Source organism: Lottia gigantea (genome assembly GCF_000327385.1).
Source record: "Lottia gigantea unplaced genomic scaffold LOTGIsca_108, whole genome shotgun sequence".
NCBI lineage: Eukaryota > Metazoa > Mollusca > Gastropoda > Lottiidae > Lottia > Lottia gigantea.
Genome location: NW_008706957.1, coordinates 1 through 51065, shown reverse-complemented (window position 1 = coordinate 51065; position 51065 = coordinate 1). Strand labels below are relative to the sequence as shown.

Genomic DNA, 51065 nt, shown 5'->3' with positions numbered 1-51065 from the left:
GCTACGGCGATCGATAATGCCTCAATTTCACATGGGATCCATGTCGGTTGGCGACTCCTTAGGTTAGCGCTAAAAAAACCGGCGACCCTTTGCTTTCCACTCCTTGTCACATAGAGGGTAGCGCCTATACCATAATCCTTAACAGCACCATCTGTTATGATCCACAAAACGTCATCCGGACGCGGTAGAACAATTGTTTTACTAGTGTTCAATGCGGATTGAGCGCGTTCAAAAACTTGAGGTGATCAGACCAAACAAGTTTTTCATTCGATTGTCTACCAGCGGACAGTTCATCAAGGGGTCCAATCAATGCAGCACACCCTGATATAACGCGGGCCAGGACCTTATAGGCACCGACGTATACCCCGTACGGTTTCGGGAAGAGAACATGTCGCAAGTGTCGATACTCTGTGAGTGCTCGCGCGAATACTACCTTGATCCCAGATCCATCCTAGTAATGAAACTGATTTTGGACAAACAGTGTTTTTTTTCGATCGTTTTTGTGCAAAGCTGCTAGTACCCTTGACCAGTTATCGTACAACTCTTCAATTGTGTCGCCGCCGCAGTAAAGATCGTCGGCAAGTCTCGCGACGCGACCTTCTTCGGTTAGTTGACCCAATACTCTACACATCATTCAACCTGAACCTGATCGGAAAAGGGGGTTTCCGGGATTTCGGTTGCTCTATAATTCATAGTCTGAACATTCAAGGAAGGACCTGTGGACTCATTTGGGATCATCACTCTTTGGACCTGACAAAAATGTTCATTTTTCTTTAGGATCTTAGGAGAGGAAGACATATTGGGAATCCTGATTTTTCCGGAAACAACTTGCAATAGATCGGGCTGTGGCCAAATGTCAGAATAATTACTAAATATAACACGTGGTTCTAAGGCAATTTCCGGTTCGTCTATAATACCGTGGGGGATTTCAACTTCAATGAATTCCCCTGGCCAAATAGTGGTAGTGTGAGGTGGAGCGCGCAGTACGTGCGCTCTGCGAATAGTATGTTGACTCAAATTCTTTTGAATGCGTTGAGATAAGGTGATTGTCTTACTTGTACACGTAATGTTGTTGCCGGTTCCGAATGTGAAGGGCCAGTATTTTCTTCCTGAGGAAATTCAGAAGTATAGTCCACGACCTTCGTGATCTGTCTAGCTGTTGCCAAGAATTTACGATCTTGGTCGGGTAAGAATCGACACTCACTTAAAAAGTTATTAAAGTATGGTCGCTTAGCTTGCTGACATATAGGACAAACCTTAGTTGCTCGGTTAGGTTTGGTTGTGGTTCGCCCATTACTAGCCTTCGGATTGCCTCTAGAAAATAAAAACTGGTTACCTGTGCTTGTTCGCATAGTTCTGACATCCTCGCTGGTGTGGATCTCGAGAAGCAGAGATTCCAAAGCTTGGGAGATTTCAGGTTTTATGGAAGCAAGAGTGCGTGTTCTCAATTCCGTGCCATAACGTTGTTTCACAAGTTTGGGCAGGTCGTGGTGGATGAGTCTCAACCAACTTAGTACCACCAGATTTTCCAATGTTGGCGAGGCTTCTTCATCTTCGGTAACGTCGACACCATGATGTGTGATATTTCCACCTTGTCGTAGTAAGTTATCTTCAACAAAAGCTGATAGGCGTTGGTAAAGATCTTCTGCCTTTTCATCAGATTCTAAATGGATATCGTTAAAGTCAATAAAGTGAGCTCCAGTAGATTGGAAGCCATAATGTAAGCGAATTAACTGCCATATGTATTCAATAGATGTAGAATTTTTCACAATAGAATTGCGGGATATTATCGGGCAGTAATTTGCGATCTGTCCCAACATCAATTCTAACATGGTCACTTTTTGGTCTGCTGTTCTTCTTGATGCTTTGGGGATGCTGTTACCATCGTCGGTGAAACCTCTGCGGGGTGAATTTCTTGACCTCTTACCCCATGTCCTTCCGGCTACTAGAAAAGGGGCGAAATTGGTGTCTAGCGATAGCGAATACAGTAAATTTTGCCTCCAGTTTTCGAAGGAGTTGACTGTTTCGTTTTTTGATAAACACCACTGCTTCGGAGCCTTGTGAGAATTAGCCATGGCTGATTGTGAAATCTACTATAATTTAACGACCAAACCTTGAGTTTAATGTCCTTGGCAGTCTTGTTGATCGCAATATATGCGCCGCGTGTTCAGGGTTGTTCTCGTTGGTAGAAGGATGTTTCCGGCGATTCTTTCGGAGATGTAAGTTCGAAAGAAAACTCTGCCACCACGCCAGTTAGTTAGGACATAACCCGTTCCACGTTGATCAACAACAACTCAAGGTTAATAGTAAGACTTTATGTAGAAAACCATGACAAGACTTCAAGGTGTTAACAGGACAGTAGTCGGAAGACAGAATGGCTAGGTTTACTTGCTTTGTGCTACATTGCACGTGACTTAAAGAAGGCGAACTTGATTAGTGAAATACATCTTATGGCGTATTGTATAATGGTTTACAATGCATGATTTGCTATGTAATGTCTACTTTGGTTGAAGATTTACTACTGTTTACTTACTATATGTTGCCATAGTTTACCGATTTATCATTGACAAGCAAATTTGAAATATGCCAGAAAACTAAATTACCATTTTTTTTTTAATTAATTAAATAATTGTAGATATCTCTTTATTATTTTTTCTAAATTTAACTGTGAATTTGTACATAAACTTTTGTAATATACAGACCACCAAATAAATAATATTACTCATTGATTTGTCTCTATTATATGTGTTTATCAGTTATCCTTCTGCAGCAAATAAGACAATTGTCTGGCCAACTGAAAGAGATTGTAAAGAGGTTTTGTAAACTTTGTGTGTGTTTATCGCGGACAGCATCGATTTGCAACATTCCACTTTTCAGTCACACGTCGTGGGTCTTGCAATTTCACTTTTTATTTGGTCACAATCAGCGGCTTAAGCATGACGCGACGGCCACCCGAGCACCTCAGCCCCTCTTTCGGATTAAGAGGGCAATACTTCTAACGCGGTTTTGGCAATGCCGACGCAACATGAACAGCTGGAAGTGGTCAATTTTCAACTGCCCTTATTACTCCTAAGAATTAAAGTCCGATGTCTGGTTCGCCTGCAATTCGACAATGACCAGGTCTATTACCATTGAAACTAAGACTGAACGTCGCCTCCACCAGCCCGTAGCCAGCTTGAATGTTCGGGGTTGAGGATTATGGCCAGTAATACATCCAGAGGGGCAATGGGGTATGGATTTTATTTTAAGTCGGTTGTCAAGATTTTTTTTTCAGGGGGCAATCCATTTATATCTACGGACCTGGTTGAGGGCGACCATAGTCTTAGGTTGTAGGACTACACTTTTGGTAGGGTTTAGTGCATTGCATAGAAGTAGACCCTGGAATTTAATTCAGACAAGTTAGACACGCATGATTATAGGCTAACAATGGAGTTGACATTATTAATAACATAAAATATTGTATTACAAAAGCACACAGAAATTTGACACAATGGTTCGCTTGCGTGATCAGGTCGCTAACAATAATCTATTGATCTAAGAAGGTAAGTAAATATGTTTATTTTTACTTTCTATTTCAAGAATATAATACACCATAACAGGACAAGGAAGAAATAAACATTTCAAATCATTCCCAGTATAACTATATATCAAAGTTAATGTTCTTAGGTTAAATACAACACCAAGGATCCAAATCAAGATATCTGGTTAAAGGTAATCGTTGTTTTTACAAGAAAAAGCTAAGCGTGTTGTAACAAACAACCAAAGCGTTTATTTGGCTTAAATCTGTACAGTAGTTTTCTAACACGAACGAACTTTAAAAAGTTTACGTAAACCTTTTAAATAGTTTTGGTGTTAACGGCGGAAATTTTTATAGGAAAACTTACAGATAAATCCAGGGACACATTTCTATCTAAAGGTCCATACAAAGACTCTCGGAACATGTTGAGCTGTGGGTAGGCCTATAGTATCCCCAGATACACATTTTATCATAATTGTTTGTCGTCGAATCCCGACTTTCGCTGCCCGTCAATTAGAAATTCCTCTAAGGAGAGAATTAAAGTCTCCTTTTCTATGGGTGCTGGGGGTATTAATTTCCCAATATTCAGCATTCTTGCAAGGGAAATGTAGGCATGGAAAGCTTGAGGTCGTGCAACAGATGCTGATGGTGTAACTGACAAAATATTTGTGCCGACAGGTTTATTAGTAGAAATACCACTACAAGAAGGCATATTCCTATTATGTTCATTTGTTGTGTTCATGTCAGTCTGAGAAGATTCAACGAATCTGATGTGAAGTAATTTAAATGATTTGATCTGATCAATATTTGAGAAAGATGGCCCTCAATCTCCTGCCATGATATCACATTTGTAAGAAGATGGAATATCAAAATGTTTTTGACAATCAGCCTTAATGCTATCTAATGACATCTCCCCGTTAAATTCAACCATTGTGAGGGGACCAAGACGGCGATATTTTTGACATTTACCCTCAACATGTTCTGAGAGTCTTTGAACAGTTAAATATTCCAAGGTTTCGACATCACCAGTACCCTTGCCCTTTGCTTTGCCCCCCCCCCTTTCTACGTTTGGCAATTTGGGCCTTAAAATCTGTCCATTTTCGTTTAGACATATTTGCTCGGATTTAAGGCCTACCTGTGAGTTTGTGGTATTAATTATGGAGATTGAGATACTATTATATCTCAAAATCAAACTAAAGAAACCAAAACACCAAAACACTACATGTGGTGCTATTTCCGTTAAGGGGGAGGTTACTCGCAAGAGCACATTCAAGGGAAATAACTCCTGCTAACACTTGTATGCAATGACGTCATTGCTTGGATGATAGAAAGCGTGACTGGATAATCTGGACACTATGGCGCAGTAAATGAAGAAGAATTTTTTTTTAAAACGAAAATGAAAGTAAAAGTAAAATGATTTTAAAAAACAAAAAGAAAGTGAAAGTAAAATAAAAAGTGAAATGAAAGTAAAAGTAAAATTATTTTAAAAACAAAACGAAAGTGAAATAAAAAGTAAAATGATTTTAAAAACAAAACGAAAGTGAAATAAAAAGTGAAATAAAAAGTAAAAATGAAATGAAAGTAAAATGAATTTAAAAACAAAATGAAAGTAAAATAAAAAACGAAATGAAAGTAAAATAAAAATAAAAGTAAAATAAAAAACGAAATGAAAGTAAAACGAATTTAAAAACAAAATGAAAGTAAAATAAAAAACGAAATGAAAGTAAAATAAAAATAAAAGTAAAATAAAAAACGAAATGAAAGTAAAATGAATTTAAAATCAAATTAAAAGTGAAATAAAAATGAATTCAAATTAAAAAGAATATTTTTTTCATAAACAAAATAATAAAACAGCTATGGCACTCATGGGCCACCATACACCATAGTAAGGTAATCGAAATCATCAAATTCATAGTTTTCATCCAAACTCAAGTAATCTTTATCACTATAAGGATACATGATTCCTTCATCGTCCGGTGCTTTCCTCTTAACGAGATTCAGATAACTTCAGGTTTCTTAAATTCATTCGTCACATCATGTCCACTAGCTTATCGAATATAATCTTCTACAGCTATCTTATCATTAGAGTAACCCTTAAACGTTTTCTTTTCTTTTAGAATACCATCGGAAGTTAGAATAATATTATATTTAACTTTTGGCGCTAAATATAAACCAAATACGATTCCACCATCACCGTAATCATTCTTTCCTTTACAATAATCATTTTCGGACACCAACCCCGCTTCATTTAATTAATCCCAATTGCTAGACGAAATGTATAAACTATCAGTATCGGTATCGTATATTTCCGGCTTATAAAATCCATCTATGACGTGAATAAATTTATTCATTATTTTTTTACTGTGAGATAATACGAATGACCCCAAATGACTAGGTGTTAGTCGTGTAGATTTAGGAGGTGTACAGTCAAATTCTTTTTCTTCTTCATTTATCTCAACGATATATTGAGTCTCATTTACTTTAGGAAAGCTTTTGACGTGTGAATCGAAGTTGGCTTTTAAAGTCGCTTCACTCCATAGATGTCTCGATGTAGTTATATCCTTCTGAATAGATTTACCATACAATGAATTACCTAATAATTTCATACAATTACTACCTACGATATTACCTTCTCGTTTATATTTATTTCTCAAAATTAAAATATAATCTCTATAGGGTGGAGTTTTAAAATTTTCTTCGTGTACTATACCATCTAATATTTTAATACTTCGTCCACCGGCTTTAACTATTTCTTGGATATCGACCGATGTTAAAACTTCTGAACAGAAACCATTTCTGAACCTGATTTTAGTGCCAGTTTCCTTATTACCTTCTTTGTTCGTAAAAGTAATTTTATCTTTAGCTGGTATGGGTTGGAAGAACATCTTGGTTCTAGGTCTGAATTTCTGCTAATTAAAGAGCTTAACAAATTCTTTATTTTCTTCCGGTAGAAACGGTCTACCACTTTCCTCTCTCGTATATTCGCTATCTAAATCCGACATGGCGGAAGCGTACAAACCGTTAGCATCAAAGGCCATTAGTTTAGTACATTTTATTTTTTTAAGTCTCGAATGAACCTCCGTTTTATCTTTTTTACTTTTACTATATTCTTAAAATAAATCAATTATATTATTTCTTGGTGTTTCACTAAACTCCTTTAATACATTACAAATTTCATCCATTTTATTCGTTTCAAATGATTTTCGATTTGCCGATACTCTTCCTCCTTTAATGGATTGGCTGACGGAATATCTTATAAAAGGGTGTGTATGTGAGTAAACTTTTTCTACGTTTTCTTTTTCGGTGTGTTTCGGAACCATCCTAGTAGTTTCATACCATTCGTCTTCTACCATTTCTTTATGGTAATGATATAAATAATACCAACCCTTTAAAGATAAAGAAGGAGCCGTTAGATTATTGGAAATATTCTGAAATACAACTTTTTTCATAACTTTGTTATATTTTATCAAACAAGCTCCGAGACATAACGTATCTCTTTTAGCGTAAGGTTCCCATTCGTGTCTTAACGATTCCCAATTATCTTCGGTGTATTTTGCAATATTAATATCGGTGATCTTTCTCAAATTCATCGGTAGATTAGCTTAATTTCCCCATGCCGCCAAACTAGATTTTTCATGTTGATACGAACATATGAAATTAATATTTTGCAAATAATTAGAGTTGCCCATTATTTGTATTTGTCTTTTCCATTTTTTCTGTAAATATTCATCGGTGAATGAATTAGTTAAAGGTAGAGACAGAATGCCTCTAGCTGTTACTAGTGGGCATTGCGTTAGTTTTTTCGCATTTTTAAGCACGATCCAATTATCAAAACCGCTACCGTTATGAGAAATTAATGTTATTCTTTTTTGATCTATTTTTCCTAAACGTTGTAACATAAATATTTCTACTATATTCATTAATTTATTATAAAATTCTTCTGGTACACTATCAGTGGGATTTAAATGTGGAAAGTTATGTTTTATTCTGTCTAACGTTTTTCTTAGTTTTTCTAAATTAATTAACGTGCAAGAATAAGGATTGGCTTTATTCGTTTCTTTTTCGCTATAGGTTTCGCAATCCCATGCGTATAAACAATCATCGTGAATTGTTGGAAAAACGTTTAGTTTTAGAGGTGAAACTTCCGTTACCGCATTATCATCTTTACAAGTTCTCCATACTTTTTCATCGTAAATATCTTCTATTTCTTTAATGCCTAAGGTTTTGTTATTTCTTCTAATGAGACAGAAATGCGATTTATGTAAGTAAAATACCCAATCTAATTCCTCGGATACTTTCTTTGGTTGAAAATGTCTATGTTTGGGCATATAAATTTGAAAATAAGTATTAAATTTCACAGATTCTAGCAGTTGTCATAACTCCTTTTCTGTTTGATTTTGAAAAACTGTTGTTGAAATCTTGAAATTCTTTTGTGTAGTCTTCGTTAAAAACACGATTTATGCACTTTACAAATCAGTATCCATCGCTCGGTATATAACAATTTATACCGCTATATTCATTGATCTTTTTAGTAGGGTAACACCACTACCCTTTTTTGATCTTTTTATTTCTTTGAAGTTGTTTCTACGTAAAATGATTTTTCCTGAGAAATACCAATCAGAAGCATCCGATTTTACATCCATAGTTGCGAAGAAATTGTGAAAAGTTTTGGCATTAAAGCCTACAAATTGCATTTTTTGTTTGTGTTCTCCATCTTGAATTATCTCTCCATCTAATTCAATTTGTCCTTTAAATGTATCAAATTTGTCAGAGATAAGGTTAATAATACTGAAAAAAAGTTCATTTGATATGAATGTTTCATCGTCTAAAATTTCAATTTTATTTATATTTTTAAGCAACTATTTTTAACTAGGAATTTTTAACTTTTATTGATGATATTTGTACATCAAATTTATCTAAAATTTCATTGAATTTTTCTAATTCTTCAATGGTTATGTTCTTATCTTCTCTCGATCTTTCGAAAACAAATGAATAATTTATTAAGATTTGTATTTAAAATACATTTTCTTTTTATAATGAACTTTCTGTTTTGATGTAAAACCTAAAGTAATCAATCCACAAGATGAAGTTTGAACGGCAGTGAACGCGACTAATACAGTTAGGACAATTATTGGAAGCATTAATCCACCGGTTACGGCTGTTGCCACCGTTATCCCTACTGTTAGAACTGTGCTTAATGTTTTGAAAGCAGAATCAATTCTACTCCATGTTTTTCTACATTTGTTGAAGTGTTTTAGTTTTTCTTTTAGTTCATTTTGTTTTTCTATCATGTAGTTTTGTCTGCTTTCTAGTTCCATTTTTTAGGTAATTAAATTAAGTGAACTTCTGATAAAGCTGCTACGTCTTAACTATCATCAATAACAACTTTTACAGTTACTAATGATATTTGTTCTTTCGAATCATTAATCTTATTCAGATGAACTGAAAATTTTGGTTTAGTAATAGAGATTGATATATTAACATATACATCATCATCTCTTATTGCTGGTATCAAAAATGTTTGTTTTTGTTGACTTTTATGAATATCAATTGAGATAAATATATCATTATTAACAAAATATAGTTTTACGTATTCAAAGTCTGTTGCTCGTAAAAACTGATAACTGATTGTCCTTCCTTCTTTTTGTGGTTCTGGATTTCTAATAATATTCATTGATGGTGGAGTTTCCGTTTCCAATATCATATCAAAATGTAATGTAAGAAAAATATCTTCATTATCTAGTATGATTAACATTCTAAACCTATCTATATATTTTCCACTCGTTTTAATTTCATACAAGTGATTAACCTTGCTGTTTTCGTCGTTAATGTCAAATTCTTTAGTTTCTACATTGTCTCTACCATCGATAAACTGAAGAACTTTACGAGCGGTAAATAATTGATTAGATGAAAATGTGTTTTGTCTGAAGAATATTGAATCAACTTTTACCTGAATAGGAAAACAAATTTCAATTAAAAATTTTCTTCGGAAATAAAAATATGATGGTTGATCATTAACATCATGAAATATGTAATGGGGGTTAATAGCTGAAGGATTAATCATCTTGTATTTGCTGTAAATCCATATTTTTTATATTCACACTCTTTTGATCTATCAATATTATCAGTAATAGAAGCATCTTTATCACCCAAATTTCCAAATGGAAGATTGAAATAATATGATTTACTTTCTAATGCGACTATATTTTTGTCCTGTTTTAAAACTAGGTTATTAATAGTGGTTATCTGAATAACATTATCATCAATGTTTTGTATTTGTTGTTGAATATAGGTTTTAATTTCGCTGTCATCAATATTTTGTATTTGTTGTTGAATATAAGTTTTGATTTCGCTATCATCAATATTTTGTATTTGTTGTTGAATATAGGTTTTGATTTCGCTATCATCTATGTTTTGTATTTGTTGTATAATATTTCTTAGTTCTTTTTGTAATTCACTGTTAAGTTTAGTTTCCAGAGCATTTAATTCCTGTTGAAACGTATCTTCATTTTCATCTGGAATGTTATCTATTAATTGTTGAATGTCTAATTTTTGTTTTGAAATCTTATCCTCTAATTTAGATATTAATGAAATTAAAATTTGTAACTCAGTTTTGTTCACTACGTTGACCAATTCTTTTTGAATAAAACTTATTAATCTTTTTACCTCTTGTTGTAGTTTAGTATCATTAACAAAATTTTTATTATTTAGTTGACGTTTGAAGAATCTTTTCACATTACTTATTTTATCTTCTAAATAGTTTTTATTTACTTCAATTGAATTTATTTGTTCCCGTAAATATTTCTTGTGAACAGCGTCATTATCATTTTCCGGTGATTTTAAATTAGTTACTTTGAAATTGTTCATATCTAAATCACCTTGAAGAGTGTCTCCGATTTGATCCACAAAGTAAGGTTTCGCTTTATTTATCCCTGCTGTTGTGTTAGGTTTTTTAGTTTCTAAAGATAAAGAACCTAATCGAAACTTGTTCGCCATTTTTATTGAGTTAAATTTATTACAATTTCTTACAACTGTTTTCCTAAACTTCATTGATATAAAACCCAAAGTGAAAGCTGACCACAAAACTTTTGTCCCGGTAATTGAATTTGAAATGTTGAAACATTTGATTGGTTGATTAGTCAATTGCACTATTTCTTCGGTGGGTTCTAATCCATAAGAATCAAAAAAATATAAGTTATTTAAAGAGTCTTTGTACAAAGCAGAATGATGAACTCCTTTTTGATCAGAAGTATGTATATTTGTTATAGCGTAAAACTTACCTTTCTTATATTTGAGATCATTTATTTCATCTCTCATACAATAATAAAACGGTGATATATTTAACTCATTCACCCAGTTTGTGGTTGTATCGGTTCCATATTTATCGAGAAAGATATTCATTTTTAAAAGTCGGTTTTTTGAAGTTCGTTTTGATAAAACCTACCTATAATTTGTTCTGTCTTGATCAATTAATTTATATGTTGGAGGTTCTGTGGTGTTTACTTTATCAACGATGAATATTTCGTTTGTCCAGTATCCAATGTAACCTTTTTCGAATTTGCTTTTATATTTGAAAATACGAACTCGATCTCCGATTTAAATTTGGGTTTAATATTTAAATTCTTTATTTCATTTTCGTAGTTTTGTTGTGCGTTAATTGACTTTATAATATTTGGATTATTTGAGGCTTGTGTTGGTGTGACACCTATAGATGAATGAATTTTGTTATTGTATTCATCTACACCCTATGGTAATATTTTATGCCATTTTTGGGATTTCAATTCCGTAAACTTTTTGAATAATTTATTTTTTAGAGTCCTGTTAAATCTTTCTATTACTACAGCTTTACCTTCATTATGCGTGCTGTAAATTTCAAACCCAAGTGATTTCATATTTTTATTATAAAATTCACTTCCTTTATCTACCCACAGTTTTTCTGGATGTCGGTTATAATCCTGTTTTGTTTTTCAAAGGAATAACCCATGTATATCTCGTATACAAATCTATAACTGTTAAGCAATATTTATCTCCTCTTTCAACTGGCATATTAATCAAATCGGCTGACCAAATTTCATCTTTTTCAAACACTTAAACTTTTAAAAAGTTTTTAGTTTTTCTAAATTCTTTATGAATTTCATCCGCTAATGCCATACCCAATTTCATCTTTGCTTTTAACTGTTTTATGATCAGAGCCCTTTGCATTCTCTCTTTGAAAGTTGGATTTGGAATATTTTCAAGTTCGATTATTATTTGTCTGTCTGCTTCGTGTCTGAAGTTTATGTCTTTGTTTCTGTATAGTATGTCGTGTTAAGCACAGCGGCGTCAACTCTATTGACTGGTTCTTCGCCGGGTTTGGGTTTATCGTTTTCGTCTAATCGCAGATCTAACCTGGTACCTGGACCGGTGTAATTATGACCGGGAAGATGTTTTTCTCCGGGATATTTTGCCCATGGAAATCCAGGAAGAGAACCCAATGATTTTTGTATATCTGAACCAAAATAAGTTTTTGGAGCGTGAGCGATAATCATATTTATCCTATAACTTTAAAACCTTTTCCTTTCCTTTCTTCTAATCTCCTGTTTCGCAGATCTCTTATTAGTTGTAATTCTTTCAACTCGTTAGGTTGTTTCACTGTGTCGCTTATACTCTTTCCGGCTTGCGCGATTGAGCCGATGGCTTTCGCTTCGGATTAAATAAGTGATTTGTTGTTTGAAACAAAGCTAGCTACTTTTGGAATTATTGTTTTACCTAGAGGAAATATTGATGAAAAGATACCGTCGCCCGAATAATCTTCGAATTTGTGTTGTTCGTGTTTTAGAATTAAACTCATGGTGAAAATGCAACCAATATATAAGCTCCCAAAAAAGGCCTAAATTCCCTACATTTCATAAATTCTTACAGCAAAACATCCTACATTTCATAAATTAAAAAAAAAAGACCTATTCACCAAAAAACACCTTCAATCAATTTCCTACATTCCATTTTTAGTCTAGAAACTTCTAGAAGGGAGATAACTCTTTTTTGGAAAAAAAAAACAGACCACAATTTTTTGGTTGAATTAATTCATTTAAAATAGGATGAGTTTAATTCTAAAACACGAACAACACAAATTCGAAGATTATTCAGGCGATGGTATCTTTTCTTCATTATTTTCTCTAGGTAAAACAATAATTCCAAAAGTAGCTAGCTTTGTTTCAAAAAACAAATCACTCATTTCAACCGGAGCGAAAGCCATCGGCTCAATCGCGGAAGTGGGAAAGAGTATAAGCGACACAGTGAAACAATCTAACGAGTTGAAAGAATTAGAACTAATAAGAGAACTTCGAAACAGGAGATTAGAAGAAAGGAAAGGAAAAGGTTTTAAAGTTATAGGATAAAAATGATTGTCGCTCACGCTCTAAAAACTTATTTCGGTTCAGGAGATATACAAAAATCATTGGGTTCTCTTCCTGGATTTCCATGGGCGCAATATCCCGGAGAAAAACATCTTCCCGGTCATAATTACACCGGTCCAGGTACTAGGTTAGATCTGCGATTAGACGAAAACGATAAACCCAAACCAGGGGAAGAACCAGTCAATAGAGTTGACGCCGCTGCGCTTAAACACGATATTTTATACAGAAATAAAGACATAAACTTCAGACACGAAGCAGACAGACAAATGATAATCGAACTTGAAAATATTCCAAATCCAACTTTCAAAGAGGGAATGCAAAGAGCATTAATCATAAAACTGTTAAAAGCAAACTGTTATGAAACAATCTAACCGACATCCAGAAAAACTGTGGGTAGATAAAGGAAGTGAATTTTATAACAAATATATGAAATCTCTGGGATTTGAAATTTACAGCACGCATAACGAAGGTAAAGCTGTAGTAATAGAAAGATTTAACAGGACTCTAAAAAATAAATTATTTAAAAAGTTCACGGAATTGAAATCCCAAAAATGGCATAAAATATTACCAGAGGTTGTAGATGAATACAATAACAAAATTCATTCATCTATAGGTGCCACACCAACACAAGCCTCGAGTAATCCAAATATTATAAAGTCAATTAACGAGCAACATAAGTACGAAAATGAAATAAAGAATTTAAATATCAAGCCCAAAATTAAAGTCGGAGATCGAGTTCGTATTTTCAAATATAAAAGCAAATTTGAAAAAGGTTACGTTGGATACTGGACGAACGAAATATTCATCATTGATAAAGTAAACAGCACATCACCTCCGACTTATGAATTAATCGATCAAGACAAAGAACAAAGGAAGGTTTTATCAAAATGAACTTCAAAAAAACCGACTTTTAAAAATGAATGAATTTCTCCAAGATGAAGAATTTGATAGAAGATTAAGAGATGTAGACAAGCATTTACGCTTTCTTAAATTTAGATTTAAATGCAAATTTATGTTCAAATGTTTTTGAATGTGTTTTATCAGAATGTAATACAATTTTTTTCAAACACAAACTACGTATATATTTCATCAATTGGGTTTTCAACAATACTCCTAAAAAAAACCGACTTTTAAAAATGAATGAATTTCTCGATAAATATGGAAGCGATACAACCACAAACTTTCAACTTATGAGATGGGCGAATGAGTTAAATATATCACCATTTTATTATTGTATGAGAGATGAAATAAATGATCTGAAATATAAGAAAGCTAAATTTTACGCTATAACAAATATACACACTTCCAATCAAAAAGGAGTTCATCATTCTGCTTTGTACAAAGACTCTTCAAATGACTTATATTTCTTCGATTCTTATGGATTAGAACCCACTGAAGAGATAATGCAATTGACTAATAAACCAATCAAATGTTCTTCCTTTCAAATTCAATTACCGGGACAAAAGTTTTGTGGTCAGCTTTCACTTTGGATTTTATATCAGTTGAGTTTGGGAAAACAATTCGAAGAAATTGTAATAAATTTAACTCAATAAAAATGGCGAATAAGTTTGGATTAGGTTCCTTATCTTTACAAACTAAAAACCTAACACTACAGCGTGGATAAATAAAGCGAAACCTTACTTTGTGGATCAAATCGGAGACACTCTTCAAGGTGATTTAGATATGAACAATTTCAAAGTAACTAATTTAAAGTCTCCAGAAAACGATAATGACGCCGTTCACAAGAAATACTTACGGGAACAAATAAATTCAATTGAAGTAAATAAAAACCATTTAGAAGATAAAATAAGTAATGTGAAAAGATTCTTCAAACGTCAACTAAATAATAAAAATTTTGTTAATGATACTAAACTACAACAAGAGGTAAAAAGATTAATAAGTTTTATTCAAAAATAATTGGTCAACGTAGTGAATAAAACTGAGTTACAAAATTTAATATCATTAATATCTAAATTAGAGGATAAGATTTCAAAACAAAAATTAGACATTCAACAATTAATAGATAACATTCCAGATGAAAATGAAGATACATTTCAACAGGAATTAAATGCTCTAGAAACTAAACTTAACAGTGAATTACAAAAAGAACTAAGAAATATTAAACAACAGATACAAAACATAGATGATAGCGAAATCAAAACCTATATTCAACAACAAATACAAAATATAGATGATAGCGAAATCAAAACCTATATTCAACAACAAATACAAAATATTGATGATAGCGTTATTCAACAACAGATAACCACTATTAATAACGAAGTTTTGAAACAGGAAAAAAATATACTCGCATTAGAAAAAAAGTTTCTCAAGAAAGAATCATATTATTTTACTCTTCCATTTGGAAGTTTGACACGTGACGATGCTTCTATTACTGATTATGATGAAAGAACAAAAGAGTATGAATATAAAAAATATGGAATTACGGCAAATATTAGAATATATAAATATAGGGATGTTAATTATCCCTACAGAATGTTTAGTGATGATTATTCTGCTTTTATTTTCCGAGCAAAACTTTTAATTGAAATAACTTTCCCTTTTCAGGTAAAAGTTGATTCAAATATTCTTCAGACAAAACCCAGGATTTTCATCTTATTCTCAATTTAACGCTCGCAAAGTTCTTCAGTTTATCAATGGTAGAGACAATGTAGAAACTAAAGAATTTGACATTAACGATGAAAACAGCAAGATAAATCACTTATATGAAATTAAAACGAGTGGAAAATATATAGATAGGTTTAGAATGTTGATCATTCCAGATAAAAAAAGAAAATCATCTTTCATTTAGTGAATATCAAATGATATTGGAAACGGAAAGTCTTCCATCAATGAATATCATTAGAAACTCAATACCACAAACAAAAGATATAAGCAGTTATCAGTTTTTACGAACGACAGACTTTGAATACGTAAAACTATATTTTGCTTATAATAGTTTTTCACTCGAACTTTCCTCTACATTTGACTTATTTACCTCAATCGATATTCATAAAAGTCAACAAGATAATTTTTTTTAAATATTTTCATCAATAATTGAACGTAATGATAGAACAGAAGTTGGAGGTATATATACCTGTAGATGTATGATAAGAATCAATATCGAAAAACCAAAACTTTCAATTCATCAAAATAAGATTAATGATTCGAAAGAACAAATATCCTTAGTAACTGTACAAGTTTTTATTATTTTACCTGAAATAATTATAACAGATAATAAAAAAATACTGCCTGAGAAACCTATTGTTGATCTTAATCACTTTCCATCTTTTGCTTTATCAGAAATTCATTTAATTTAATTACCTAAAAAATAGAACTAGAAAGCAGACAAAACTACATGATAGAAAAACAAAACGAACTAAAAGAAAAACTAAAATAATTCAACAAATGTAGAAAAACATGGAGTAGAATCGATTCTGTTTTCAAAACATTAAGTACAGTTTTAACAGTAGGGATAACGGTGGCAACAACCGTAACCGGTGGATTAATGCTTCCAATAATTGTCCCAACTGTATTAGCCGCGTTCACTGCCGTTCAAACTTTATCTTGTGGATTTATTACTGTAGGTTTTACATCAAAAAAGAAAGCTTATTATAAAAAGAAAACAGAAATTTTAAATACATATCTTAATAAATTATTCATTTTTTTCGAAAGATCGAGAGAAGACAAGAACATAACAGTTGAAGAATTAGAAAAATTCAATGAAATTTTAGATAAATCTGATGTAGAAATATCATCAATAAAAGTTAAAAATTCCAAGTTAAAAATAGTTGCTTAAAAAATATGAATAAAATTGAAATTTTAGACGATGAACAATTCATATCAAATGAACTTTTTCCGATGTTATTGACCTTATCTCTGATGAATTTATAACATTTAAAGGGCAAATTGAATTAGATGGAGAAATAATTCAAGATGGAAAAAAACAAACAAAAAATGAAATTTGTAGGTTTTAATACCAAAACTTTTGTCAATTCTTCACTTCAGTGGATAATAAATCGGATGCTTCTGATTGGTATTTCACAGGAAATAAAAAGATCAAAAAAGGGTAGTGGTGTTACCCTACTCAAAAAGATAAATGAATATATCGGTATAAATTATTATATACCAAGCGATGGATACTGATTTGTGAAGTGCGTAAATCGTGTTTTAAACGAAGACTACACGAGAGAATTTCAAGATTTCATCAACAGTTTTTCAAAATCAAACAGAAAAGGAGTTATGACAACTGCTAGAATCTGTGAATTCAATAAGAAATTTAATACTAATTTTCAAATTTATATGCCCAAACATAGACATTTTCAACCAAAGAAAGTATCCGAGGAATTAGATTGGGTATTTTACTTACATAAATCACATTTCTGTCTCATTAGAAGAAATAACAAAACCTTAGGCATTAAAGAAATAGGAGATAATTACGATGAAAACGTATGGAGAACTTGTAGAGATGATAATGCGAAAACGTAAGTTTCACCTCTAAAACTAAACGTTTTTCCAACCATTCCCGATGATTGTTTATACGCATGGGATTGCGAAACCTATAACGAAAATAAAGCCATACCTTATTCTTGCACGTTAATTAATTTAGAAAAACTAAGAAAAATGTTAAACAGAATAAATAATCTCTTTCCAGATTTAAAGCCGACAGATCCCATTCCAGAAGAATTTTACAACAAACTCATGACTAATATAGTCGAAATATTTGTAGGTACAGATTGCATCGATCAAATGTTACGTTTAGGAAAAATAGATCAAAAAAGAATAACATTAATTGCTCATAACGCTAGTGGTTTTGATAACTGGATCATGATCAAAAACGTAAAAAAACACAATGCCCTTTAAAAACAGCTAGAGGAATTCTGTCTCTACCTTTAACTAATTCATTCACCGATGAAGATTTACAGAAAAAATGGAAAAGACAGAAAGAAATAAAGGGTAACTCTAATTATTTGCAAAATATTAATTTCATATGTTCCTATCAATATGAATCATCTAGTTTGGCGAAATGGGGTAATTCATCTAATCTACTGATGAATTCGAGAAAGATCGAGGATGTAGACATTGCAAAATACACCAAAGATAATTGGGAACCTTTAAGACACGAATGGGAACCTTACGCTAAAAGAGATACGTTATGTCTCGGAGCTTGTTTGATAAAATACAATCAAGCAATGAAAGAAGTTGTATTTCAGAATATTTCCAATAATCTAACGGCTCCTTCTTTATCTTTAAAGGGTTGGTATTATTTATATCATTACAATAAAGAAATGATTGAAGAAGAATGGTATGAAACTACTAGAATGGTTCCGAAACACACCGAAAAAGAAAACGTAGAAAACGTTTACTCACCCTTTTATAAGATATTTCATCAGACAAAGTATTAAAGGAGGAAGAGTTTCGGCAAATCGAAAATCATTTGAAACGAATAAAATGGATGAAATTTGTAATATATTAAAGGAGTTTATTTCACAAAGTGAAAGTATTTCACGAAGTGATAATATAATTGATTTATTCAAAGAATATAGTGCCAGCACGAAAGATAAAGCGGAGGTTCATTCGAGACTTTAAAAAATAAAATGTACTAAACTAATGGCCTTTGATGCTAACGGTTTGTACGCTTCCGCCATGTCGGATTTAGATAGCGAATATCCGAGAGCTGAAAGTGGTAGACCATTTCAACAAGAAGAAAATAAATAATTTGTCAAGCTCTTTAATGAACAGAAATTCATACCTAGAACTGCTATTTTAAAAGTCTGGTTTGAATATCCTACCAACATGTTCTTCCAACCCATACCAGTTAAAGATAAAATCACTTTCACGAATAGAATAGGTAAAAAGGAAACTGGCACTAAAATCAGGTTCAGAAATGGTTTCTGTCACGACGTTTTAACATCGGTCGATATCCAAGAAATAGTGAAAGCCGGTGGACAAATTATTAAAATATTAGATAGTATAGTTTACGAAGAAAATTTTAAAACTCCACCCTATAGAGATTATATTTTAATTTTGAGAGATCTAAGAAATAAATATAAATGAGAAGGTAATATCGTAGGTAGTAATTGTATGAAATTATTAGGCAATTCGTTGTATGGTAAATCTATTCAGAAGGATATAACTACATCGAGACATCTATGGAGTGAAGCGACTTTAAAAGCCAACTACGATTCACACGTCAAAAGCTATGGAAAAGTAAATGATAGTCAATATATAGTTGAGATAAATGAAGAAGAAAAAGAATTTATTCCTCCTCCTAAATCTACACGACTAACACCTAGTCATTTGGGATCATTCGTTTTATCTCACAGTAAAAAAAAATGAATAATTTTATTCGCGTGATAGATGGATTTTATAAGCCTGAAATATATTATACGGATACCGATAGTTTATACATTTCGTCTAGCAATTGGGATAAATTAAATAAAGCTGGGTTGGTGTCCGAAAATGATTATTGTAAAGGAAAGAATGATTACGGTGATGGTGGAATTATATTTGGTTTATATTTAGCGCCAAAAGTTAAATACAATATCATTCTAACTTCCGACGGTATTCTAAAAGAAAAGAAAACGGTTAAGGGTTACTCTAAAGATAAGATATCCGTAGAAGATTATATTCGATTAGCTAGTGGACTCGATGTAACGAATGAATTTAAGAAACCTTGGGTAAAAAGTTTCACCAATGGAGTAGTTATTCCAAAGGATGATGATAAACAAAAGAAAGTTTTTAGAAGTTATCTAAATCTCGTTAAGAGAAAAGCACCAAACAGTGAAGGAATCATGTATCCTTACAACGACAGAAAAGAATTGAACATGGATGAAAACTACGAATTTGATGATTTCGATTACCTTACTATTCAAGAAGAGAATGAAGAGTGTTAATATTTTTGTTTTAAATGAAGTTGAATAACAATTTCTTCGTTACCAAAATCTATAAACCTATTTTTACCATCTTTAATTTCCAGATTTATATCTTTAATCATAAAGGAATTAAGTGGTAAATACGTCGTTTGAATTGGTTTCTCTATAATTCTATATCCTATCGGTACAGTGGATGTTGGAAGACTGTAAATAATCTGACGTTTGTATTTATTGAAAAATCCACCGTTTATCAAATTGCAATGTATATTTATCACACCGATATCATTCTCGATACTAACTTTGTGTGGTGCTAAAGTGGATTGGGTGTATAGTCGTTTATCAAATCCTAGTAACGTATTCAATGAATTTTCTACGTTGAAATCAACTTGACTATTATTTCTTAATATCAATTTTATTTTGTTCAGATTCAAATTACCTTCGAATTCAATATTGTTTTTACCATTGACACTTCCTCCATATTCAGATAGGTATTCGTTAATGGCTATGTATTCGTAGCTTCCTGGTAGTAAGCGTATGGTTTTGAATGTAACTCCATTATCTGTTGATATTTTTATTTGATTATTTTTTTTTTCGTTTATATTTCTAATGGAATTGTAATTGGTTTTTCCATTGAGCTTTACAAACCTTTTTAAATGCATCTCTGTCCATTCCGTGATTTATCGACTGAATGATTTGAGATAAATCTTTATCGTTTAATTCAAATAATAAAAAACAATTTGCATTTTTTCTAATAAACATAGAATCCATCCCGTAAAAAGATTGGGATTGGTATATGCAGTGACAGTTGTGATGTCTTCCCTTCGTGAAGAATTCTTGTTGAACAGCTTGATTTCTTTGCGCTACGCAGTCGTCAAACAATATTAAGTTCTTTCGTTTGCTATCAATATTAGACAAGTCTAGATCATTAACATTTTTCGTACGAAAAACTTTTATATCAGTTGGTTTCTTTCCTTCGATGTAGTTATCTATGATATCTTTTATTTCCACTCCTTCTTCGTTTTCTTCGTAATATTGAAATAGGTCTTAAACATCTTTCTTTGGTAGATATTCTAAAGCTTTGAGAAATTGATAATGGGATTGCTCTGGTGTTATTGTGTAGATATATAAAGAATCGAAATCTAAAAGGTTTGGTGTTGTCAACATGTTAAAAGTGAGATGAGTTTTCCCAGAACCGGAACTACCGCATATACACATGAGCATTGGGTTATTAGGAAATATTTCTGAATGATTAAATTTTTTGCCCATTTTTTATTATTTTAATTTGTTCCAAAAATAACTCCTTCTCCTTTATACTTTGAAAGATATATTCCTTCTCCAGTGTGTATATTTTTTAAAAATATTCCATTACCCTTATGTTTGACTTTGATTTCTCCTGTGTCAATACTATCTACTAATTTATGTAATCCTTGTTTAACAGTTTTCTTGGTTGCTTTACTAAATCTTTTTCAAATTCTTTCATTGTGCCTATCATATCTCCCACTCCTGAACCTTTTTTACCCTCTGCCAACTTTTCCAATACTAAATTGTGTCTATGTTTTTCGGCTGCTTTCTTTTCTTCGCTAGCTTTTGTAGCAGCAGCTTCTGCATCAGCAGCTTTCTTTGCGCTGGCAGTTTTGACTCCAGCAGCTGTAGCACCAGCGACTGTAGCCGCCGCGGTAATACCAGCAAATATTAAATTCCGGGGAAGGGAGGGTTTGATTCTCCCAAATGTACAGGCCTAGGGTGGAGCAGACACTTTATTTAGAAATTAGGATTAAGGGTCTTGATATTGGGTTTTCTTCTGTTCTTATTCTGATCTGAAATTAGAAAAAGTATAGTATCTGTTATGTACTGATTGTTTTTAGTTTACTATGAACAATATTATCATTTAAGTTCTTATTTTTTGAATATGCAACTATCATTTTCTGCTTATAGACATGGGGGAATATCTCTTGAAGGCTCTTATAGTGGGCATGAACTATCTTGCTTGCTCGATTGCTGGTTTTATTAAACGGGACAACAAAGGGTGCTATGCCTACATTATGATGAATATTTAGTCCTATAGGTCTTGCTGTATTCAATGTCTCAATCCAATGGGCCTCCCTAGATTGACGGAATTTGGTAGTTTCATCTTCGGGCAAGTCAATTTCTATACGCTCAATTGGGATTAGGGTGAGATCGTCTATTGAATGGTCGTCGAGGTTGAAATGATTAGAAACAGGCTTGTCTTTCTTTAATTTGATGTCTGACCTATGAGCATTAAAGCGAGTTCGTAAATTATTCTTAGTTTCTCCTACATATTGTTTGGGGCATTTCTTGCATGAAATTAAATATATTACATTCGAATGTTCACATGTTAGATGTTCCTGGATCGGGTACCTTTTATTCGTAGAGTTGCTTACAAAATAATGAGTTTCTGATATAAAGGGACATGTTTTGCATCTACTGGACAAACATGGAGCACTTCTTAAACCTGGAGGTACTTCGGCATAAAGTCTGTTTTTAGCTGCTATCTGTGCTAAGGTGGAATTTTTTATGTTTCGTAAAAATCGTTTAGAGTACCCACGCTCTTTCAGTTTTGAGAAAACAATCGTACAGGCTTGGTTGAAATCAGAAGATCTTGTACAAATTCGATGAAATCGTAAAACTTGCGACTTAATTACTTTAATATCCAGTTTATTTGTTTCTGCTATGGAATCTCCCTTAAAGACTGTGGTATCGAGAAAGTCTATGCTTTTGTCACTCACGTTTGCGGTTAGTTTGATAGAAGGATGGTGGTTGTTGAGAATTTCAAAGAATTCCCAAAACTGTTCGATAGAATAAGTCCAAACCATAAAAATGTCATCCAAAAAGCGTCCGTAAAAAAGTGGGTCAAATGGACAGAGGGGCAACACCTCACGTTCCCACTCTGCCATGAAAAGGTTTGCGTACGAAGGGGCGAATCGTTTGCCCATTGCTGTCCCTGAAGTTTGTAAATATGTTTTACCATTAAATGTGAAATCGTTTCGGCTAAGACAAATCTCTAAAAGCTGTAGAATTGCATCGTCGGGTCTGTTTGGATCTGGGTTTCTATTACAAGCTTTACGAACTGCCGTTAAACCAGTAGTGTTATCGATATTGGTATACATAGAAGAAACGTCGATAGAAATTAAAATGGCATTAGAGGGAACTCGAAGATTTTTTATTTTATTGACAAAATCGGTTGTGTCTTTAAGGTAGGCGCGATGTTGGCATGCTAGAGGTAGTAAGAAATGATCAATGTATTCTGACACTGCATATGACTCACTACCACAGTCAGATATAATCGGGCGGCCTTTAGGGATTTTATTCGAGATAAACCACTCCTTGGTTGGATTCTTATGGATTTTAGGCAAAGTGTACAAATGTCTCTCGCGACAATCAGGTTTGGCAGACAGATAGTCATATTGTTTCTGTTTGAGATAACTAGTTTTGACTAAATCGGCAAGAATATTATTAATCATGTTAGCAGTTTCTTTGAAAATTGGTTTCGGTAAAATGGCATAATGTTTAGGATTATTCAGTTGATTCTCTGCTTCTGAAACGTAATCCTTCCTATTCAGAATGACACAACATGAACCTTTGTCACTCTTTTTAATAACAATGCTATCGTCTTTCTTAAGTAAGTTTAACGCTTCACGTTCCACTCGTGTGAGATTAGGCTTTTCGTGTGTTATGGAAAGGTTCACTGTTTGGCTATTCATACTAGCAAATGCTTTCAATATTTCAGGATGGATGGCGGCCTGAGGGGGTGTCCACGTGGATTTAGGAATAAACATTGTTCTAGCACCACGTGGGGGGTGGTTTCGAAAAAAATATGTGCAGCTAAGATTTCGTTGAAATCGTTCAATGGATGGTCGGAGATAATTCAAGTTAGCTATCTTCGGTGTGGGAATAAACTTAAGTCCACGGTCTAAGATTGAATGCTGAAGGGGTGTGAGAATTTTGCGGCTCAAGTTAACTACAGTTTGGCCTAGCGGTGGCCTCTCAGTATTTTTATCCCCAGTAATTAGTTTAAAGACTTACTCGATGCTTGAAGCTGGTGTATCCAAAAAAAATAAATGCTGTTTGCTGTTTCTGGAGACCAATGAAGATTATCAACTGTTTCGAATTCTTCTTCGTAGGGTGGTAAGATTGTTGCGCTGTTGATACTGGACTCCATCATCATGTTGTTGAGGGTGCTGAGGTTCTGTTGTGCTTTCTTCGAGATTTTATTTGAAATGGGTATACATGTGAAGAGGATCTTGGAGTTTGGGAAGGTTTTGTTGGCTGTGGCGATTAATTTCTGGGCTTGGTTAAAGGAGGTCTTTGGTATCTGATCACGGTTGTTGAGGCCTACATGAAGAATAATGGTAGTAGGTTTGGGATCATGGTCGTATGATTCCAGGATTGACTGTATGATGATCCAATTATTAAGGTTGATTTCTTTAGAACAGGTAGTTTCCATAATGATTTGTCCTTGGTTTGGTGATAATACGGTTTGGTAGCGGATATAATGGTCGTCGACGGTGTGATTGGTACTGGTTTGGTAGTTGTTAGAATTGTAGCATTGGGAACGGACTGGGATCTGGTTCGAGGAGGGGAAGGTCTGGATACACGTCTCGACTTGGATGGAGACTGAGGGGTGGTTTGCTGGTCCAAAAACGCACAGAAGGAAGAAAGGTTGGCGGATCCTGGATCACGTGGTGAAGATTCAGATGGTGTGGAAGGGGAAGACGAGTCTGAAAGTGAAAAGAGAAGTGGTGTGCCCTCTCTACGAGAGCGTTTTTTTAGTTATAGTGATTTTTTTACCGTTGAAAGTTATTACAGTTGGGGAATCTGTTTCAACAGCTTCTATTATTTTCATAACTAAAGTTTCTGGTTTCATTTTTAAGAGTGTATTTTTTACTCAATTCTTATCATTCTTCTATCTGCTATTTTAATTAAATGTTTTGCTTCTTCCAATTATAAACAATAACCTGTTACATCTCCTTGTGTTTTTTCAATATGAATATTTATGTTCCCTCCTGTTTTGAAAAGATCTTCTTGGTGAGCTGATAGATCAAAACAGAAGATTGGATGATTAAGTGCAAAATCTACATATTCAAACTGAGGTAGATTTCCAAATAATTAACACATATTTTTATAGTTTCTATACAATTCATTATAATCCTTTGTGGTTGGATTAATTGTTAAAGGTTGGTTAGGATAATTATCGTTGTTTAATCTTACTTGAACTTTATGGATTAAAGGATTTTGAGTTTGGTTCATTGCCACTTTAAAGACATTATTGTTATTCGTTTGAGATTCTGGTAAGTTCTTGAAACCAACCATTAAATATCTCACTGTTTAATAGTGTTAATGATTGGCCACGTGGTGGATTTTCCCGTTAAAGTCATGCTACCTACCGTGTTACGATGCTATTTCAATATCTTTAGTTAACGAGTTGAATGTTCTCGTTTCTACTTCAATTGATGGTTTTATTACGGGTATGAAAAGTTGGAGATTCGTTATTTCTAATTTTGCATCTGAACCATTCTCTCCAAAAAATATCTTATCATCGTTGATTTCTCTTTGTAGATGAATTATATATGGTAACCCTATGGAAACTTTTTTATGTTCGAACAGACCGAATAAAGGATATAATTTCCAATTTAAGTAATTACCCCACATATTATTCTCAACAATATTATTGTACTGAAGTACTCGTTTTTCAAATCCATGATTAGCTGCTCGTGCTACACTTTCTATTGTGTTTCGAGCAACAACTCTCACTCTAGCTAAATCAGCATCATTTGCAACATTTCTTACCGGTTCTTTTAAAACACTTCCATCACCAACATCGGGTATCCAACCTGAGACTGAATCGAAATCTTTAGGATATAAAACTGTTTTCAACATTGTGTCGAATTCCCCAGGGTGTTTGATTGTTTCTATCGGATTTGAACCAGCTTCCAAAACCATCTCGCTAAATAAAGATGGAAAGAAATTGTTTTCTAACGTTGTATTAGTTTGAGGAACTTGATTCTGAGTTCCATCTTTAATTTTGAAATCGCATCTGAAATAAGCATCTGAAAGAAGCAACCAATTCGATTATGAATTTATTTCGAAGGTAATTCTACCACCTTCATTCAATTGGGATTTAGAACCAACAGTCGGTGAGATGATAATATAATCCTCTTTTTTCTTGTTAAATGAATAACGAATCGGATCGTATAATTCGTGATTACAAACACTCACACCAAGTTTCGTCAAAATCCATCAAGAATTGTGCCTTTTAGAGTGTTTACAAGCTAAAATTGAACGCGTTTTCAAGAACAAGGGCAATAACTCATACTAAATATTTTTCAATTTTTCTGTTTTTCAATACGTTTTATCCGTGGGTGATAACCAACACTCATGCCAAGTTTCGTCAATATCCGTCAAGAATTGTCCCTTCTAGAATGTTTACAAACTAAAAATTGAACGCGTTTTCAAGAACAAGGGCAATAACTAATACTAAATATTTTTCAATTTTTCTGACTTTCGATAGGCTGTATCCTTGGGTGATTACAAACACTCACACCAAGTTTCGTCAAAATCCATCAAGAATTGTGCCTTTTAGAGTGTTTACAATCTAAAATTGAACGCGTTTTCAAGAACAAGGGCAATAACTCATACAAAATATTTTTCAATTTTCTGATTTTCGATATGGTTTATCCTTGGGCGATTACGAACACTCATACCAAGTTTCATCAAAATCCGTCATGAATTGCACCTTTTACAAGCGTTTCAAGAACAAGGGCAATAACTCATAGTAAATATATTTCGATTCGTCTGATTTTGAATAGGGTTTATCCTTGGGTGATTACAACAACCATACCAAGTTTCGTCGAAATCAGTCAAGAATTGCGCCTTGTAGAGTGTTTACGAGCAATTGTGGACGGACGGACGGACCGACGGACCGACGGAAAGAGGTGACGACAAAACAGTTAAAGGGATTGCAAAGAGGTTTTCTGAAAATTTTATGTTTATGAAAGCACCAATTCAATCAGACCTCTGTGGTTCCTGCAATTCCACTAAAACTAATTAAGTGTTTAATGACGTCACTAATCGTAAAATATGCTGTGTCACGCTGTGTCACATAAGGACTCCGCGATTTTTGATGTCATAAGACGTTTATTTATTATTTATTACAGGAACCACAGACGTCTGATAAATAAAAAAAATAGAATGAATCATATTGATCAAATTGATGCTATCTTTGCTTTATAGTAGCTATAAATAAATTTATAAAACCCCTAACCTTTACAAGTAGTACAGAAAACGCAAGCCTAACGTATACAAGCAGTAGCTATCAATAAATTAAAGTAATTATGTTTTCTATATAACGTTCAGCTTTTGTTATCTCCCTGTCTTACAGAGAAAGACAAATTTATTGAAAAGATGGCCACATCAGGAATAATTAAACGCGATGTAGAATTACCAACAGATGCCAGAGGCAAATTGGCTTTTGGTCTGTACAATGTTTTTACACCTGAGGTAAGGACCACAGTTTATAATGTTAGTGGTAAGGGTGATTTAAAGGTAACGTGCTATTCAACTGAAGGCACTGGTACAGAGGTAATATAGCAGCGTTCAGTAGAAATCGTACTGTGACGCAGTTCGACTGTCGAAAAACTGGTCCAAGAATGAGAATAAAAATTCTTAGCAGTCGACCATGATATTAGCACGATTTGTGGCCCCCGCTCCCAAAAAGAGAATGGTAGGGGTCCCCCACTCATTTTTAAATTTCTTACCTCTTTTACATGTTCAATAACAAATCTCGCTCAACAAATCTTGCGAAACATTTCTCCAAATACATGTCGAATTTTTTTGAAGGTCATGATTATGACGACAGATGTCGTTGTACAACCAACATAGAATAATTCAACATTTGTTATTGAAAATTTGTATTTGAAAATTTGTTGGTAGAGTTTTGTGTTTTGTAAGATATGTTGAGCAAGATTTATAATTGAAGATTTGTATTTGAGGATATTTTTGGCAAGAATTATAATAATTCAATAATTGGAAAACCGAATGATTATCAAAGAATGTTCATTTTCAGTACAAATTATGAGTTTTGTTTACAAATGTCAATTTTCAATGACAAATGTTGAATCAAGCGTGCAAATTAAGAGATAAGAATTTAGAATTAAGAATTAAGAAATAGCAATGAAGAACATTGTCATTCCACCTTCCATATTTAAGGAATGCGAGGATTTCATCCGGATATCAGAGGAACGTGGCTACGTAAATATTGGTGAAGGAGTGCAGTCGAACGACAGAAATAGCGCCCGATGTATCTGGGAATCACATGAGGAAGCAGAAAAAATATGGCAGAGAATTAAAGATTTTATTCCTTCAGAATGGAAAAAACGACCTGTTTTAGGACTCAATGAAAGGTAGCACACCTTTGATTCATATTTTTTATTTTCTTTAATATTGCTATTCCAGTTTCAGCCGAACTGGACAATCACATGTTATTCACATTATTATGTGGGGGTGGAACAATCTAGTTAATATATAAAGTTAAGTCGTTGAACATTTTACCTCTTTAACTACGGCCCTGAATATACGATATACAATAGGGACTCTAATTTTAAAAAAAAGCCTTTCATGCATTCATTATTTTTCGTTTATTCAATTTCAGATTAAGATTTTTAAGATATGACGATGGGGGATATTTTGAGCCACATAAAGACCCATACTATAAGAGAGAGAACGGAGAGAAAGGTTTCATTACTATACTAATTTATTTAAATGAGGTAGGACTATTTCCAGTGTTACATAGTTTCTTTCTACGCTAGAACGAGGCATTTGACTTCAAAGCTACAGTTGCTGGTGTATTACTAACACAAATCAGAATTTCCCTCAAGAAATTTTACGGTCGTCATCATGACCTCATCGAAAAATATCATCATCCGTCCGTTTATGGTATTATCAGAGATGTTTTTGTTTACAGGAGTACTACCTCTTAGTATGGACAAAAAAGTATCAAACTTGGTCAATAAGTATATATATTCATCAGTTAGACCAGGTGCTATGACTAAAGAATAGAATCTGTACATAACACTATATATCCATTAAACTAAGTAATTATTGAAAACAGCCTCTTAGCTGTGGACTTGAATGGATTGGGTTGGGGTGATTGGGTACATGATTTCAATCAGAGGCGTATTTAGACAGTAATTTTTAGGCAATGGCCTGCCCTCACTTCCGGGGGCGCTCGGATGTAGCAGACACAATTTATCTATTAGTCTCATTGGTTATAATTTTCAGGGATTTGACGGAGGATCAACAACGTTTTTATCGAAAACGAATGAAGAAGAAAGAGTCGAATTTGTTCCCCAAACAGGTAAGTAATTAGTTAGGAGGTGTTACTATGTTGTAGACACAGAATATGAACTTTGTTTCAATTGGTACCAATAATGTTAGATATAGCCAACATGGTTAGGCCCTTTTTGGCAAGCTTAATGAAGCAGATAGTGTGTCTGGCAAGGGTTAGATTGTCCAGTATTTTCATACAGTATGATGTTCTATCTTGGTCAATTTGGTCATAGAAAAGTGTTGGGTCAACCTTTGTGTGTGTCTGTCGAGCATATTGTAGTGTGTAAAATAAACGTTGTTTCGAGTGGTAATAGTTTAGTTTGATCTAGCCAAATTTTTTAGGCCTTTTTGGGAGACAAATACAGCAGGGCAAGTCTGACCCATTGTTTGTCCAATGTGAATGTATGAATTACCCTGAAATATGTTGTATGTGGTACAAAATGTATATTTTATCCAGGGTATTTTTTACTTTGGGATCCCCAGGGTCTAAAAAGAGCGGGGTGTATTCGGTGTCCAATACTTCTCGGAATATTTAAAACTTTCAGATAGATTTTGGTCTATAGTTTTTATAAATTTGACCTGCAAAAAAAAATAATGTCCTTGTTTATTTCAGGAACAATATTAGTGTTTCAACATGATATTCGACATGAAGGCTCAACATTAATAAAAGGTAGAAAATATGCCTTGCGAACAGATGTGATGTTTGACAAAAAGAAAAAGGCCAATGGACAGCCTTTAACGTCAGTCTAGACCAGACGTTTTCATTCTGGGGTGAATAATTTTGTAATTTTCGGGGGTAATGAGGCGCTTTGTAGTCTAGCATAAATTTTTTGTATCCTCCTGAAAGAGGTTTCGTTTCCTGGTAAGATTAAAGCTACCGTAAATTTTCAAAAATCTAATTAAAACCATTTTGGTCGCCATCTGGGCAACCTATTTGATGCTTATTTGAATCTCTGCCAAATGGTTTTATTTTATTAGATCGCTAACGTTATTGTTCCTGTAGTCATAAATGCTTAGTTTTAGTTAAATTGCAAGACATTGCAAGTTGCAAATTGCAAATCGGTGCTATCAGATAAACTCTATTTTCATAAACCCTTTTAGTCTAAATAATGATTGTTAAAGGAACACGTTTGCCATTATCTAGATTGATTTGGGTCTTGAACATATGTAAATAGTCTTCAGACTATACTAGAAATACGAAAATCACATAATTCCTTCAAAAATATCACACGCAGATAATTCTGGACACACACGGATATGAAGGCTAAAATTTCCGTTTCTGAGACTAAGGTTCGATTAGTCAAACGGATGGCAAACCTGTCCCTTAAACGAGAAAAGAGGTTAAAGAACGAGTTGGCGAATTTTGAAATCACCTCTCCCACAAAGTTTGAAATTACATTCTAAACTAATATTCTGAACGTTTAAAATCTGTGACATGTTAAAATATATATATTGTTGAATTGTTTTATTGTTAACTATATAGATAAACCTAACATTACTATATTCAGAAATTACTGGTTGTTTTTATATCATTATAGCTCAATGTTTTTTGTTTAATTTTGTTTTTATTTAATAAAATGTCTAATCTAATTCTAAACTTAACTGATAAATTTACGGTTTTGTGGTGGGGCCGTGGGGGCTGGGCTCCAGCAAGTGAGAATCGAGTCCCAGAAAACCTTTCAGTGTCATGTAACAAATCAAAAAGATATAGATTTTCATACGTTTTTGGCACCACAAAATTGTCAGAAAAGAGTTCTTTGGGCCTTCAAATATAAAATATATAGAGTATTCAATCAAAACAATAACCAAACGCTACGCCCCTGCGTCGTTGCCGTCGTCGTACATTGTAGGCTCATCTTAAATCTTAAGACGACGATTTTAACTGACAATAGTTGTAAGGCCTGTAAGCTGCGCTTTCTTGACCGTCTATACCTGTAACCTATCGCATGGTTCACCGTTGATGTCAAATGCTGTCAAAAGAGGTTCCAGAGATTCAAGGTAGGCAATACCTGTCATCACGTAGTGTGGTCACCCCATAGAGTTAAAATTTATACTATGGATAACCCTTAGTCTGTCCGTTCTAGGCCCATCCAACACCTTCCTGTGACTTATCAAGTTTGTTTCAGTTTACCATTCCCAGAGCTTGCCTGTGTTGTGTATGTAGCTAGTGGCGTTTCTAGTTTTTAGTGAATTGCATAGAACTAGACTCTGGATTTCATTGGCAAACAATGGAGTTGACATTATTGACCACATAGAATATTGTATTAAAAAAGCACACAGAAATTTGGCACAATGGTTTGCTTGCGTGATCAGGTCGCTAACAATAATCTATTGATCTAAGAAGGGAGGTAAATATGTTTATTTTTAGTTTTTCTATTTTTAGAATATAATACACTATGAATAACAGGACAAGGAATAAATGAACACACGTATAAAATCATGCCAAGTATATATATATCGTACAAATAATTATCTTAGGAACACTACAACACCAAGGATCTAAATCAAATATCTGGTTTAAGGTAATCGTTATTTTTATTAGACAAAGCTTAGCGTGTTAACAAACAACCATAGTGATCGCTGGAGTCGTAGTCTTGTAAAATAACATAAGAAAGTCTAGACCACAATTAAATATAGAACTACTATTTATCATCATAATATGCTCATTCTGTCCACAGTGAACGTCCATTATTCTAAGCACAGAACACTGTATCGTTCAGAATATATTGATCCAACCAAAAATAACATGTCGAAATGTAGCTTTATGTATAATAACAGAAGTGCAAACCTAACACTATAATAAATATACAATCTTTTAAAGTTCGTTATGCTTTTTGGAAGCTCTTAGAAAACTACTGTGTGGATTTAAACAAAATAAACGCCCAATCGAAGAAAAATATGTCCTATATTATACGTTTTCTAAAGATTTCAACTAATAATAGCCTACTTAAGTCTTTATTTGGCCAAATTAATTTAAGCCGCTTAATTAACAGTTAGTACACCCCGTTTTTTAATTAACCCTTTTAAAACTATTTTACTTTGATCAAGTAGGTGCATTGATGTAGATAGCATAATTTTACAACGTTTTTGATAATGGAAACTTTGCATTATATCACTTTAAGTAGACAAGTTGAAATCTTTAAAATCAATAGGAGACATATTTCTCTACAATTAGGCGATTATTTTGCTTAAATCCTTATATTTGTTTTCTTACACCTTCCAAAAAACAAACCGGTTAAAGGGATTGTAAAGATGTTTTCTAAAAAATGTATGTGTATCGGGTAGACTGATAGCATTAATTTGCACCATTTCAATTTTCAATCTGGCGTCTGTGGTTCCTACAATTCTACTAAACTAGGCGTTTAATGACGTCACTAATCGTAAAATATACGGTGTCACGCTGTGTCACATAAGACCACCGCGATTTGTAACGTCATAAAACGTTTATTTATTTTTTTTGGAATTACAGGAACCACAGACATCTGATGTAAAAATGAATGAATCAAATTATTCTATCATTGCTTAATAGTAGCTATAAATAAATTTATAAAACGCCTAATGTATACTAGTAGCCTAGTACAGAAAACGCAAACCTAACGTATGACAAGTAGTACAGAAAACGCAAGACTAACGTTTGGAAGTAGTATCTATCAATAAATAAAGTAATTATGTTTTCTTTATAACGTTCAGCTTTTTAGTTTTTTGTTATATCCTTGTCTTACAGAGGAAGACGAATTTATTTATAAGATGGACAAATCAAGAATAATTAAACGCGATGTAGAATTACCAACAGATGCCAGAGGCAAATTGGCTTTTGGTCTGTACAATGTTTTTACACCTAAAGTAAGGACCACAATTTATAATGTTAGTGGTAAGGGTGTTTGAAAGGTAACGGAGCACAGGAGAAATATAGCATCGTTCACCAGAATTCATACAGTGGCTCAGTTCGACTGTCGAAACACTGGTCCAAGAATGAGATTAAAACTTCTAAGAAGAAATACACCACAAGAAGCCACTATATCATGCAATTATCCTTACCAAAGAACGTGATCCTGGCCCGATTTGTGGCCCCCGCTCCTAGCCCTGTTACGGCTCCCCCACTCATTTTTAAATTTCTTACCTCTTTTACATTGAGATAGAATTGATTGCCCCCTTCCCTTTTAAATTTCTGTGGGCAAGTAATCACCCCTCTCACCAAATGTTTCATATAAGCATTTTCTAAGTGAATACGCGTTATTTAAGAGGGTTATATTCGTCTAAATAATTTCTTGGCCAGTTGATGGGACTCATTTTTAATATATTTTGTTTGAAATCTCTTGTAAATGAACAAATAGTTTGGTGTCACTTTAATGCGTTATTAACGTACTCATGAGTAAATATTTAAATGGATATCTCCCTTTGTCATCCAATGTGACCTGACGTTGGGTATGCATTCTAGAAAGCGATACTGGTAAATATTTCGCTAGAAAGGGTAAAATCTAGACCTCTATATCTCTTTTAGGAATGCAAGGATTTCATCAAGATAACAGAGAAACGTGGTTACGAAGAAGCTTTGGTCAATATTGGTGCAGGAAGACAATTATTAATGACGAACGTCAGGAATAGCGACCGATGTATCGTGGATTCACACGAGGATGCAGAAAAAATATGGCAGAGAATTAGAGATTTTATTCCTTCACAATGGAATGAACGACCTGTTTTAGGACTCAATGAAAGGTAGCACACCTTTGATTCATATTTTTATTTTTTATTGCTGGAAATTCCAGTTCCAGCCCAACTGGACAACCACATGTTATTCACATTTTTATTAGAGGTGGAACAATCTCTTTAAGTACGACCCTGAATACACTATATACATAGGGACTCTGAATTAAAAAAAAATTCATACATTCATTATTATTTGTTTATTCAATTTCAGATTAAGATTTTTAAGATATGACGGTGGGGGATATTTTAAGCCACATTATGACGGATCCTATATTAGAGAAAACGGAGAGAAAAGTTATATTACTATACAACTTTATTTAAACGAGGTAAGACTATGTCCATTCCAGTGTTACAGTTTCTTTCTACGCTGATTTCTTTTGGCTGGAACGAGGCATTTGATTTCAAAATTTTACGGTCGTCATCATGACCTCACCTAAAGATATCATCATCCGTTTATGATATTATCACAGATGTTTTTGTTTACAGAAATACTACCTCTTAGAATGGACATAAAGTTTTAAGTCTCAAACTTGGTCAATTATAAGTATATTCGTCAGTTGGACCAGGTGCCATGACTAAAGAATAGAATCTGTAAATAACACTATATATCCATTAAACTAACTTTTTATAACGTGGTCGTATATTGTCGTCGCCTCTGTCCGTCTGTCCGTCCGTTCACAATTGGATTGTGAACACATAAGAGGCTACAGTTTTTATCTGATTTTGATGAAATTTGGTGTGATCATTTATATTCTTGAGATCTTGGTCAAGTTCGATGTTGATTTTTCGATGAATGATTTTTGAATTATTGCCATTGACTAAGGAAAACACGTCAAAATTTGTTTGTGAACACGAAAGAGACTACAGTTTATATCTGATTTTAATAAAATTTGGTATGATCATTTATATTGATGAGATATTGGACAATTTCGAATTTGACGAATTTTCGATGAACGGTTTTTGAGTTATCGCCCTTGACTTAGGAAAAACGCGTCAAAATTTGTTTGTGAACACAATACAGCCTACAGTTTTCATCCGATTTAAATGAAATTTGGTGTGATCATTTATAATGAGATCTTGGTCAATTCAAATTTGACAATTTTTCGATGAATGGTTTTTGAGTTATTGCCCTTGACTTTGTAAAAACGCGTCAAAATATGTTTGTGAACCTTATAGAGACTACAGTTTTCATCTAATTTTAATGAAGTCTGCTGTGATCATCTATTACAATGAGATCTTGGTCAAGTTTGAATTTAACGATTTTTCAATGAATGGAAATTGAGTTATTGTCCTTGACTTAGTAAAGTCATCCAAATTTGTTGGCAGCTTATATCCAAATTTTATAAAATTTAATGTGTTTGATTAAATCAACAATATTTTGTACAAATTGGATTTTTGGTATGATTTGACACAGATTGGCGACCGCCTTTGACAATCTGAAAATTTATCAGGGAAGTGGGTGTATTTTACTAGGCAACCACTTGTTGGATTATAAAGGTTGTATTGTTATGGCACCAGGTAAGTCCAGTGATGAACAAAGACATATTTTGGCCAGTTTAAGAATTTCATTTTAGTTAGTTAGTATAGCTTTAACGACCATGTTTAAACAGATTATGCCATAGTTGTTTTGTTTATACCTTCCTATTTTGTGTAATATTGAGCAGGAAAGACACCGGAAGTTTAAATAGAAAATGGCCATGTGAGTCCATTTTGATAGATTTACCGATTATTTTGAATTCTTTCACTACCCATTGGTTGGGTTGGGGCGATTGGGTACATGATTTCAATCAGAGGGGCATTTAGGTGGTATTATTTAGGCAATGCCCCCACTTCCGGGCGCTTGGATGCAGAAGACACAATTATTTGTTAGTTTCAGTGGTTATATTTTTTCAATTTTCAGGGATTTGACGGAGGATCAACAACGTTTATATCGGCCATGAATGAAAAAGAAAGAGTCGAATTTGTTCCCCAGACAGGTAAGTAAATTGATTAGGAGGTGTTACTATGTTGTAGACACAGTAAATTAACTTTGTTTCAATTGGTACCACTATAGCCAACATGGTTATGCCCTTTTTGGCAGGCTTAATGCAGCAGATAGTTTGTATCCAGTGTCTAATACTTCTCGGAATAGTTAGAACTTTCAGATTTTGACCTACAAAAAAACATAATGGCCCTTTAAAAAGATTGTGTGTTTATTTCAGGATCTATATTAGTTTTTCAACATGATATTCTACATGAAGGCTCAGAATTAATAAAAGGTAGAAAATATACCATGCGAACAGATGTGATGTTTGACAACAAGAAAGTTGGACAACCTTTAACGTCAGCTTAGACCAGACCAGACCAGACCAAATTTTGTAATTTTGTCCTCCGACACGAAAAATATCCCAGAGAAAATCACGAAATAATGATGATGTATAAGGGAAGGAGGGAGATGCATTCGATCAAGTATCCTCCTGAAAGAAGTTTGGTTTCGTAGTAAGATTAAAGCTACCGTAAAATTATATATATACATTTATATTGATGAGATCTTGGTCAAGTTTGAATTTGACGATCTTTCGATGAACAGTTTTTGTGTTATTGCCCTTGGAATAGGAAAAACGCGTTAAAATTTGTTTGTGAACACAATACAGACTACAGTTTTCAACTAAATTTAATGAAATTTGGTGTGATCATTCATATTGACGAGATCTTGGACAAGTTTGAAATTGAGGATCTTTCGATGAACGGTTTTTGAGTTATTGCCCTTGTCTTAAGAAAACACGTAAATGTTTGTATGTGAACACATTAGAGACTACAGTTTTCAATTGATATTAATGACAGATGCTGTGATCATGTATATTGATGCGATAATTTGGGATATTGATATTGATTTTAAAAAAATTTGGTGAAATTTCTCAGTATAAATAAATGGCAGTAAATATATATATCATTGAATTCAAACTATTAAAATTTCTTCAATATGAGAAAATTGTAAATAGTCTTCAGAAGTACAGGCACCTGTTTCTTTCAATAGTCGACTCTCACTATAATAGTATATATATGAGAAGGTGGCTAACGCTCGTCACGACCAGCTCCACTTCAGGCGATTTTCTACCATTTACCGTAACGAAACATAATCCCAACCTTATATGAATCTACTTCCGGTTGATTTGACAGTAAATATATATCGGTCAATACGATTGGTCAGCTATAATTACCTGTCGAGTAAAAACCAAAGTGAAATTAATTTCTTAATAACTAAGTAGTTATATTGGTGATTTCCATTCTTTAAAAATATATAAGTAATGAAAATAGCAACACAGTAATTTTACAGCATCATGTTCTTTACAAAATAGATAACATTCTGCCCTGAAACCCGCCAACCGGAAGTAGATACATTGAAACGATTGGTGTACAATTTTGTCGTATTTTTGTTGAACAATAGTTAGATAAGTATGAAGCGGAACATTGAAGGAGATTCTATGCCTGTTCCTTCAATAATATTACTTAACTATGTTTTTGATTTAAATAATGTATTAAAAGATTATTATCATTTGTTTTTTTTTATAATGAGGGACATGGGCATAATTTAGTAAACTTGCCTTGGTGTGTAACCCAAGTTCATTACCAGATTTACATTATTGATGTCAACTTTTTCAAAGAATGAAGACCTTTATCTCTCAGTGGGAAAAGGTGTCAGTTGAACGGAGGTGATGTAGTTTCCTTTTAACAGTTATGTACTTTGCATGGTTCTTTTCTGTATCAACTCAACATGATTTAACTGAACTATTTATTCAATTTTCAAAATGTATTATGCTGTTTTCCACAAATTACAATAACTTTGATCATGTAAAGAACAAAACCATAAAAACGCAATGAAGGTTCACATCTTCAAAGTTTATATGATCAGATTCTCTCGCAGTTATCAGTGTTATAAAATAAACTTGTTGGATATCCCCCAGTCCCTTATTTTAATTATTTAATATTCATTGGATTTTTCACCGATAGGCCTCGTTAAAGTAATAACTGTATTATTATGATATTTTGACTTTCAATTACAACAAGAATTGTACCTCTCGGGTAAAAATTGGCAAAGTTATGGCCATTTTAATTCAGGGGCTGTAAGGCTGAAGCTTTGACTGAAAATCCACACCCATCTGAAGTTGATATGTTCCAAATTTCAAGTTCATACCGTGCAAACTCTGCCTGATGCAGCACTTTTAGTCTCAGACTTTTCCCCCAAACCAAAATATAAACCATTTTCCACTTGAAATTGATGGAACTTCAAAGTCGATTGTCTCGAAAGTTTTCAAAAAATACAAATTTCTGTTTTCAACTGAAATAGATAGCAGACATTTTAACCTTCGTTTGCAACAAAAATTATACCTCTCTGGCCAAAATTGACGGAGTTATCGCAATTTTAGTGCGGGGATGGGGGTCGGCAGGCAGCCTATACATTCTCTATACAGTGTAGTTGCACAGGTTGGGGTGAAGACCAAAACTTTTGCAGGCTGCCGTTCGAAAACTATCAGAGATGGAAGGCTGAAATTTGCACTGCAGGTCCACACCTATCTGAAGTTGATATGTTCCAAATTTCAAGTTCCTACCGTGCAAACTCTGCCTGCTGTAGCACTTTTAGTCTCAGACTTTTTCCCCAAACCAAAATATAAAATATTTTCCACTTGAAATTGATGGAACTTCAAAGTCGATTTCTCAAAAGTTTCAAAAAATACGAATTTCTATTGGCCGAGTTATCGCCATTTTAGTGCGGGGGTGGGGTTCGGCAGGTAGCCGTTCGAACACTATCAAAGATGGAATGCTGAAACTGCAGGAACACACAGTTGATATGTTCCAAGTTCCTACCTATTTTTTTTTTTTTTTTTTTTTTTTTTTTTAATCCAAACTAGGTCGGAATGTGGATAATTCTTCGTAAACTTTACATTGGAATATGTCATCGGGCCCCATCAGCTGATCAAATTTTATATATGGTTATTTAGCGCCCTGTAAATTGGATAATCAATTAGTTGATATTGACTATGAAATATTGGTTAGAAATAATAACATGTATGACATTATTTTGTTGTCGTGTGGTTATTCTTGTGTTTTAATTCATTGATACTTTTTTCTTATTACCGATTGCGTTCTGTTCGGATATAGGAGTATATTTATTTAGGAAGGTAAGCACTTGATTTCCTTTTAGAAAATTGAAATATAGAATTATTCAATGTGTCTCTCGATGTTACATAACTTTTTGTGATTGTATTTGATATAATACTCCTTTTTGTCGCATATTTAGGAAAATTCAGTCTACCAATTCAGTTTCGACATTTTCTAGGGCTGATTTGGACATTGAATATTATCTAAATAGTCTTCAGAAATGATAGAAATGTACAAAAATCGCATAATTTCTTCAAAAATATCCCAAACGATGAATTTCATTTTCTATAATATGACAGTCTCCAGAAAAGAGAATAAATTTTGAAGAAATAATGTGCGCTTATGTTTATTGTTTTATCAAGCAAAGACATTCTAATACTTAATAAAGGGACATTTTTCGTAAATGGAAATTTTTTTGGATCAAATTTGTGAAAACTATACACCAAAATCTAGAGAAATGTGCCCTTTAACGTATCTAAAAATTTTAACTAAAAAAATTCAGTCGTTAATTCAGTTTGAAGAAGAAGATATGTAGATATAAATAGCATCTTTAGGAATATTTTCAGGTATAATGTACAACGTTTTTGATTATGAAAACATTTGACAAAAAAAGCGGAATGTCCCTAAATGGGCCTACATTAAAGGGACAGATTCGCCATTTTCGAGGGTTAAAAAATATCTCAACTCAAACTGGGAACATCCCGTTTTGATAAAACGGATGGCGAATCTGAAACACTACTTTTTATAACTAAGTCTATAAGAGTGTAATTTTCTATAAATAGTTGATAAATATGTTTTAAATCAGATTTTCCGACCCAAAGATTGTTCAAACATCACTGATAATATTGTAATAGCTAAAATAATTATGACAAGCCCCTTAATGCCTTAACGTTTTTAACAAAGAGCGCTTATTAGCTAGAGGCGGATGATGCAATTGAATCAAGCAATGACAGTTACAGTTCCTTTCAAAGTTTAATGAAAAGACTCTTAAGAATCACGGAAGAATTTGAATCTTCGCTCGATTATATCACATGATAACGTATTGGTTATTTCACAATGAGGCAATGATAATAACAAACTCAGAATTCATTCCTTTAATAATCGTTTTGCCAACAAATACTATGGGATATCTAGGTATGATATCGACCGGGCAATATCTTAATGTAACAAGTAACATTGTATTTCTTTGTTACCCAGAGTTGTCTGGCAGATGTTCTTTAAAGGGACAGATTCGCTATTTTCGGGCGTTGAATTTAAGTCTTGAATGTAATGATGTGAAAAGTTTTCAGAAGTACTAGAAATGTATGAAAATCACACAATTCCTTCAAAAATACTCCAAACTCGGGATTTCGATTTCTATTCTATATAAAGCCATTTTCCACTTGAAATTGAGGGTGGAACTTCAAAGTCGATTTTCTCGAAATTTCTGTTTACAACTTTAATAGATAGAAGACATGTTAAAAGTCGGAAGTCAAACGTGAAAAAAAAGCTTGGAAGTTGGAAGTCGGAATGTCCCGATCCGGCTTTCGTGATTATTAGTTATACAATATCAGATATAAGTGTAAAGTTTATCATAAGGAATTTAAATGAACTATAAACCGAGACCCATATTGACACAGGTTTTATACTAAAACTCAGAGGGACAATGTATGGTTTTATTTTAAGTAATGAAATTGGTCGGTTCTCAGGACTTTTTCAGCGGGGCATTCCATTTTGTAGCTACGGGCTTGGCTAAAGGCGATCAGAGTCTTAGATTATAATATGACTATAATATGGTAGGTTTTTAAATAACATGGATGGTTAAAGTCGAGCTCTCTATAAAAATATTTATACGACTATAGGCTAACAATGGAGTTGACATTATTGACAACATAAAATGTTGTATTACAAAAGCACACAGAAATTTGGCACAATGGTTCGCTTGCGTGATCAGGTCGCTAACAATAATCTATTGATCTAAGAAGGGAGGTAAATGTGTTTATTTTTAGTTTTTCTATTTTTAGAATATAATACACTATGAATAACAGGACAAGGAAGAAATTAACATATAAAATCATGCCAAGTAGTTATATATAGAGAGAGTCGATGCCTGTGTATATCGCAAATATGATATTCTTAGGAACACTTCAACACCAAGGATCCAAATCAAAATATCTGGTATAAAGGTAATTGTGGGACTTTGCGGTAAAGGCTAAGTGTGTTGTAACAAACAACCAAAGCGTTTATTTTGTTTAAATCTGTACAGTAGTTTTCTAACACGAACGAACTTTAAAAAGTTTACGTAAACCTTTTAAATAGTTTTGGTGCCAATCGCAGGGATTTTTAAGGGAAAACTTACAGATAAATCCAGGGACACATTCTTATAGATTTTGGCATTTAGTTTTCATAAACTTGAGTAAAAAATATTTCGACCTACGAGAAAAAAAGAATGCCCCTATAACAATTAGTACTCCCCGTTTTTAATTAACCCTTTGAAAACAAAATATTCAGTTTGATCAAATTAGATGTAAATAACATATTTAGTAATAATTTCATCTGTTTTTTGATAATGAAAATTTTGCGTACTGCCCCTTAAAAGTTTTATATTAGTTAACAAAACAGTTAAAGGGATTGTAAAAACGCTTAGTTTTTTGGAATTACAGGAACTACAGACTCTGATAAAAAATAAGAATGAATCAAATTTATGCCATCATTGCTTAATAGCATCTATAAATAAATTTATAAAGTAGTACAGAAACGAAAGCCTAACGTATACAAGCAGTAGCTATCAATAAATAAAATTATGTTTTCTTTATAACGTTCAGCTCTTTAGTTTTTTTATAACCCTGTCTTACAGAGGAAGACGAATTTATTGTAAAGATGGACAAATCAGGAATAATTAAACGCGATGTAGAATTACCAACAGATGCCAGAGGCAAATTGGCTTTTGGTCTGTACAATGTTTTTACACCTGAGGTAAGGACCACAGTTTATGATCTTAGTGGTAAGAGTGATTTAAAGGTAAACGAGTTGCTAGTTTGCAAGATTACGGAGTTGCTATTCAAGTGAAGGCACAGAGTTAAAGCAGAGTTCAACATATAAGAAGAATTCGTAGAGAGACTCAGTTCGACTGTCGAACACTGGTCCAAGAATGAGAATAAATATTCTATAGGGGAATACACCACAAGAAGCCACTATCACGCAATTATCCTTACGAAAGACTTAGCAGTCGACCATGATATTGGCACGATTTGTGGCCCCGCTCCCCAACTCATTTTTAAATTTCTTACCTCTTTTACATCGAAAAAGATTTGATTGCCCCCTTCACTTTTAAATTCATGGAAACGCCACGAAGCTGTGAATACGCTTCATTTAACAGGGTTATATTCGTCTAAATAATTTCTTGGCCAGTTGATGGGGAACAATTTTACCTATCATTTTTAAAATCCAACACATGTGGTTCTCGTGCAAATGAACAAAACATACTGTGATAGTTTGGTTTTCACTTTAAATGCGTTAATAACGTACCCCTGGCTCATGAGTAAATATTTAAATGGTTATCTCCTTTGGAATATTTGTCATCCAATGTGACCTGACGTTGGGTATGCATTCTGGAAAGCGAAATTGGTAAATATAAAATAAAAATATGATATTCCGCTAGAAATGATAATATCTTCACCTCTGTATCTCTTTTAGGAATGCAAGGATTTCATCAAGATAACAGAGAAACGTGGTTATGAAAAAGCTTTGGTAACTATCAGTTCAGGAAGACAGATATTAATGACGAAGGTCAGGAACAGCGACCGATGTATCGTGAATTCTCATGAGGAAGCAGAAAAAATATGGCAGAGAATTAAAGATTTTATTCCTTCACAATGGAAAAAACGACCTGTTTTAGGACTCAATGAAAGGTAGTACACCTTTGATTCATATTTTTTATTTTCTTTAATATTGCTATTCCAGTTTCAGCCGAACTGGACAATCACATGTTATTCACATTATTATGTTGGGGTGAAACAATCTAGTTTTAATTTAGTCGAGTTACGTCGTTGAACCTCTTTAACTACGGCCTTGAATATACGATATACATAGGTATTCTAAATTCAAGTAAAAAAAAAAAAATTTCATACATTCATTATTATTCGTTTATTCAATTTCAGATTAAGTTTTTTAAGATATAACGGTGGGGGATATTTTAAGCCACATTTTGACGGATCCTCTATTACAGAGAACGGAGGGGAAAGTTACATTACTATACTACTTTATTTAAACGAGGTAGGACTATTTCCAGTGTTACATAGTTTCTTTCTACGCTGATTTTTCTTGGCTGGAACGAGGCATTTGACTTCAAAGCTACAGTTGCAGGTGTATTTATACTTACCCAACTCTAAATTTTACGGTCGTCATTATGGTATAGTTTTTTGTTTATACTTTCCTATTTTGTGTAATATTAAGTTTTAATAGACAAGGCCCTGTGAGTCCATTATGATAGTTTTACCGATTATTTTGAATTCTTTTACTACACTTTGGTTGTGTTGGGGCGATGGGGTACATGATTTCCATCAGAGGCGTATTAAGGCAATCATTTTTAAGCAATGGCTTACTTCCGGGGCGCTCGGGTGCAGCACAATCGTATCTACGGCGGCCATTGTCGCTACGCCTGCAATAACCTCATATGCAGATGGACGAAAATCTTCTTTAATTGTTAGGCGGAAGTTACCTCCGCGACGTCTGTGAGTCAGAGACTGGTCAAATGTCAATGACGAAAGTAGTCCAATGTATCCACCAGCTGCATACGCGGTTTTTGTCAAACCGTAGATACGAATGGGATGCAGCAGATTATCTGATAGTTTCAGTGGTTATATTTTTTCAATTTTTAGGGATTTGATGGAGGATCAACAACGTTTATATCGACCAAGAATGAAAAAGAAAGAGTCGAATTTGTTCCCCAAACAGGTAAGTAAATTAGTTAGGAGGTGTTACTATGTTGTAGATACAGGAAAATAACCTTGTTTCTATTGGTAACACTAGACAACATGTTTAGGCCCTTTTTGGCTGTCTGGCAGACTTAATGCAGCAGATAGTGTGTCTGGTAAGGGTTAGATTGTCACCTTTCATTTGAAAGTATTTTCAGACAGTATATTTGATGTTCTATCTTGGTCACCTTTGGGCGTGTCTGTCAAGCTTAATGCAGTGGGTAATTTGACTGGCATTAAACATTCTGTACTTTCTGAAATGTGTCAAATAACAGGCCCTTTTGGAGTGGAGGAGTTTGGGGGCCAAATGCAGCAGGCAAGTCTGTCTGACATGGCCCATTGTTTACCCAGTAAATTACCCTGAAATATGTTGTATGTGGTACAAATCTATGTTTTATCTATTTTTGGCCCATTTCGGGATCCCCAGGGGCCAATAAGAACGGGATGCATTCAGTGTCTAAAACTTCTCGGAATAGTTAAAACTTTCAGATACGTTAAGGGACACGTTACTCTAGATTTTGGTGTATAGTTTTCATAGATTTGAGCAAAACGTTTTTCGACCTACACAAAAATAGCCCTTTTAAGGGAAATGCCCCTTTTTTTGAAGGTCGAAAAAATTTTTTGCTCAAATTTGTTAAAACTATACATATATCTAGTGAAATATGCCCTTTATCTTATCTGGTATCAGAAAGTTTTAACTAAAAAATTAACGTTAATTTTTGAACGCCAAAAATATTTAAAAATATTACGTAAGGTTTTTAATGTTTGTTTTGGAAGCTGTTAGAAAACTAGTGCATTGATTTGAGTAAAATAAACGCCTAATTGTAGAGAAATATGTCTGCCACATATTTTAAAGGTCTCAACTAATAATATCGAGCCATTATAAAGCCAAACACCAAAACTAGTTCAAACTGCTTAATTAAACAATTGGTACTCTTCGTTTTAATTAACCCTTTTAAAAAAATTCATTTTGATCAGGAAGATGTCAATAGCATACCTTAGAAATATTTTCAGGTATAATTTAGGACGTTTTTGATAATGAAAACTTTTACAAAAAAGAGGAATACCATTAATAAAGATTGTGTGTTTCTTTCAGGATCTATATTAGTGTTTCAACATGATATTCTACATGAAGGCTCAGAATTAATAAAAGGTAGAAAATATGCTATGAGAACAGATGTGATGTTTGGCATCAAGAAATTTGGACAATCTTTAACGTCAGTCTAGACCAGGGGTTTTCATTCTGGGAGGAATAATTTTGTAATTTTTTGGGGATAATGAGGCGCTTTGTAGTCTACCATAAATTTTTTGGACAATTATAATCGTTCTATTCAGCCCGGCTATATTCTCCGACACGAGAAATATCGCAGAGAAAACCAAAGAGAAAATCACGAAATAATGAGGATATGTAGGGGAAGAAGGGAGATGCATTCGATCAAGTATCCTCCAGAAAGAAGTTTCGTTTTATAGAAAATTAAAGCCACCGTAAAATTTCAAAAATCTAATTAAAATTTTTTGGTCACCATCTGGGTAACCTATTCTAGGATTTCGCTTGCTAATGCCTACTTTGAACCCCTGCAAAATGGTTGGCGAAAAGATGTTTTAATTATATTAGATCGCTGACGTCGATGTTGCTATAGTCATAAACGTTAAGTTTTAGTTAAATTGCAAGAACCACACACGTCTGAATGGCTGGATTGATGCGAATCGATGCTATCAGATAAACTCTATTTTTATAGACCCTTTTACTCTAAATTATGTTTGTTAAAAGTGACAGATTCGCCATTTTCGGGGGTTGATTTGAGTCTTGAATATATATAAATAGTCGTCAGAAGTACTAGAAATGTACGAAAATCGCACATATCACAAACTAGAAATTTCACTCACTATTTCTCTATAGCCTAATATTCTATATATCACGGAGTATCTTAAATTGACGAGTCATCATTTTAACATTCAAACGCAGATAATTCTGGACACACATGGATTTGAAGGCTAAAATTTCAGTTTCTGAGACTAAGGTTCGATTAGACAAACGGATGACAAACGAAGAACAAGCTGGCGAATCACCTCTCCCACAAAGTTAGAAATTACATAACTAATATTCTGAGCGTTTAAAATCTGTGATATTTTAAAATATATATATTGTTGAATTGTTTTATTGTTAACTATATAGATAAACCTAACATTACTATATTCAGAAATTACTGGTTGTTTTTATATCATTATAGCTCAATGTTTTTTGTTTAATTTTGTTTTTATTTAATAAAATGTCTAATCTAATTCTAAACTTAACTGATAAAGTTACGGTTGTGGTTATTGCATTAGTGGCCATTCAAAAACGTTTTAAGCTAGCCAGCTTTAAGTAACAAAGTGGTACAGGGGGCTGGAGCTTGGTCAAGCATTACATAAAAAAAAATTAAACAAATCCATATTTCAAATGAACCAATGTTATGTAACAAGAAGGGCGTACTGGCCTGTGTTACAAGATATTACCGGAGATGTTAGAAATGTACCTTTTTGCGTTTTGTAATTTTCGTGTTTTTTTTGAAGCCCAATTTTACTAAAGTGAAGCAAACTGTCTCTATTCTCGCATATCGAAGAGATTTGTTGCCAAAACTATTGAAATGGCCTTTTTGCAGGGTGGGGGTCACATCTACGAAATAATCTAACATAATAACTTATTTGACCGACATTTATATCACTGCACCAGAAAAAATCACTCGATTTTTATAAATATCAGATATATTTTAACTCAGCCCTCAGATCACTTGTATATATGTATTTTGTATTGGCTGAAAGTATATTAAGTTCTAGAAAAACCGATATATATTATGAGCAAGTTGAATTAGGCAACTCACAGTCCGCAATTTTTCAAGATGGCGGTGCCCATAGAGAGAAAGTCAAGAGTCAACGATCGATTTTCCACCGGGACTTATCTGGCAAGTCACAAAACAACATTTCGGTTTTGCAAGTTTCTCAGAAGCTAAAACATTTTTTGAATGTAAACTTTAAATTGAGACGGTACATACGTCGCGTATTTCTGGTTTAGAAAAGTAGTTCGGTTGAAGCCACGCCTCTTACATGTCGGTAAACTAAGTTCCATTTGACCATTTGAATCTTTCTCGGTAAGTAATAAACGATTTCGTTGTGTATTACTGCGAACCTCTTTACTTCCGATTTTTACAATGATCTGTCAAGTGATAATAATATTGCGATCTGACTATAGTCCTTAGCTTTAGAGCCTTTGGTCGGATATTCTGCTGACAGTTTCTTATGCATTTAATGCTAGATTGTGACAATCGGTTTATCAGTGATACATTTATTATCATCAATAATCCATTTCTTACGGCTAAGTCAGACTTTGTGAAGCTTTGACAATGTACCTTTCCACTTATTCACTTTGGTATGAATGACTTCAACTTAAACTTATCTTTGCTAAGTTTGACCACCTCTGTGTATGTTCGGAAACCCAACAAAAACACAGACAATGAATCCTTTACAAATTCACTTCAAATAAATGTTATCAATAGAAAAAATTGATTGATACATTTTTAAAATAAAATAAAATAACTTTGCGTGTTTGTCATAATTCACATGCTTTCAGTGGGATCTTTACTATAAACACGCATCGTGTTTTTTTAACATTTTATAACAATTTTATCGAACATTCAAGATGTCAGATGATATGTTGTCGCCTTTGAAAACAATCACAACAGAACATACATTATTTTCTGCCTAAAAGTTATTCACTGTGACAGCCTTTCTCACTGCGTTACCTTGACGACTGTCATGTTTTCTTTCGTCTTGTTGGTTGTCATCTGTTGGAATTTCTATTTTCAATTTCAAATACATGTCGATATAATGCAATAATGATGTTGCTACAATAACGGCCATTGATGTATCCAGATAGTTACCTATGACGTCGACAGACACAGGAACCGTCGTTTCAGAACACCTAATAGCCTTTCTATAACAGTATTTCGAGAATGCGAATGTGCATTCTGAATTGGTAATATAGGTTTATATGGCCGACACGGATATCCAGCACCGCCCAAAATGTATCTGATTTGGCGACCATCTTAGGGGAGACGGTGCTCTTGTCAAAGACCCGTATCAAGAGTAGAACCGTGTGAAGTATGACTTACATCAAAGATCGAGCGCAGCATACCTATAGTATGACTTAAGCTTGAGTTTGATTAAAGTACGGATAAAGTTCGAGGCCCTAATTGTAGTCTCCAAAGAACTTCAACTTTATTGATTGTTTGGGGGGACAAGTAATATTCGGAGGGGCAATGGTGTATGGTTTTGGATGCTTTAATGAAATTGGTCGGTTATCAGATTTTTTTCAGGGAGGATATCCAACTTTTATATAAAGGGCTGTAACTCCGTCAATATTTGTCGAACTTGTGGAAGTAAACCTACAAACCAAATTTTTTCGATAAACATAGGACAACAACTGTAAAGCAATTTTTATTTTTTTATATACAAGAAAGCATGCATTTATAATGGAAGTCAATGGTTGCTATTTTCGGGGAGTGATTTTGGGTCTTGAATATATGTAAATTGTCTTAAGAATTACTAGAACTGTATGAAAATCGCACATTTTCTTCAAATACACAACAAGAACTTTTTTTTATTTCGTTCGCAAGCTTTTCTTCTTTCTGTATGTAAGGGCATCTATAGCATGTCTTTTTGATAGTCTCTAACACCACGACATCTTTCATCGCAGCTGTGCGCATAACAGCAAGTTGATACGAATAAGCTGTACGTCCTGGACATGGACTGGATGAGTTAGTGTAATCATACCGTATTATTAAAAGATAACTTGCCAGGCAAAGTAAAAGTACGATTACATAGCAGCTTTGTTAAATTTTTTGACTCAATAAAGAGCAACGTCAATCATAATGATTTATACGTAAAGTTTCTATTCAATACTATTCAGTAAACAAAGTAAGTCCCCCACTATAAGAGCCTTCAAGAGAAATTCCCCCATGTCTATAAGCAGAAAATGATAGTTGCATATTCAAAAAATAAGAACTTAAATGATAATATTGTTCATAGTAAACTAAAAACAATCAGTACATAAGAGATACTATACTTCTCGCCCATTTGTCGAGTTATTTTTTCTAATTTCTGCTCAGAATCAGAACAGAAGAAAACCCAATATCAAGACCCTTAATCCTAATTTCTAACTAAAGTGTCTGTTCCACCCTAGGCCTGTACATTTGGGAGAATCAAACCCTCCCTTCCCCGAAATCAAAAACCGTCCATCCAAAAATCTTTAAATTCAAATTCCAATATCTCACCATTATAAATAATCACACCAAATTTCATTTAAATTGGATGAAATCTGAAGTCTCTAATTTTGACGCGTTTCGATTAAGGGCAATAACTTAAAAACCTTTCGTCGAAAATCGTCAAATTCACACCTGACCTAGATCGTATCAATTCTAATGACCACACTAAGTTTCATCAAAATCCATTGAAAACTGTTGCTTCCATTGTGCCCACTAACATATTTTGACGCAATTTTACAAGTCCAGGGCAATGACTCAAAACCCATTCGTCAAAAAATCGTAAAAATTTTATCAATTCCAATGCTCACACCAAGTTTCATTAAATCCATTGAAAATTGTCCCCCTATTGTGCAGATTTCGACATGTCAGGTCAAGTTTTACTTATCAATTCCGATGCTCACACCCAGTTTCATCAAAATCAGATGATTGTGTCCACAGGAAATGTTGACGAACGGACAGACGGATAGGGGTGATCACATTTAGGATCACATTTTCATGTGGTCAAAGAGAGTCTTCGTTTTTGATACCCGATTTTGTGAGACCAAGCTGCCATTGACCTCCGAAAATAGCGACTTATAAGTTAAATAGAAACAGTTCTGTGTCCAGAATACACTTAAGAGTGACTATCCGGCGTTTCATTCGTCACTTTCGTTCAATTCAATTTATGTATTAATGTAAAATTTCTTAAATTGAGGCCCAAAAGGCTATACGATCACACAACAGCAAATAATGTCAGAGCACCCTTAACTATAAAATCTAAATCAACAATGGACTGATGCAACATGGGTGCCGACGATATACGTGCAAAAGCGAGCGTATAAAAAGAGGTCTGAAAGATCGAAAAGATTATGGTTTTTTTTTTTTTTTTTTTTTTTTTTTAAAAAAAGCCTTTATTTCAACTCTGTACAACATACATAACATAATCAATATACATAGATAACTCATAGAAACAAAAATTTAATACGGTTGTTCTTCGCTGGCCATTTAAGTTAGAGGTGGCCCTCCAATCGAAATGTAGAGCGAAACTATGGAGGGGTCACATAATCTCTAGACTGTCTCCAAAGAACATCTGAATAAAATAAAAACAAAAAACATCAAGGAAAACAATTTTACAAAAAAATAGGTAGAAGCAGGTAGATATATTACAGTTTATAATTTCCTTGGTACAAATTTTCAACATTCTATCAAATTAAAGATTTTTGTCAGAATATAAAACAACTTTACGTTTTAATCTCTCATAATCTAGATAATATGTGCCTTTTTTTAATTTATATAATTTTCTTAGTTCATAAAAGATCATAGTTCTCCCATATACGTCTGATCCAAGCAATTTTTTGTGAATGATTAAAGGACCTGATATCTGGTGCTCTTAAACCTCCATAATCATAATTAAGTTTTAGTCTATCACGTTTAATTTTGTCTGGTTTGTTTTTCCAAATAAATTTATAAAATAATCCTTCAATGTCTTTAAATATTGATTCAGTAGGATTAGCTAGTGATTGTAGAAGGTGAATAAATTTAGGCAAAATCAATGATTTAATAACACAAACCCTACCTATTAGTGTCAGTGGTCGCCATGACCACAATGCCAATAGCTGTTTTGCATTTTTAATCTGTTCATTATCATTTTCAATCATATTCCCTAAATTTGTATTAAAAATTATACCTAAAGTTTTTATATTTCCACTTTCCCAGATTAGGCTGGTTTCTTTCCAGATTTTATCTCGCGAATTTCTCTTAGGTCCTATCCATATTGCTTTTGTTTTAATTATATTAGTTTTTTTTATTTAGACCGAATTGTCATTAATTAAGCAATAAGCCATCTGTACAGC

General features: G+C 33.4%; 12 protein-coding genes across 12 annotated transcripts; 5 read left to right on the top strand and 7 right to left on the bottom strand.

Moving 5' to 3' along the window:
• Positions 1–1013: 1013 nt before the first annotated feature.
• Positions 1014–2075, bottom strand: LOTGIDRAFT_170991 (hypothetical protein; the record flags this gene model as incomplete). The annotated part of the gene is made up of 1 exon (XM_009046857.1): positions 1014–2075. One exon carries the CDS (start codon positions 2073–2075, stop codon positions 1014–1016), a length of 1062 nt encoding a protein of 353 aa, XP_009045105.1.
• A 3694-nt stretch (positions 2076–5769) lies between these two features.
• Positions 5770–6402, bottom strand: LOTGIDRAFT_170990 (hypothetical protein; the record flags this gene model as incomplete). Its single annotated transcript, XM_009046856.1, has 1 exon — positions 5770–6402. The coding sequence occupies one exon, from the start codon at positions 6400–6402 to the stop codon at positions 5770–5772; it is 633 nt and encodes a 210-aa protein (XP_009045104.1).
• A 717-nt stretch (positions 6403–7119) lies between these two features.
• On the bottom strand, positions 7120–7845 carry LOTGIDRAFT_170989 (hypothetical protein; the record flags this gene model as incomplete). Its single annotated transcript, XM_009046855.1, has 1 exon — positions 7120–7845. One exon carries the CDS (start codon positions 7843–7845, stop codon positions 7120–7122), a length of 726 nt encoding a protein of 241 aa, XP_009045103.1.
• Positions 7846–8882: 1037 nt separating this feature from the next.
• LOTGIDRAFT_170988 (hypothetical protein) lies at positions 8883–10513 on the bottom strand (the record flags this gene model as incomplete). The annotated part of the gene is made up of 2 exons (XM_009046854.1): positions 8883–9441; positions 9621–10513. The coding sequence occupies 2 exons, from the start codon at positions 10511–10513 to the stop codon at positions 8883–8885; spliced, it is 1452 nt and encodes a 483-aa protein (XP_009045102.1).
• Positions 10514–12896: 2383 nt separating this feature from the next.
• LOTGIDRAFT_170987 (hypothetical protein) lies at positions 12897–15953 on the top strand (the record flags this gene model as incomplete). Its single annotated transcript, XM_009046853.1, has 4 exons — positions 12897–13032; positions 14528–14796; positions 14893–15480; positions 15696–15953. 4 exons carry the CDS (start codon positions 12897–12899, stop codon positions 15951–15953), a joined length of 1251 nt encoding a protein of 416 aa, XP_009045101.1.
• A 3294-nt stretch (positions 15954–19247) lies between these two features.
• On the top strand, positions 19248–19808 carry LOTGIDRAFT_170986 (hypothetical protein; the record flags this gene model as incomplete). Its single annotated transcript, XM_009046852.1, has 1 exon — positions 19248–19808. The coding sequence occupies one exon, from the start codon at positions 19248–19250 to the stop codon at positions 19806–19808; it is 561 nt and encodes a 186-aa protein (XP_009045100.1).
• A 582-nt stretch (positions 19809–20390) lies between these two features.
• LOTGIDRAFT_136707 (hypothetical protein) lies at positions 20391–21053 on the bottom strand (the record flags this gene model as incomplete). Its single annotated transcript, XM_009046851.1, has 2 exons — positions 20391–20753; positions 20838–21053. 2 exons carry the CDS (start codon positions 21051–21053, stop codon positions 20391–20393), a joined length of 579 nt encoding a protein of 192 aa, XP_009045099.1.
• Positions 21054–21198: 145 nt separating this feature from the next.
• On the bottom strand, positions 21199–23973 carry LOTGIDRAFT_170985 (hypothetical protein; the record flags this gene model as incomplete). The annotated part of the gene is made up of 2 exons (XM_009046850.1): positions 21199–21434; positions 23832–23973. The coding sequence occupies 2 exons, from the start codon at positions 23971–23973 to the stop codon at positions 21199–21201; spliced, it is 378 nt and encodes a 125-aa protein (XP_009045098.1).
• A 1223-nt stretch (positions 23974–25196) lies between these two features.
• LOTGIDRAFT_170984 (hypothetical protein) lies at positions 25197–25748 on the bottom strand (the record flags this gene model as incomplete). The annotated part of the gene is made up of 1 exon (XM_009046849.1): positions 25197–25748. The coding sequence occupies one exon, from the start codon at positions 25746–25748 to the stop codon at positions 25197–25199; it is 552 nt and encodes a 183-aa protein (XP_009045097.1).
• Positions 25749–27209: 1461 nt separating this feature from the next.
• LOTGIDRAFT_237463 (hypothetical protein) lies at positions 27210–30722 on the top strand (the record flags this gene model as incomplete). The annotated part of the gene is made up of 5 exons (XM_009046848.1): positions 27210–27305; positions 28014–28207; positions 28456–28570; positions 29085–29160; positions 29746–30722. 5 exons carry the CDS (start codon positions 27210–27212, stop codon positions 29880–29882), a joined length of 618 nt encoding a protein of 205 aa, XP_009045096.1. The 3' UTR covers positions 29883–30722.
• Positions 30723–31526: 804 nt separating this feature from the next.
• On the top strand, positions 31527–36173 carry LOTGIDRAFT_237462 (hypothetical protein; the record flags this gene model as incomplete). Its single annotated transcript, XM_009046847.1, has 7 exons — positions 31527–31654; positions 32857–32975; positions 33634–33848; positions 34051–34165; positions 35313–35357; positions 35740–35815; positions 36041–36173. Exons 2-7 carry the CDS (start codon positions 32880–32882, stop codon positions 36169–36171), a joined length of 678 nt encoding a protein of 225 aa, XP_009045095.1. The 5' UTR covers positions 31527–31654; positions 32857–32879.
• A 5664-nt stretch (positions 36174–41837) lies between these two features.
• Positions 41838–45160, top strand: LOTGIDRAFT_170981 (hypothetical protein; the record flags this gene model as incomplete). The annotated part of the gene is made up of 5 exons (XM_009046846.1): positions 41838–41933; positions 42654–42868; positions 43118–43232; positions 43838–43913; positions 45030–45160. The coding sequence occupies 5 exons, from the start codon at positions 41838–41840 to the stop codon at positions 45158–45160; spliced, it is 633 nt and encodes a 210-aa protein (XP_009045094.1).
• Between the last annotated feature and the right edge of the window lie 5905 nt (positions 45161–51065).